Source organism: Pungitius pungitius, chromosome 18 (genome assembly GCF_949316345.1).
Source record: "Pungitius pungitius chromosome 18, fPunPun2.1, whole genome shotgun sequence".
NCBI classification, from domain to species: domain Eukaryota; kingdom Metazoa; phylum Chordata; class Actinopteri; order Perciformes; family Gasterosteidae; genus Pungitius; species Pungitius pungitius.
Window position 1 is genome coordinate 4,367,818 of NC_084917.1, and position 65,900 is coordinate 4,433,717.

General features: G+C 45.4%; 2 protein-coding genes across 7 annotated transcripts; one reads left to right on the forward strand and one right to left on the reverse strand.

Annotated features, from left to right (window-relative positions):
• Positions 1-3,454: 3,454 nt before the first annotated feature.
• esm1 (endothelial cell-specific molecule 1) lies at positions 3,455-5,183 on the reverse strand. The gene is made up of 3 exons (XM_037484943.2): positions 4,601-5,183; positions 4,084-4,227; positions 3,455-3,977 (listed from the first exon to the last, which is right to left on the reverse strand). Exons 1-3 carry the CDS (start codon positions 4,905-4,907, stop codon positions 3,883-3,885), a joined length of 546 nt encoding a protein of 181 aa, XP_037340840.2. The 5' UTR covers positions 4,908-5,183; the 3' UTR covers positions 3,455-3,882.
• Positions 5,184-6,055: 872 nt separating this feature from the next.
• LOC119226303 (probable E3 ubiquitin-protein ligase HERC1) lies at positions 6,056-41,689 on the forward strand. Of its 6 annotated transcripts, none has more exons than XM_037484113.2 (80): positions 6,056-6,202; positions 8,665-9,691; positions 10,302-10,397; positions 10,488-10,670; positions 10,749-10,961; positions 11,220-11,318; positions 11,418-11,514; positions 11,619-11,762; positions 11,998-12,125; positions 12,411-12,555; positions 12,638-12,809; positions 12,920-13,054; positions 13,232-13,397; positions 13,475-13,600; positions 13,913-14,137; positions 14,334-14,486; positions 14,593-14,725; positions 15,177-15,380; positions 15,529-15,750; positions 16,128-16,301; positions 16,535-16,652; positions 16,768-16,885; positions 17,128-17,335; positions 17,464-17,764; positions 17,887-17,935; positions 18,009-18,054; positions 18,540-18,793; positions 19,045-19,236; positions 19,418-19,538; positions 20,031-20,271; positions 20,387-20,553; positions 20,701-20,853; positions 20,958-21,055; positions 21,181-21,276; positions 21,797-21,964; positions 22,070-22,309; positions 22,407-22,490; positions 22,599-22,812; positions 23,154-23,442; positions 23,746-24,452; positions 25,001-25,214; positions 25,858-26,027; positions 26,531-26,614; positions 27,177-27,363; positions 27,483-27,610; positions 27,785-27,990; positions 28,115-28,374; positions 28,517-28,569; positions 28,662-28,859; positions 30,094-30,259; positions 30,353-30,602; positions 31,037-31,265; positions 31,350-31,627; positions 31,787-31,914; positions 32,102-32,229; positions 32,318-32,545; positions 32,781-32,908; positions 33,031-33,230; positions 33,425-33,539; positions 33,751-33,879; positions 34,028-34,126; positions 34,379-34,552; positions 34,651-34,935; positions 35,042-35,107; positions 35,241-35,366; positions 35,453-35,591; positions 35,764-35,945; positions 36,057-36,212; positions 36,310-36,432; positions 36,636-36,738; positions 37,167-37,336; positions 37,430-37,568; positions 37,659-37,828; positions 39,025-39,194; positions 39,364-39,529; positions 39,636-39,712; positions 39,839-40,091; positions 40,202-40,354; positions 40,719-41,024; positions 41,130-41,689. In XM_037484113.2, exons 2-80 carry the CDS (start codon positions 8,696-8,698, stop codon positions 41,313-41,315), a joined length of 14,397 nt encoding a protein of 4,798 aa, XP_037340010.2. In that variant the 5' UTR covers positions 6,056-6,202; positions 8,665-8,695; the 3' UTR covers positions 41,316-41,689. The 6 variants fall into 6 exon arrangements, with proteins under 6 accessions (XP_037340010.2, XP_037340009.2, XP_037340007.2 ...); XM_037484112.2 differs by having other exon boundaries at positions 17,128-17,320; positions 27,767-27,990; XM_037484110.2 differs by having other exon boundaries at positions 6,057-6,202; positions 27,767-27,990.
• The last annotated feature ends 24,211 nt before the right edge of the window (positions 41,690-65,900 follow it).

Sequence of the window (65,900 nt, forward strand, 5' to 3'; positions counted from 1 at the left end):
TTTGAAAAGGCAATGCAAAGCCACTGCCCTTCCTCCTGAAATATCCTGTTTACATTGAATTATGTAAACCGCAAACATCTGGTGAGTTTGTGGCTATAGTTTTACAGTCCTTGCTTACTTTAGTCATTTACTTCTGCAACAGTCGCATTTATTAGAAAAGTTTTTCTCCACACAAAAGGGAATCTCTCTTTCTCTAAACAATACTGCCCTCTAGCGGTGGGTCCTTAAACCTTTGGATTGCCGATTATTACTGTTAAGGTTAATCTTTAACTTTACACACACAATAATACTCTAAATATATTTAATAATCTGTCGTTTGTATTACTGTGTGGGGCATTATGGCAGGAGCCTACAGTGTGCATTGGGTCTATAAAATCCTTAGATCCTCAGAGTTGTTGTAAAGAGACATAAAACCAAATTAAGACAGTAAAAATAAAAAGTCGTACCGCAACATTTGTCAAGGCTACGTGACAAACTGATGGAAAGTAAATGCAAAATAACTGTATGATCCAATACCTTCAAAGAGCCACCAGAGGTCCATGTGTTACAGCAAAACAGGCCCACAACATGTCATTTAAAAAAAAACTGTTCTGGTCTAAAACACTGTCACTTCACAGCTTTTGGTAAAGAATTACATATTTTAATTGTTATAACAACCTTCTAAAAAACATCAGAAGTAGCCATATGCCTTGTGTGGACATGACCACATGGCATGATTGTACACTAGTATTTTGGAGTAAAAAAAATAGCAGGAAGTGGTTAGAAGAAAAGTATTTATGCTATTTATGGTACAGGAAGTAACCCAAAAATCGTAGAGAGGATTTTTTTAAAGCTCTCTAGACACTTTGACACATGTGACGGTTACGGACACATTTTCTGAAAGGCCACGCATGCTGATTGTAAAGCGTGATAATGAACATCCTCACTGACGAGAAACAAGACGAAGCCTCCGGGGGACAGAGGTCGGGTCGCCGAGGTCGAGGCCTCCGGGGCCCGTGTTGTCACTGAGAACCACTTAAGTGACGGAGAAAAGGAACCAACAGGTTCACCAACCGGACCGGCCTCGCGTTTCGAATCGTGACACGAACGCCTCAAAGTTCAAATGCTCCTCGTTGGCCTCCGGTTTTTTAGATGTTTTCGCCATGGATGCCATCCGCCTCGGCTCGAGGTGCCCGCGTCCCTCCGCTGAGCCGTGTCACTCCACGGCTACAATAAACAACCGGAACGTCTATTTGCAGTGAATCGGTGTTATTTACTACTCCGTTCACGCACCTTTGTTTCTGCGGAGGCGGCAGTGACGTGTTTCGGGGGAGTCAGATAAAGGGTATTTCTCACCAACGCTTTCCTGTTGTTTTCCAGTGGTCCTTTGTTTGGTTTTGCGAGGCCCCTGGCTGTCCGTTCTCAGGGGAACGAGAGGAACATTAGGAATACACACCGCTCCCATACCTGCCAGCATCACTGTGTGTGTGTGTGTGTGTGTGTGTGTGTGTGCGCGTCACCGTGTGCTTGGATTGAGGAGATATATGAATTCCAAAAAAAATCTACTTTATATTTTCATACAAAAATGATCAGGTTTGAATTCATAAATGTTCAAATGAAACTTTAAGTAAGAAGAAGGAAAGGGAACATTCACTTTATTGTGGAAGCTGCAACTTGGATTTTGTGTTTCATAAACACCAAAATCTTATTATTTTCATTATTTACTAAAGAGTGAAAAAAAAACATGTGGATAATAGTAGTGAAATAAATGTTACTCATACTCATGGAGCTTATGTTGAGCTTTCATTTGAACATAAGTTGAATAAAAAGGGCTGGAGGGATCCTTGTCTGTCTCTCGACAAGAGGACGGAACCTCTGTTGCTTTTCCAAGACCAAAAAAAACCCCTTGCTTTTAAATTCCTACCCTCGGCAGACACAACAACAACAGGAAGAAGGGACATTTTCACAGGTGTCAGGAAGCACAGGAAATAAACAAGCTGAATACTGGAACACATTTTTGTGAGAGTCAGAGGTGAGGCTAATAAGGGTATTTTTAGCTGGGACAGAATCCCGACAAAATGTTGAATGACGTGATCTGGATTTTACGCACTTTGATTCTGTGAGGTGATGGGTTAAAAAGAGCTATGGAGCTATTAAGTTGAAACATTTAGAAAAAGAAAATGACAAAGATGAATATTTAATCGAATCATTGCCATTCACTGGTTTATTTATCACAGAACAATTTATGTACATATTTCATTAGTTAAAGACCACGACACGACTTTGTTGAGTCGTGTCACATATTTCTAAAGATCGCATATTGAATTAATCTGTCATTGAATTAATCTGTGATCGGATGTCTCTGCAGAGGCTGAGAGACAATTCACAACTTTCGTGAATGTTTCCCTTTCGGGTCGGAAATGTAAAAATGTGCTTTTCTCCAGAAAGACCTTGAACAATGTCTCAAAATTTGAATATGTTTCATAGCTATTAGTTAAAACATTTCTTGCAGTAACTGCATTGGCTGTTAAACTCTCCCAAATTCCTTCTTGTCTGTGATCTTTCATAAAGCAAATAAACGCTATTTGCGGTGTATTTTTCAACGATTGACGAATGTTTTCTGCGTGGGACCAAAGAACATTTGTCTATTCGTGGAAATAAAGTAGGTCGTTCCAAGTCTTCAGAGTCCGGCCCGCGTAATACATTCTCTGCTCCTGTCTGGTAGCACTAGTGCCACTTCACATCATCATCATGGGAAACAAGAACTCCTTCCACTCAGAACAGACATTTTTCTACCCAGACGCTTCTGTTGAGGTTATTAACGTCTTCTCCTTTTCGCCCACAGAAATCCTCCTCAGGATTTAGTTTGCTTCAATTTCTGAGAAAAGTCATTTTTCCACGGTGCCATTTGTCTCTGCAACAAATTCATTTTTCTCACATCCTGCAGTATTTCTCCTTAAAGTCAGCAAAGATTTGATTTGATTTTGATTATTTGTTCATTAGAGCAGCGTAGATATTCAAGCGAGAACAATAATTCCAACGTGGTCCCAAGATGTTATGAAACGGACACAAAACATGCAGCTTAATACAACATGATCAAAAAGATGCTTCCTGTTTGGACTTAACAGCTTCCCCAACCTTCATTCTCTGGATTCACACACACAACACACACACACACACACACACACACACACACACACACACACACACACACACACACACACACACACACACACACACACACACACACACACACACACACACACACACACACACACACACACATTTCTTTCATGAATCAGACTCCGCGGCATTTATAATAGTATCTAGAAAAGCGTTTATAGCAAAGAATATGGAAACACATTTAAAATATGTGTCATCTCGGCTTCAATTGTAACCTTTTTTGTGATGAACTCTGAGCTGAACAAATAATGCAAAGGGTATGAAAGAACAAAGAGATCCTTGATTATTGGAGGGTGTGATAACTTTGGTTTAATTGGGCTTTCTTTACATTGGCTGGTGTCACATACATGATAATTCCAACATCCACTTTTCATAGATCCAGTACAAATATGACGTCAATATGGAAAACCTCAAATAAAACGCACATTATTAACTTTTCTTTTTCTCAACAATATGCACGCTAAACGACGTATACAACTGCAGCTCGTGGGAACAAAGGAAGAAAAGAGAAAAAGAGAATCGGAAGAGAATGACAACGTACAACCGTCTGGTGTATTTCATTAGAAAAAGATACTGGCTTCAAACGAGGACCAAACAAACAAAACCTCCAAATGCTATAAAAAAGTTTCTCATCGCTTAACATAATAAAATATATCTTTCAGTTCATTTATAAGTTAATGCTACATGTACACTGAATAGATTCAGCCCTGTCAGCACTTGTCAGCGAGGGTTGAGCCGCCTGGGAGCGGTGGGTCTGTCCGTGTGGGGATCCGTGTCCTGGGCAGCACTGACCTCTCCTGAGCCCACCTCTCCCCCTGAAAAGACCAGGAGGATCCATCACTCTTCCGATTCATGTCGAATTTCACAAATGACACAACGATCAATCTTCTTTCTTTCTTTTTTATATATATTTTTTGATACCTTCTTGCGGCTCAGTCTTGAGTTGGCCGGCGATTTTGGCGAAGAATTTGAGGTTGAGACAAGCTCCCGTCTCCCGGTCACATATGCCGCCCTTGCAGTTGCATGTCTTGCGGCACTCCATCCCGTAGGTTCCATACAGACAGTCTGCAAACACAAGAAAACATCACACAGTTAGTGTTGGATCTGATATGAGGGCCACATTCTATGCTGTTAAATAGACACAGTCACAATAATGGAAAAATGGGTAATCTGCAAGTGGACAAGCATGTTCAAATGTCAAGTTAAATGTCCAATTTTTTATTTCAAGCGAAGATTCACAAGTCTTCAAAACCATTTACTATGTGGCAAACTCTCAATGTGATAATGCAATGAACCTGAGCCCTATAGCGACTGGTACAACAAGCTGGGGTACTGCATTGGGTGCAGCAGGCATCGCGTAATCAAAACGCAGCACACAGGTACAGAAACATCACGCAGGGCGCGCGCGCGCACGTTGACCGCGAGTCAACGCACATACCTTTGCAAATCCCATATTCGTCCCCGTAGTCGTCCTCGTCCTTGTAGAACTCGCAGAACAGCCCCGGTCCGCACTTCACGCCGTGCATCCCGGACACCGTGCGGTAACAGTGCTCCCCTCGGCCGGCCGCGCAGACCTGGCAACAGCCGCAGTCGTCCAGCACCGTCCGCGCGCACCGCTGCGTCGCGCCGCACCGCTCCGCGCTGCATCGGTCGGGGCAGTTCACCGCGTACTTGACGTTGGCGCCCCAAGCCGCGGCATCGCGCAGCATGAGTGAGGACAGCAGTGTGATGAGGAGGAGAGACATAGCCCTTGGGTGCAGGAGAGAGGGGGCTGAGTTGGAGCGGGGGAGGGGGGGGGTGGTGGTGGTGGTGGGAGGACAGGCAGAGGGGCTGGTGCAGTGAGGCGAACGCCGTCTGTCTGGTTGGGACGCAAAGGACGGAGAAGCGGAACGCAGCTGGGAGAGTCGGGAGGAGTGACCCTCTGGTGCTGCGGGCCGCGTGGTTATCAACGATGAGCAACTTTGTTTTGCACATGGCTTTGCCCCTTCGTCAATTTCCTCATTCCGGTGTTGTCGTCGTTTTTTTTTTTTGCCAGTCAGTCCCCTTGTTTTGGAAATCCGGTTTGGAAGTGGGATTAACTCTGGACCGCCATCCAGGAATTGAAATGCGTGTGACCTGATGTCACGAATCATGTTTGGTTTGTTTTTCTTTTGGTGACTGAAGGACCCCCCGCCCTCCACAAACACACACACACACACACACACACACACACACACACACACACACACACACACACACACACGCACGCACACACACACACACACACACACACACACACACACACACACACACACACACACACACACACACACACACACACACACACACACACACAACCCCCACCACCGTGACTGGCTCAACTTGAATATCTTCTGAAGTTAGGTCACAACATCCTATTATTAGAAATAATATTGACAATATTATTTAACCATATCAATCATAATGTATAGGCTCTTATAAGAACTGATGCGAGGATTTTCTCGAGCTTGGTCTAAAGTTGTAACGTAAAAAATAAAATAAATTAAAAAGCTCTGTTTATTCAACATAACATCCAGGCTTATTTCTTTGAGAACTTTATTTTATTTTTAAATGTTGTAACTTTTAAAATGGCAAATCGTTCTGTCTGCAATGGATTGAATGAGAGGGTTCTGCAAGAACATATTGTGTTATCAGGGCATAGATAAATAGCCCAGAGGACTTCTTATGAGTCAACACACATAGCAAGATTACAAAAGTAAAAGTTCCCTCCAAAGCCACAGCTATATATATATATATATATATGGTGTTGTTTTATTTTTTCATAATTATTTTTTAACAGACATGGTCTGAAGGGAAAAAAAGAAGAAAGATATTCATAAAAACACGATGGTGATGGCGGTGATATTTGAGACGGTTGTTCCTCTCCGAGACACAAGGTGGCGTCATCCGACTGCGGCGCTGCCCTCAGCGATCGGACTTTAAGCAGACGAAGAAGAAGAAGAAAGAGGAGAAGGTTGACATGATATTCACGTCTGAGGGAGACCTCACCGGGACGGGACAGGTAACGCCAAACACATATCTGCGGAGTTATTATTATTTTATTTTACAGCCACGGTAGCTTACCTGTCCGTGGTGTCATTTGTTTATTTTACCAAACACGTTAATATCTTAATACGACGCTGTCGACCCGGGGGAGTGTGTTGTTTGTGGGAGCTGTCAGCCGACCAGCGGAGGGGCTTGGTCGGTTTTGACAGCCATGGACCAGACTAGCAACCGCACTGCAGCCTGCGGTTCGCTCAGCTGCTGGCGCCGCGGGTGCAGTGACATTGTTACCGGTGTTTTATGTCGGTGACACCGGGCCGACTGCGTTTTAAAAATTTCCGTATTTTTCGGGGGCGGTTTAGCTACGTTGGTGGAGCCAAACGTAACGTTACACGGAGCTAACGTCAACTGTGGCTGGAGAAGAAACACGCGTCGTTGGTCATTAGTTTGTAACGTCGCATTATTAAATTATCTCTTTTGGCATCCACCATTAGGATGAATGCCCTGATTCCGTGGCCGAACTTTTGCCGCATCGCGTTGTCTTTTCCCTTCAGCATCTTCAGATAACGAAGTTGCCGTCGGACATGTTATGTTAGCTGGCATTGTGGTGAATCCATCCAAAGCTAACGTTAGCAAGGGTTCGTTAAAGGTTTTTTCTTAACGTTGGCTAATTGCTAATTGTAGTCGCGGTTGTCGTGGCAACAGAGCACCCCTACCTACCGTTGGCTCAGCAACTTCCTCCAGCTTATTACTGGGTGACTTTCAAAGCCCTAGATCACCTCCAGCTGGTCCTGGTGGAGGTCTTACAGATAGCTGAGCTTCTCCCTCTCTCAGATTGAGGCCAACTATCCTGCAGAAGAAAAACGTAATGCTGGCCACATATATATATTATGTATATATTCTCATTAATAGTTTCCCTTGGTCTCATTGTATTTTAATTTGAAATTGTTTACTTTCAATAATTAAAATCAATATTCAAGCATTCGATTGAATTAATAGGAAAGATAAATCAACTAGGAAAACCTCCATTATAGTCAGTGTTCAAATTTCATGATGTTGGTTCAATAAAGTGCATCTTTTAAGGCAGTCTAAAAATAGTTGCCGTTGAGGAACATGTTGACATAGCTTTGTGTACTGTAAATTGTCACGCTTCTGTAGGGTTGGGCAACATGGAATAAATCTAAACACTGAAATATAATTCCTGGTATTGTTTTTTTTGGTGGTATTGTTGAACGCTCAAAATACTGCTCAATTTATATAGTAATACATGTTTTTGGTATGGTATTGTGTGTATTGTAAATGCTCCAGATGGAATGACAAAAATCTGAACCGAGCTAAGTGGGGTGGGGGTATAGTGAGAGGCAAACTCAAAAGTTGTCCTTAACGTCCACGTCCTAAGATTACAGATAGTTTGTTGTCCGGGATGTTTGCACTTTACATTGCTGCTGGTTGCCTGCTGCTGGTTGCGTGACCTGCAGAGTCCATTGCTATATGAATGCAGGCTGTTATTTTTGGCCAGAGTGGAAACCATATAGCCCCACAGGCCTCCGGCAAGGCTTGAGAGATGACTGTAGACTATAGTGGCATATTTAGCAGCAGCCAGCATTCTCTCGCTCATACCGGTTCATGCATTTGTTATTCCCTGCAGGAGTCTCAGAGTTAGTTTAGCCTCAACCTGTGTTTTGCTTCTAAGGAATGACATGCCATTATGTTGAGTCTATGATAGTAATTAGTTTGTAACGAATGGCACAGTGATTTAGTAAATTCCTAGTATTGGATATTCACATAATAGTTTGGGAAAATAATAAAAGAATAATCTGTATTTTTGTTCCTGAATGTGTACAATTTCTACTCATGAGCAACAGCAGACTTGCTCTTTTTTTACAAAGCAAGTGCAGGCAAACCGCCCGGGTCTTTTCTTTGCATGGGATTGTATTTCAGAGAAGCAGTTGATCATCTTGTAAGCAATTGCTATGACAACCACATTGAGAACATGAATGCATTTTGAAGGGGGAACGTTTCACCATCACTCATTGGCCTTACTGAATTCTTTGACTGTTTTTGTTACCGCATTGATACTTTTCAATGTCAACGCACAGTAAAGATCACTTTTGTATTGTGTAGCACGTCAGCTTGTGAGACAAACGTCTCCTCGTCAGCGTGGGTGTGTTGATTAGCTGTTATTAAAAGGGTTTAGCCGACCTATTTCAGTGATACCCACTGGGCCTATGCCACTGGCCTGGATGTACAGTATGCTGGAAAAGTCCCATGTCTAAGGAGAAACTTGACACCTTCACTCTGAATTTGGTTGGCAGGAAAACGCATGGGATCATCGGCTTTCAGCTGCGCAATGTAGCCTGTAAATTTATGACGAGGAATAAGAAAAAGCAACTTCATTATGTTAATCAGGTATGTGGGATGATATGTGTGAATTGCCCTCATTAACTCTTTCAAATAAATATCCCTCTGGGTTTTTTTCAGGTGCACATCAGAATATAGATAATGCCAAGACATGGTGCCTTGTCAGACCCACGTATTGCTGAAGTGGCAGGAGCACTACAATAGCTCCTGGGCAGCAGAAGACAGTGTACAGACAGCCAGGAGGCATGGAGCTGCTGTGCTCTACAGTAAGCTCCTTCTAAACAAGGAAGTGGTGACCCTGGCCCAACCTGTCCAAGAACTCGTCGGCCCACGCCTGCCAGACTTTGAGTGCGAGTCCAGTGCCTCGGCGGAGAAGGAAGAGTACCTTTCATCGCTGCTTCACAGCCAGCGATGGCTGGCCCACCGGATGCTGACGCAGACCTCTTACACCCTGGGCCTCCACCACAGGCTGGTAGTCCTCCAGAGGATCTACTACGCACTTCACAGGAAATACCATGACAAGTTCCGCGTGCAGCTGCCCTCCCAGTCCACGGACAGCGGCACCGAATGTGGGCAACTCGAGCTGGCCTCGGAGCCCTGCCGGCCAGGGGGAGCTTCTAAAGTCAAGTCCGGCACAGACGTTCTGATCGAGATGGGCGTGAGGACAGGTCTGAGCCTGCTCTTCTCGTTGCTGCAGCAGAACTGGCGGTACGCGGCTTCCGTGCACCCGGAGTCGGTGCTCTGCAACGACGTGCTCGCCACAGCGTCCTCTGTGCTGACGTCTCTGCCACCGCTCTCCCTGGCCAACGAGAACAAGATCCCGTCAGTCGGGCTAGACTGCCTGTCGCAGGTGTCCGACTTCCTGAAGAAGACTTCTGTGAGCAGTGGGACCGGTGGGGCGGACCCGACTGGCAGGAGGCTCGCGCTGGAGCTGCTGCTCGGCCTGGCCATGCAGAGAGGCTCTCTGAAGTTTCTGCTGGAGTGGGTGGAGGTGGCCTTGGCTGCTTCTATGTCCTCATCCTCCTCTCCTCTGTCTTCCTCCTCCTCCTCCTCCTCCTCCTCCTCCTCCTCACTGAGCTCCCAGGACTCAGCTGGTGTGGGCTTTGATGTCATCCATCAAACGCTCCTTCAAATGAAGCAATATTCGGTAGGCCCTCAAATTTTGCTCATTTCAATACGAATGGCTGTTCAGCTGTACTTTGGTATGTTACCTTATTATAAACAATAAGTCATTTGGCTTTGATGTGTTGAGGTTAGTACCCAAGTTATATGAATATACTTATACGCACATTTATGAACGTACTGTTTAATGAGGCCCATTGATAGAAAAGGGGGAAAATTGCCTTTCGATGACACATCCGTACCTGCAGTAAGCTGATTTTTTCACTGGAGCAGTGTCATTTGAATCTTGGAGACATGCATTAGTGTGCAGATATGGATTAAAATTGAGCCAGTCTTTATTGTCTGTCCGTATTGAGTCATCCCTTAGCAGGCTAATCAGCTTTGCAATATTTCTAGACAAATGACAAGCAGGCTCGGGCATGGCCAACATCCTCCTGATTGATTTAGCCCATTCTTCACTCAATTTAGAGTTCTGTAATAGCTTAAGAAAGAGAACACAACTCTAAACACACATGGGATCTGTCTTTCTTGACGTCACCGTCTGACTGATGGAGCAAGTTGTCACTATGTTTAGGATGGAGGATTGTCTCTGTTGTAAATTCTGGTTTAAATCCCCCCCTCCCCCTCCCCTCCAGGGTTTCCGAGGGGATTCTGTCAATACTCAGGTGCCGAAAAAGGATGCAGATGGACTTTGCCGACTCTCCCAGGCAGCGCTCTGCCTGTTTGAGGAGGTACACACTCTAAAATGTAGGCACCATTAAAAACTGATATATTTTCCAATTAAATTACTTAATGTACCTCTTCTTCCTTCCTTTTGACAGATTTGTAACCTAGCGTCCTACTGCCAGTGCTCCTGCGGCACTAATCCGGCTGCTCCTGGTTCAGAGAGTGACACGGTCGTGGTGTATGTGTGGGGTAGCAACAGCAGCCATCAGCTGGCAGAGGGGACTCTGGAGAAAATCCTGCTGCCAAAGCTGACTCAGGGCTTCAGTGATGCCCAAATGGTACAGCCACACACAGGAAAATAACGTAATGATGATAACCCGTAATACTACTTTTAACCTACCTTGTTTGTCGTTTAGATTGAGGCAGGCCAGTACTGTACATTTTCAGTATCGGCTGATGGTTCAGTGAAGGCATGTGGAAAAGGCAGCTACGGCCGCCTGGGCCTGGGGGACTCCAACAACCAGTCCATGCCCAAAAAACTTGTGCTTGAGCCACATAGGAACATGAAGAAAGTGTCCTCCTCCAAGGGCTCTGATGGTCACACTTTGGCCATCACTCTAGAGGGAGAGGTAACAAGTTAAAATAGCTACTATGTGTTCTGATACATATTTCTCAGATGTGCAGACTTGTACCCAGGTGTTTCATGTTTACATTAGTTCAAATTCTTGACAGTGACAAAGAAGTTTACAAGCAGTTGAATTTGCCGACACGTGAGGCATCATGATATGGACACTGCGTTTTCGCTCCACTTCCTTTGATGGTGTTAGTAGGGTTGTACATTAGAAATAGCATTATGAATTGTAGAATATTCCAAACATGTTTTCCAGGTGTTCAGCTGGGGTGATGGAGAATACGGGAAACTGGGCCATGGCAACAGTGCAACACAGAAATACCCCAAAATCATACAAGGCCCGCTGTTTGGCAAGGTAGGCATAAAAAAAAAACTTTTTATTCATGCATTCTGTCACATTAAAAGCCACTTGTGTTTTAATATAATTTCCCATACATTATGGGGTCTCTGCCAGGTTGTTGTTTGTGTGTCTGCTGGCTACAGACACAGCGCTGCTGTGACTAATGATGGAGAGCTCTATACCTGGGGAGAAGGCGACTTTGGCAGACTCGGTACACTCTCCATTTCTCAATTCTGTCGGGCACATTTGTCTCATCCGTTCCAGTGGAGCATTTCTGTGACAACCTCTGTTGTCACGGGTTTCTCCCCCGAGCAGGCCACAGTGACAGTCAGAGCCGGAACGTGCCCACGCTAGTGAAGGACATCAGCGGCGTAGGGCAGGTTGCCTGTGGCAGCTCCCACACGGTTGCTGTGGCGCAGGATGGACGCACTGTGTGGTCCTTTGGGGGAGGGGACAATGGTATGTTGACCTATGTGAACTGATGGAAATCATATTTTCAGTGTAAGAATAGAACTTCTGTAGTAATTTCTTAAGGACAGCAAACACTATTAACTTGCTACTTGTTAACCTGAAGGACAATACCGTAGTAGGATCGTTGTGGTCTATCTTAACCTAGATAGGTAGATAGATGGGGTCTAGATGGGTCTGCTTTAGGCAGAGTTAATTAATGCAGTTCTCATACTCACTTTTTCAGGTAAACTAGGTCACGGGGACACCAATCGTGTGTATCGCCCTAAGGTCATAGAGGCCCTGCATGGATTCATCATCAGAAAAGTGTGTGCTGGCAGCCAGTCATCTCTGGCCCTTACCTCTGCAGGACAGGTGAGTTGTGTTGTTAATGCATAAGTTTCAGGTTTTTGAAAAGTCTGTTTGTTTTGTATACAATCAAGGGAAATACCAACATATAATTTTTACCAAGCTACTAACACTCACATAAAAATATGTCAGTTTTGCAATGCTTTTTCAGTGGGCAATAGGCCCAATGCTTATTGATTTACCTCCTTCAGCGATTTCAGAGTGACTTAACACACATTTATTTGAATGAAAAGCTTTAGAGAGATCTAAAGAGATACAGAAAAGTGAAATGTTTATTCATTTCTCATTTAGGTGTTTGCGTGGGGCTGTGGCTCATGTTTAGGCTGTGGCTCCTCTGAGACAACCTCTCTGAGACCCAGGTTCATAGAAGACCTGAGTATCACCAAGATCATTGATATCTCATGTGGAGACAGCCACTGTCTGGCCCTGACGCACGGTAAGAGACCACCAGTGGTTAATCGCCTGTGTCTTGATCTCTATAGACATGTTATTGTCAAATTGTGAATGTGCTCTGACAGAGAATGAAGTGTATGCCTGGGGTAACAACACCATGGGCCAATGTGGGCAAGGCCACACCTCAACACCGATTACCAAACCCAAGAAAGTGCTCGGTCTAGAGGGGGTGTCGATCCAACAAATTACTGCCGGCACTTCTCACAGCCTGGCTTGGACCGCAGATCCAACTGACCGGTAATTGCTTTTTCATCATTGTTCTAAACAGCTGAGCTCCTGTTTTGTCATCCCCCTGTCTTATTAGTTCTGATGTTTGTGTATTTCTAAGTGACTTACTTCTTTTCCAGGCAACTGGTGGCGTGGCACAGGCCCTTTTGTGTCGACTTAGAAGAAAGTACATTTACCTATCTACGCAACTTCCTTGAGAGTTACTGTGACGGCATCGGGAATGACACGCCCCCTGCCCCATTCCTATCTAAACGGTATAAAAATCAATGAACACAATGTGATTATATATCCATGTGCAAAAATGTATTTATGGTCCGTTGGCCTCTGATCAGTTAAGTTTGTATTACATCCCCACACGGAATCCCTCCCTGTAATGTTCCCTCTTATCCACTTCACCAACATTCCTAATGCTCTCTGTGTACGTTTTTTAGGGACCATCATCAGTTTCTTTTGCTCTGCATGAAGCTGCTGTCCATCCACTTATCTCTGGCCCATGCTGGGGGCACTGGAGCCATGGTTTTGGGGGCTCAGGGCAGGCCCCTAAGAAACCTGCTCTTTCGGCTCATAGATACCAATATGCCAGACTCCATACAACAGGTAAACCAACTATATGTGCTATATTATATTTTTGCTTGCAGTAAAAGTGTTGTGTTGACATTCATGTCCATCCCCAGGCAGTTCTGAACACGCTGTCCATTGGTGCATCCCTGCTGCTGCCTCCCCTGAGGGAGAGAACAGAACTGCTCCTGTCACTCCTTCCTCAGGGCCCTCAGAGCTTAAATATCCCCTCCAAAGGACAGGTATGTAAAGCATTTGGGTGCCATTTATAACATAGACTGTTGTCTGTCTGTTGTTAAAGTAGTGCTGGTAACAATAACCAATCCAGATAGTTGGTTATGCAATGGATGGATGAAGCAAGCAGACAGTTTGTTTGTCCAAATCACACCACCAACTTAAGAGTGTTGCTAGGCAATGTGTTAAGGACGGCCTGAACGTGGTGAAAATGTGTTGCTGTAAAAAACAAAGATCGCTTCTTCTCCACAGAGATGTTTTTGGTAGCCTCACAATTAAATGTAAAAATCCCGAACCCTTTCCCCTGTATCTTTCAAAAGCGCCTGCAGTTAGACATGGTCCTCAGCAGCCTTCAGGACCAGAGCCACGTGTCTTCATTACTAGGTTACAGCCATTTTGGGGAGGGGACATCTCTAGGACCGCCTCTGACACCCGTTATGTCCGCCCGGCTTCCCTCCTCATCCAGCTCCGTGGAGTCCTATAACCCTCTGCACTTAGCAGAGGTGCTGCTCAGGACCCTGCTCCTCAGCATAGGCTTTTACACGGTATGTAAAGAGGACCCTGTGCCTTTATGTGCAACATTTATCTAATGTTGTTAAAGTGTATTGTTCTCAGTTAAATCTTGTTGCCATTTTCACAAACATTCTATATAACTTGGCTATTTTATCGCACACTGTTGCTGTCAAATTACTTTCTTGTACTATTCCTTAAAACAATTTCTGTCGTTGTTTGTCCATACAGGAGCGGGCATTTGGGGAATTGGAGAAAAACAGTGACAAGCAGCCATCAAGTGATAGCCAGGGACAGACTGATCCTCCCTGTCACTTCCACCAGCTGCTGTCTGGACTACACAAACACTTGCTCGCCCATTGCTACATCCATCCCAACCCTGAGGTGCTCTTATATTTACCTATATTCAAACCTCAAAGCTCTGCATTCATATAGTATTAGTATTATATATCATAGCATTTATGTTGACTATGATGCTGCTGTTCTGTAGGATGACAGCAGTGTAACGCTGCTTCGTGAGCATCTTTATCGGTTGCTTCCCTGTGCTGCTGAGACTCTCAGGAGATCTACCAAACTGCTGAAGGAGAGTTCTCTGGATAAACAAATAATCAAGAAGCTGCATGGTAAGAATTATGGCCGATAACAAGTGAGTGCCACTATAACCTACCATAACGTATCTGTACAAATATATTGTATTTAGTTGATTTATATACGCTAATTTACGCTAGTATGTGATGGACTTTTTTCACAGAAGAAGTAATACAAAAAGACTACCAAATTCTGTAGAGTTTTATTCTCTAACTTAATCTGCTTTCAATCTTTAAGAATTGTCATATACAAACCAAAATCCAAACTTTAGTGAAACATTTAGTATATTAGTATATATCTTCAAACGTAGGTCATAACAACAAGGCAATAAAACTGTATCTGTATGTGAACAGTCTATAAATGGGTTTTAAAATCAATGATTTAATCTCCCGCTGTTCTCACATAGCTGCTGTCCATCGGTATTTCACAATTATTTTCATAGTCTATCACTCTAATCCACTTCTCTCGTCTCAACCTCGGTTTCAGGGGTGCTGTACAACTCGGTGGCTGGCAACCTGTTGTGCCAAGTAATGTACTCCTTGCTGCTGCTGCCTCTGGGCACGGTTCAACCCCTCCTGAGCCACTTACTGGCCTTGCTGGAGCAACTCAATGATTTCAACAGGTTGCTACCGGAGACCGGCCTCCTGGAAGAACAAGAACTGACAATGGAGGCTCAGAAGACCTGTTCAGGTCAGTGGAGTTTAGACCAACGCTTGACCAAAAAGCTTTATTATTTTAGGATTTATTTCAGGAAAGGATGGCACATTTTAACATTTACAATACCCCTTAGCGGACAAAATATAACTTGTTTAATCATGACACGGTATCTTTCTTACAGATAAAAGTGAAGAAAACACATGCCTTGGAGAGCAGCAACCGGAGGAGGAGAGCAAGTGGGTCTGGCTGTTGGATCTGGAACGGTCCGTAGCGTTGGCAGTCGGCCGTTGCCTTGGTGGAATGCTTCAAGGCCCGCCGCCCTCACTTCAGGAGAAAACATCAGACTTCTGGCTATCAAATGTCCTTCTCAGGAACGGGCTTGAGATGGACTTTGAACAGCTGGGTAGGAAAACATGGTCCATGCTTTTATATGAGCCAATATTTTGGCAAGTGGATGTAAACGGTTCATCCGGAGTTTAATGTAGCACTAATGTGGCCACACTGGGATGACTAAGAATGAGTCAAGAGCAATGTTGGCAAATTTGTGGTTGTTTTGTTGACAGAAGAGGTAGACAACATATAGAGGAGGATTTAGATTTGGATGAAAAACCAGCAGCCACCTAGTTTACGTTCATGTCATATACCTTTTGGAAGATTAAAACACAGGGATAGCATGAGGGGCATCCTTTAGCTAATAGTATTGTAAACATGAACATAAATAAATGTTTGTTATTGTGTAGTTTTCACTTGTTTACTTGTCATCCTTCGCATGTCCTGTAGACTCTAACATGGCATGGCTGACGGAGGTGGTACTGCTGGGCAGTAGTGATGCCAGGCTGGCGGAGCTCAGTCTCAATGAGGAAACCAGGACTTTACTGGAGCTGGCGCTGGGATCCTCCAGAGGAACTGCAGGTGGCCTGTGGCGGAATATGGAGGAGTACGCTCACTGCAAAGGTGCTTTGACTTGAACTGTGTGAGCGCATGCCTGTGTTTGACAGTTGAGATTGTAAGTATCCGGTATCATAATTGACAAAATTCGATGCACCTGTATTAATATACTGTCTGTAATCGTTGCTGCACAATTCTATCTATATCTATATTATATTTATTAGTATAATCTTTATGTTGTGTGTTCTTCCATTTGTGTGACTTTGTTGTAAACGAGTGGTGTTGTTTTGCTGTGGCAGCAGAATGGGAGAGTGGAGGCTCTACGGGTGACTGTTTGCTGCAGACTGTCTGTCGCTGCAGTCTGGCTGCTCTTCTGAAACACACTGGACTGCAGAATCAGGCCTGTTGGCAGGACAGGTCAGTAAAACCAAAGATACTATAATATTTACTGAATTGCCTATTCCCAAGCATTTTATTCACTCATAGTTGTGTAAGATTCATACTGTAATGCTAACGGTTTCCTTTGGGACAGATATGAGCCTTGTGAGATGCTGCTGAACGTCTATGAAACGGTTGATAAAATCCGAAGCACTCTTTTGGCCCATAAAAACTCTCCAAGGATTACACAGGTGCAGACTGCTGTCAAACAGGTACAATAACTAAAATGTATGTTTTCAATACTTTATATTGTGACAATTCGAACCATTATAGAGCAAAACATCATGTAGTTTAATATTTGTTCTGTCAACTTGTGCTTTGTTTTATTAATATGTCAAATGATTGCATTGTTCTTTCTATTGAAGAGGTATTTCGACCCACTATTCCCACACATAGTCTTCATCTAAAAATGAGGGTGAACACTGGTTTATTCAAAACATTTCTTGTCTTGCAGACCACTCAAACTCCCCAAAGTCCCGATATAGACAGGCAAGAGCCAGGCACCTCCGTGGAGCAGGTGAGAAAGGATCAGCAGCAGCAGCAGCAGTCAGAAGGTAACTGCAGCTGGGAGGTGCAGCTACCTCCACCCCCGGCAGCAAACCACAACCAGGAAGAGGTTGCTGAGGAGGACACATTTGGCAACAGTCGTATGTACCTGTCAGGTTCGAAATGCAAATCTGTATTTCTTCCCTTCTTCCAGCAATAAGGTCAAATGATGTCATGCCTGATGGATTACACACACACGCAAATCCTTAGGATACATCTGATCCTCACATGTCTCTGCCTGCAGAAGTCCTTGAATCATTCATGGCCACCCGGGAGGCCATGCAAGTACAGCAGAACGTGACCGTGTACGAATCCTTTGGCACTTCCACCCTCCCCAGCAGCATGGAGAGCCCAGTTAGCCCAGAGAGGGAGTTGGATCCAAAGCAGCACAGGGAGAAGCAGAGGGAATCTGAGGAAAGCTTGGGTTTCCCTGCTGCATGCCATCTGGTGGTGTCCCGTTGCCTCTACCTCCTGCTGGGAATCAGGCCTGCTTGTGTGGAACCCAGCGTAAGGGAGAATAGTGAGGCTGTGAACATTGGAGCAAGGTTAGCATTACTAATAGGCAGCTATGTATTTTCGTGGTAAATTTGTTGTTGTTTTTGTAGTGCAGTTGTGTGTTTTTTTTTGGTTGGGCTGCACTGAACTGTTCTTATCGTCCCACTTTTAGGAAATCAACAACAGAATTACTAATGATGGCTGCTGATGGCCGGAAACAGGTGAGCATCGAAGACCAGAAGTTGGTCCCTCCCCCCTTTATCAGCGCTAATGTATTGTCTTTGTCTTACTTAGTCCGACCAATCCAAAAACTCATTGGGATCTTCCAAGAATAAAATGGGTAGGTGGAATATTTTTACTCCAGAAACTTTGTACCAACAATCTATACAAAAAAAACATCCTACAGTTGTGTATTAAAGGAATAGTTTTGAAAATTCAATGAAAATATCAACACTATTCTTATTAGCGGCTAATGGGTTGCTTAATAAAGCCTTATTATCCTTAATGATTAGCTAATTATTAGCCTTGTCTTAGCATAGGCACTGAAAACAGAGAGGAACAAGCAAAAAACATATAAACGTATTTCCTAAATGGTCCAACTATGACTTTTACTAATGTATCAATGTGATGTGTATACTTAACGTTTTGATGTCTTTTTATTGTGAAATTTCTACTCTGAGGACAACTTATATAAACATGAGTTTAAAGGATCTTTCTTTAGTATGTTTTCTTACATAAATCAACACAGGATTAATAACTGCGTAAGTTAGGATGTCAGAAAGGAGTATAGTGCAGGGCTTTATTCTTCTGGTCGGTGTGTTCCAGGTCTACCTCTCTGTTCTCTGGGCATCATGAAAGACGCTTGGGATCGCCTTCGGCAGTGTATCAGCCCGACCTCACCCATGTCCCACTGTGGCAGCAACACTTTGCCTATTCTTAACCAGGTGTTCCACTTTGTCTGTGGGAGCCTCATCCACGTGTCATCCTCCTCACCAACACCCCCGGGTGCACAGACATGCACTCAGGCAGATCCGAAGGCTATTTATTTTGCTATTCTGCAGCAGCAACAGAGAGCTGAGGTAATATGATTTTTCCCTTTTACAAAATACTTAATTATAACTGCTGTGGGTTTTAAATTGCATGAAAGTAAGGGTGGAAGTTATGTGGCTTATATATAGTCATTTCGCTTCAAGTGTAAGTGGACATTATTGAAAATGTGCAAAAACAAATGTAAAATGCATTGCTGGACAATATTTGGAGCTGATCTGGGAGTTCCCTGAATGCATTTAAAGGTCTTGACTAACTACAAACTTCCCCTTGTTGTGCACAGTTGCGTCTGGAGGCCTTTTGTCAGATGTCATCCTTCCTGTCTAGGATGGAGGAGAAGAGCAGTGGGTTCACAGTCTCCCCTCAGTTTCCTGCATTGTTGCAGTCCGTGCAGCTTCAATTCCTCTCTGGATGTTTTGCGCTGGGAACACAAATCATCGCCTCTGGAGCTAATTATGAGATGCAGCATTACATGGTACATTTAGTAATCTCACTATCACAATGTTTAGGACAATGTTTGTGAGAGCTGGAAAGAAAGAAAGAAGGAATGGGAATTTTGCCAGATTGATGGAGGAGAATCACAGAATTTTCTTTTTTCTTTTACAATAAGCTTTTGTTGTATAAATTACTCTCCAATCCCTCTTTTCTTAATCCAGTCTGGTACTCATTCGGCTTCTGTGGATACGCAAAGAGAGCTTCAGTCTGCAGCCCACACGTTCTACCAGCAGGTGGTGCGTGTCCTCAAACAGAGGCTCCTGTCGGAGAAAGAAAGTCCAGGTATTTCCATGAATTACTTGCAAGAATTTCATTACAACCGGGGCGAGTGCCGAGGGAATGCGTGATGGTCTGTCGTGGCTTAAAGTTACCAAAATAAATACTCACTGCGCTCACGCAGTGACTGACACTCTCATTCAACAACACAGGTAACACAAGGTGGTGTAGTAGACCCAGCACTTAAACTAGACCAGAGCGCCTTAAATTATATTCTTTAAGGATTGTTAAGAAAGCGATGTTAACTGTCGTCTTGTGCATGGTTTTAGGTCATTTGCTCTTGTAAGTTTTATCGGTATGATCCTTCCCAGGGGGATCCTTCCCTTTTTTTTTTTTTTTTTTTTAAGTTGTTCCACTGAGTGCTCTCCTTCTGGATGGAAATCGAGTTTTATTTTGTTCTACTTCGTTTAATTTAGTTTGCTCCATTTATTGAATTAAGATTGTTGTTGCACTGCATAACCTCGCTTATTAGAGTTAAGTTTTTGTCTCTATCACCAGGTTCTTACCAGCACCTTCTCCTGGCCACAATGTTTGCACTTAACTTCTCCTACAAACCAGTGGACCTGGTGCTGGTCATCAAATGTGGCATCCTGGAAATCCTCTCCATGCTGACCAACAACAGCTGTGCCATAATGAACCAGGGCTGGTTTGCAGCTTCTAAATCTGGACCCATTTTGCTAAGTGGGGCGGTTAGACTAGCTTGTGCCCGTCTGCTTCAGATATTGACTGTGGCTGCAAGGTGAGAATCAAAAGACCGAACACACATGCAACACAGTTGCCGTTATTTTTCATTCATTCAAAAGTGAAAGTACACCGAGGTGTTGCATGCATAACAAGTTGTCCTTTTTTCTCAGCTCCTGTGAGGATTTGCTGCCTATGGATGTCTCCCATGCCCTAATGGAAGTGCTGTGTGAGCAGCTTCAAAATATCCTGTATACTTTTCACCAGCAGCAGACAGCAGAGAGAGGAACTGCTGAGGGGGCAGATCTGGACTCCTGCAGCAAGAGCACAAAACCAATTGGTGCATTAAATTCAACTTTGAAATATGGAAATATATGTATATCGTGTTACAAATTGCACTAGATCATGAAGTCTGTTCTTTTTAACGACCAATAGTGCTTCTGTGAAGCCTCATTGTATAGTTTTCCTTCTATTTGTGTTGTTTTAGGAGCGGAAAGCAGCAAAGTGATTGAATCTCAGCTTGCAGATTTCTTGGTGTTTCTGAGGCGTGTTCTGTCACTACGAGTAATGAAAAGGCTTCCTACTTTTGTCCAATGGATCGATCCAATCATGGCCATTGTTTCACACAAGTGCTCTTCAGGTAAAACAATTCATAAGAATTATTTCAAAAATAATTTGTATTGTTTACAATGCAGAACAATTGACTTTGGTTTCTTGTCATTATCCATTCATTTTCCTCTTCAGGATCTTCATGCTTCCAGAACCTTCGCACTGAGCTCTTGGCGTTCCATGTTTTAGAAAAAGTGTTACCTGCTTGTTCTGAACCGGTTCAAATTCAACAGGTACGATGTAAAAAATGTAAATGCAAGATGCAAGAGAAGTAGCTAAACAAGACAATCAACGTTTTTGAGTTTAAAAACATGAATGCAATTTTGAAGTAGTTCGCCTTTTCTCCATTCTCTTGTAGATTGTTAAAGAACTCTTTCAGCTCTTGTCTGTTTATATGTGGAAGGAACCACTAGCTGAGAAGAGCCACGAAGAGACGGCTGAAAAAGAAAAGGGGGTAATACAGCTGTATTACAAAATAACACTGTGGTCAACTGACATTCTTACAATAATAATACAACCACCCATAAACATGCTGTATAAGCATTATAATTTCATAAGAGTTTACTCGCATTGTAGCCACTTGATCTGTCTAAAGTCTGCCATTAATATATCGTTAACCTGTTGTACGTGAAAAATAGGGCAGTTGTACTTACCACTGTAATGGTTTCATCGATTTAAACTGCTGCAATGCATTTCTTTAAAAAAATACTGTGTCCTTATTTAGTCATCCTCTTTTCTTGAAATGCAGAAATAATTGCAAAATCGATTTAAGTCTTAAGTAAAACCTAAACTTTGTGTGTTAAAACGCGACTGAAGTTGCTCAGAATTTGATGACAATATCTCCATCATAACCCATAACAATATCAGAATGTGTGTTTTGCCTTTTGACATGAATGAGGAAATGCAGTATTCAAAGACTGAAACTGAATAAAAATGAATTTCAAATTCTTTTTTTCCAACTCATGTCTTTGCAGAACCCTGGCAGCTACGATGAATGTATTCCCATTGGGGATTTTTCTTTTGACCCGCACAAGATAATCTGCTGTTCTTTGGAGAGCGGGAACATCCTCTCCCACGGCCCGGGAGGGAAAGGGTACGGCCTGGCAACCACTGCCATCACAGCTGGCTGTTTCATCTGGAAGGTGACTGATCGATTCATAAGGAAAAGAAAACACGGCTACAGTTAACCCGTCCAGATTGTACCACCGAAACGCAATTAACCAACAGATCAATGCCTCTCTCCTCAGTTCTGCATTACCAAAGAGAACCGAGGCAATGAGGCCACGTGTATTGGTGTGTCACGCTGGCCGGTCAGAGATCACAACCACCACACCACCACTGACATGTGGCTGTATCGGGCCTATAGTGGCAACCTGTACCATGGAGGGGAACTGGTCCGCACACTTCCCTCTTTCACTCAAGGTGACACAGTCACCTGCATCCTGGACATGGAGGCTCACACCATATCATTTGCCAAGAATGACAAGGTCCGACCAATTATTCAGTATTCCGGGCTTTTTGTCTTGGTTGACTGTTGAGGGTTGTTTTAAAAATAATCTCTGTGTTTTTGTGTTGTCCTGCTAGGAACCAAAGTTGGCATTTGAAGGTGTGGTTGCCTCTGAACTATATCCTTGTGTGTTGTTCTACAGCAGTAATCCTGGAGAGAAGGTACTTGCTATTTACTTTGCATGCTCAATACACGTCTTTTTTTAATGTTTTGCTTAGTTGGTTTTTATTTGCAGGACAGCAGAATTGTGCCTTTTGTATTTCTCACAGGTGGCGCTGCATGACCTTAAGATGCGAGGCATGCCCAGTAATCTTCTGCCCGGGGAGCCTCTCTGCAGCCCCCGGACCACAGTGCTGCTGGAGTCAACAGTGCAGCTCCTCCGTAGACTCCACCAGTGTGACCAGTGGGCCTCGCACATCAACCAGTACATCCACACCCAGCTGGAGCTCATTGGCCCCCTGCTCAAAGACGACTTCAATCTGGGTCAGACACAGCTTGGGCAGTGGCTCCTCATCGGGCCGTTTCCCCTGCCCCTAAATAGACCTCTCAAGTTTCCTTTTATAACACTTTGCTAGCACAGGAAACCTTTTATGTGTCTATTTTCAAACTGGGCAAAGGAAAAATGGATTTTTAGCAATGGAGAAAAATTCATAGTCACTCATTAGTTTCTGCTGTTCATTTCCCACAAAACAATCACAATCATCTGCACCCTTGTTGTGCAAACGCATTCGTCCCAGGATATCAAGAAGTTTGGAAACACTGATTTGCTACTTCTGTGGCTTCATGGTTGTTACTTATAACTCTCTGTTTTTCCACTCTTACAGGCGTCGGCCCCACACATTCTGAGACAGAACTGAGTGAAGAAGACTTTGCTGAAGACGACACAGTAGATTTTTTGGGACACCGCCGCTCCCTGTCGGAGGCCAAGCTGGCTGCCCTCTGCACTGAAGTGTGGCCGGTTCTGGCTCTGATCGGAGGAGTGGACAGTGGTCTCCGGGCCGGGGGTCTTTGCGTGCACAAGCCCAGTGGACGCAGGGCCCTTCTGCTGGGAGTCCTGAAAGAAGGAAGCTCTCTAGCCAAGCTTCAGTGGGAGGAGGCAGACCTCTCTGTCAGGTATTGCAAATCCTCATTTATGGCATTACACATTGTCGCATGTGTTTTTTAAAGGATGATTCTCATTGACTTCCATCAAACAATTCTTATATTTTTACTGTCTTTGTCCTCTCAGCATGTTTATTATACTCCGTATAATTATTTTCTTGTAGTTTTATTACTTTTTCATCATTAACCCCCCTGATCTTACTTTCTTTTTGCTTCTTCCTCTTCATTCTTAAATCCATTAACCCCTGTTGAATCCGCCCTGGTATCACCCCATTCTATATCTGTGGGTTCTTCCCGTCGTTCCCAATAACTAAGCTCCATGAATTCTTGGTCACCCAGCGACACGCCGATCGTCTCGTTGGAGCCCTGTGGCACATCCTGCTGCGATGTCGCCTCACTCGGAGGCCTCAAACCGACGGTGTTGTTAGACCTGATTTATTTGATGGGGCTACTGGAGGAGCAGGGATGGCAGGGGACCTATCCAGCCTCCAAAAGGAAACACGTGGAGGAGAACACAAGAGAAAGTGAGGTGGTCGAAACAGACTCCTCCGCATCATCGTCCTCAACCAAAGATGCTACAAAGATTGTTGACCACCAGGAGTTGACCTGTTTACCCCAACCTCCCCAAAACCCCCACACCTCCAAAGTGGATGCCTTTGCAAATGAGCTGAGAGCAGTCAGAGTCTCATACCTACTCATCGGAGCTTTGAAATCCCTCACCGTCATATTTAGTTGCGATAAGCTATCCAATTTGCTCCTAGTGCCTAAAAATGACCCTTCCAACTCTACAATGAGTCCCCTTTCCAGCCCAAACCCGGATCAGGCCAAGGCCAGCAGCAACCAGTGGGATGAGAGTGCTGAGCTGAGATCAGTGCTGCAGTACGTGGTGCAGAGCATGGTGAAGTGGGCAGTCAGGCCCTGTCCCATCAAACAGAGTGTGTCTCTCGTCGACCTGGAAAGGGCTCAGGTCATGATCTACAAAGGAGCCCTTAGCAGACTGCAGGAGGACAAAGAACACAAAGGTATCTACATTTATAGGTTTTATTCAAGACACGTGTTATTTTAGTTAGTTGTTCTTGGTTGGCTGTATAGAAATAGAACAATCAAGAAATTAACAAAATAATGAGAGACTGCAACTTTGTTGTTTTACAATTAAAACTTAATTAATTGTTTGGTGAAAAAAAACAAAGTCATCAAGGATGAAAAATGCCCATCACAATTTCCCAGCAATCTAAAGTGCCCACTTTAAGTGTCTTGTTCGGTCTTAATGACATTATAACCAAAACATGTATGTGCCACAATGTTAAGACAATCAAAATAAATCCAATTCTGACTTTGGGGAAGCTTAATTAATTTTCCCTTTCTGTCAATCAGCTAATTGTTTTAAACCCAGCCCACTATTAATAGCTATCAAATGTAATAGAAAATTATTTCGTAAATAATCAACTCTCTGACCCGCAAGCCTTTGATCTTGTCCACAGTGTTCAGGGTGCACATGTTAAAATGATAATATATCATCATTGTAAGTACTGAGTGTGATTTGACCTTCCTCTCCTCATTGTCCTTGCAGAATCTGGCCACCCCTTCTCCTCTCAGCCCATATCCAAGTCCTCCAGCTCGGTGTCCTTGTACAGCGCGGGTTCTGAAGGCACCGCCGTCTTTGGCCAATCAAACAGAGTCTCTGTCTCGTCCTCGAACAACGACTTGGCGTCCTCTCTGCCGGCAAACCTGCAGGCAGATGGCCTTGATAATTTCAATCCCTTCTTTCCCATCAGTCTCCTCCAGTGAGTATAGAATGGATCATTCAGGAATGATTTTCATTCGATTTAACTGTTGGTTGAGTGATACCAATCATGCCGAATGGACTCATACACAGCAACCAGTTATCCTCAATTCTTGTGTTGTTACTGGTTGCTACAGACCTGTATCTTTTGCCAGCAGGAGCTTTCCTGACCTCCGGGGAATGGGTGAGTCAGGGTGTTTATGAATAGAGAGAGTTAGGATTCTGCCTGCACTGTCTTCAACCTCAGTTGCAACTCTGCTTGTTCTTCTATCACCGCGGCCAGCTGACCACAGTGTCAGTGTTATCCCTGCATCCGAGGGGCAAAGATGCAATTAAATCAAAGCCGCTCAGTGGGGAGGGTTTTCACAAAAAATAGCCAGGAGCAAATGAAAAGTCTCTCATAATCGAATGAAATACTGTGCAACCTTATTTGAATGTGAGTTGACACCACAACAGCAAATGTAGGACTGGAGCATTTAAACATTTCACCTACACTCATGAATGCTTGGATAATTGTGATTGGTGGGCAGCTCCCCACATTCAACATAAAAAATTACATTTCAGTTGTAAGCACTGCATACTGGCAGTATGGCACAACGTGCACCGTGTTGTAACTATGCATACTGTATCTTGACTCCCTCCAGGCACATGGTCTTAACCCGGTTCCCCACGCTCACCGGCCTGGTCAGCGCTCCCCCCGTGCTGCACCCCTGCTTCAGCCTGGCCAGCTCGGCTTCTTGTAATGCCTTCACAGAGCAGCAGACTAGCTTCATGGAACCCGGTCCATGCAGCACACAGGCCAGAAGCAGCCTGGGTAAGAACAAGCGCAGAAAAAAAAAGCTGTCGCACAATAATACAAAATCAGCATTTAATTTACAATTAGTGACCGACCACACGCTGTGTTAAAGAGAATAGATCAGCTAGTCGTTGCAATACCACTTCATAAAATTTGTGGTATTATGATTACGTGGTGGGGTTTGTCTGTGTCTTGCATGGACTTGTATGCTCTGTGTGTCTCAAAGCAGCACGTGCTTTTAGCACCAATAGCACTTTGCTATTGGACAGATCATATTTATACTATCAAATGCATGCGTGACAGTTTATATGCACTGCTTGAATGTCTTCATATTCAGTTATGTTGGCTTAATTTCGGTGTGTGTTGTAGTGTGTAAAGCAGAACATATAGTGGGGGGGATACAATATAAACTGAAAATAGTTTTTTCATCCAGGCAGTCTATGAACGTTTCAAAATGTAGCTGTGGGCTTGTTTTTGGTTTGTTTTTTTGTGTACTTTTTACTTTTCTCCTCAATCACCAGAACGGACACAAATGTTTGTCACCAGTCGCTTGATAGAAATGGGATTCTCTATGAGACATATCTACTGGGCCATGGAAGCAGCAGGTACTGCTTTGTGGAGAGTGTGTCACTACATTTTTGTGCTTTGTGTGCTTTCTATTTTAAACATCTGTCCTTCCCCGTGTGCCGCAGCCTTTTTGTATGAGCAAAGATTAACATGATACTGTGACTCATGTGGGATATCAGTTTAGGCTTTCAGATCCTACACACTTTCCTGGGGATGAGGAATAATTCAAATCCAGTTTTCACTAAAACAGAATCAATTGGCTTCCAAGACTATGATTTAATGGTAAAGGTGAACATATTTTTAATTCCGGCAGCTGAAATCAATCGTAATACATTGTAATGTTTTCTGCACCACCTAATATAAACAAATACTCTATTAAAAAACTATTCAAAGTTTAGACCTTGCAAAAGGTTCGTGATTTCACACACCAACCCCTCGTCGCACACGTTATCATCGAAGCAGATGTGCCGTTCTGACATCAGGCCGCACACAGAAGCGTGATCATCTGGTGGTGATGTCCAACACAAATTCGAAAAGCAGCGTTCCATGATCCATCTTTGCATTTTGAACTCGGTTCACCTTCCCTGTGGTCCCTCCCAGATGTAGCAGGTGACTTGGATTCACAAACCATCGAGGTGTTGGCCAGCTGGATGCTAGAGCACCCCCTGACCGAGGAGCATCATGCAGCTGAGTCGGCGCGACAGGAAGTCGCCCCTGACACCCCGTCGCCAGATGGGCCGGAGACTGTGCAATGTCCCGAGCGCCCCGCCACTCAAATCAATGAAAGGTCAGTGATTCGAGGAGCAGAGCGACTTTTTTTTTTCATTTGATATCTGCGAATCTGGCATTATCACTATTACAACACAACTGGAAGAACAATGGGCAGTATGTCATTGTGTTGTGTAGTCTGTTGCCTGGACTCGACTGGATAGAGAGGGAGAATTTCTTGGATGTCCACCTCACGAGGAACCGGCCTCCTCCGGCACGGCGACGGCGCTCAGGCCCGAGTCACAGGATTTCTTTCCGAAGGGCAGGTCAGAATCACAGCTTCAACCCTTCAACCCTAATTTGTGCACACATGCTCCATAGCAGATATTGTAAAAACAAAAAGTGAACTCTTGTGATTAACCTGTGCTGTCGCTCTCATTAAAAACTTTACCAGACATTTAACTCTTTATTTTCATTTGAAGCAAACACCATCTTTTCAGACTTGCCGTCCCCCAACCCCCTCCCGGAGCTGTACCAACACCACACATCAGGCAGTGATTGGCCGGAGCAGGTGGCGTTTCATCCCTACGCTGCTGAGGAGTCAGAGTTGGGCTACATGGATGACCCATACCATGAAGAAACCTACGAGGATCTGCTCACCCCTTCATTCTTTAGCTTGGAGAGGGACACGCTGCAGATAGTGGAGGTGACACAAACACAGGCACAAACACACAAAATAGTTCTTTTTTTTTTGTATTATTATTCCATTTGAAATACTCAACATTGTTGCATGAGGGCCTCTTTGTTTCATGCTTTGTTTGCAACTCTAGGCTGGAGAAGAACACAGTCAGATGGTGAAGTGTGAGCTGTGCAGCACCTTAACGCTGCAATTCAACAATCACGTGAAGCGGCGTCACCCAGGTTGCGGTCAGAGCGCTGCACGTAAGGGTTACGACAGCACCGGGGCCTACGTGGATGTCTGGTTCAAAGGAGAGTGTGGCTCCAACTTCCCCTTCTACCTCCTCTGCAGCTCCTGCAGGGAAAAGTATCTGGCTGCCAACCAGAGCGGTCCCAGTTCTAAATATGAAAGGTACAGTGGCTAATTAAATGAAAACGAATGCATGCAACCAATAGTGATGCCTCTAGACTGGTTTCTGTTCTCATGCTTTTATAGACTCAGTTGGTGTAAGGAGATATTATAGAGCATGTTGTTTGTCTTCCTTTCACTTCAGGATTAAAGGCCTAACATCTGATTTGATTGGCCAATTGGACAGCACGTCTGACGGTAGGGAAGGTCACAAAATCAAAGTTTGTCAACAGAATAAAAATGATTTTGTAATAGAGTTTATTAAATACATTTTGCCTCTGTTGGCTCAGATGATTGGGAAATTAGCCACCGAGACGAGTGTGACCCAGACAAGCTGACAGGACTGGAGGACTTTGGGCTTTTGCTGAGACCACTGGGGCTGACTGAAAAGAAGCTGGTGCCAGACCCCATTGCCTTCACTGAGCCAGATCCCCTCGGAGCTCTGGTTTACAGCTCAGCTGACCCGACAAGAGCGGCGACTTCCAAAGGTATTACGTTTTGATACACAAAGATAAGCATCTCATCCTTTGGGTAAATGCTAGTTCTAGTTACTTTTAGTTCAAAGGTATCTCACAATAGTTAATTCAGAAAAATAGTTAAGATTATATGTCAGCTCATCATTTCTATCTATGGTGCGGTACTAAAAATGATAAAAGAAAAAAAACGTTCATTGCAAGCTTGCTCATTAGTGAACAGGCAGGTTTCAAGGACAAAAGAGTGGTGTAGCATCATCATGCACCAAGGCAATGCCCCCTTTTTAGGGGAAGGAGCGCATTGTCGCATAAAGAGGAAAACAGGAAAAAAGCTGTTATGTAGCCAGTTATAAAACACATATAAGGATGTTGTGAATCCCTAAATTATGCTGGTGACGGTTACGGCTGATGTATAGCGAGGTTGTTGTACTAAAGTCTTAACGTGTAGCAGCATCACACTGTCGTCTCAAACTTAATCTCAGTTTGTCTAGATTAAAGTGTTGGTTATTGACAACTTGGAAAGGGGCATGACAGCAGGCTGATAAACCTTCATTTATAAACATATGACGAAGACTCCAGTTCAGACAAGGTTGCAAAAGGATCGTTTTAGGTAAAATGAAGAAATAAATGCATCCAAATTTGCCAAAATTAAACTAATTGCAATGACAACTATGGGACAAATGTTTTTCTATCCCCAGAAAATCGGCGCGTCCTTTTACAAATGACCCTGTGTGACATTTTGCTTAGACAATTTGGTCTATACTACCCCCCCCCCCCCCCTCAAAACAAGATAGCAAGTTAAATGCACGTTTGTGGTAAAATGGTCGAATTGAGGGGGAAAAAGGATGAGTAATGTCAAACATGGTTTTCTTAAACCTGTGAACAAAATTCCCACCTGTGCATATATGTATGACCATGCAGCTAGATGTTTTCTTGTTAATCTTGCAGGTTTCTGTAACTGTACCTCTGCTAAAGGATTTAGCCCACTTATTATAACACACCCACATTCCCTCTGTTCTTGTTGGCAGCAGCCACCACAGTAAAACTCACTGCAGCATAGTGAGTCATCACTCATTCATTATATCCAGGCATCTGAAGCACTCATACTCCCAGTTGTCCCATTTGTTCCATTATTTGCCCACACTATATGGTGTTTAAAAAAATGTGAGTTTAGCAAGGTGTTTACGACATTTATTCATGGATTTTATAACAGTAGCATACCTTTTGATTTGTGTTTTTCCCTCACCAGGGAATGCTGTTGTTGAGCAGAAAACCTCTCTGAGCCTCGGACAGCAGGCAGTATCACTGAGGGACTCTCACGATAGACTAAAGGCATTAAGAAGAGTCACCTCCACAGCCCAGATCCTGCTTGCTTACAGCATGGTGATGAGAGCACTGTCTCAGACTGCTTTCAGGTACATATGACCAGTATATATATATCCTTTACAATCATCACCCCCTCCCCCGTCAATGTGGTTTCGGGACTCTTCTTTCTTCTTCCTCTCCAGTGCGTCAGCGTACAGCCACTCTTCCGGGCTGGAGTCCTTGGGTTTGGCTGATATCCGTATCCTGGTTCGTTTGATGACTCTAGCAGCAGGGGGCAGGGCTCACACCTGTGTGGACAGACAGCCGGGTGTAAAGGGGCTGGCGACAGAGCGCAACAACTCCACCTGCCTGAGCTTTTTAACTTCGGCCATCGGCAGCGTGGTGTCCCACAGCCCCACTGCTCACAGGCAGCTAGTGGAGATATGCACTCAGGTCGGTTTTCTTCAATGAATCCACTCACATAAACACAGTATTATGCTAATTACAAGGGAGATGTGAATTAAACTATACTGTACATTAAAATAACTAATGCATAATATCACTTACATTTGCCTTTAGTTGCTGTTAATACAGACTTACTTTCTGGCGCTGGGTTACTCTTTTTATAAATGTATTACTTTATAACAGTGTTCAGTTTGATTTGATGGACTGCTTGAGCAATTATTACCTGCTCAAGATATCAGAACATTTCTAATCATCAATGCGTTCACTGCTTATCCATACTAATTATAAATGATGAAATTAAGATATATATTTTTGAACAGGTAAGGTATACTAGTTTTAAAGAGTGATTGGATAGTGAAGAAATGCAACTGTTCGCAAATGAATGGAGATCCTCAGATATCTTTATCTATGATGTAATGTAGGAACTGTTGGCGGCAGCCACAGGGGTGAACATCGGGACCATCAGTGACCCAAAGCAGAGAAGTCGTCTCAACTCCAGTCAGACCTCTGCAGCCCAGGGCGCCCAGCAACAGAAGGACTACATCGAGCAGACGCCTCCCACATTCCTGGTCACACAAAACCTGGTGTCCCTGCTCACCGAAAAGGGTGTCAACTGCCACGGCCCAGATAAGGCCGAACACGAGGCCAATGGTGAGGAAGCAGTTGTGTTGTTATTCAACACAGTGTTGGAGAACTTTTTACCCATCGCAGCTCTCCTCTGCTTGTGTGACCTAGACACAGAAAACCAGGGGGGGTCTTCCTCGTCCTTGCTGTCCTCCCCTCTACCCCACCCGAGTGCCAGAGTGGGACCCCTGGAGCTGGCCAACGCATTGGCGGCATGTGTGCTGTCCGCCAGGCTGACCAGTACACACCGCCAGTGGGCAGCAAAGCAGCTGTTGCAGGCTTTGGCTGCCACAGGAAGGGACGGTCTTAATCGGCCCCAAACATACAGTGACCTGGCTGGCGACTTGCGCAAAAGCTCTCTCAAGAGGCTGGAAGGACATTACAACAAGGTGAGAGTCCCAATGTGATCTGCATCATAACTTCTTTCTTTTTAAATCAGGATCTGGATTCTTTTATCAGTAATAGTCTGAACAGGCCCGGTATTTCACAAGCTATTGTGAGAGGTGAAGCTAAAAGAGGCCTTCCTTTATTTTGCGGTTTAATTTCAGGTGACTAGCTGTTCCTGGAACAGTGACCAGAATTTGCTGGCTACGTGCTCTCAGGACAAGGTGGTGCAACTGTGGAGCATCAGCCAGAACAATGTGGAATTACACACCACCTTCTCCTGCATCACCAGGTTTCTCCTCTTTGTTTCAGTTTTGTCCAGTGAGGGTTTCACAGTGGCATGCTGTTTAATATTTATAATACTGAATTGAAGATCACTTCATATAAAATGGATGGACATTCATGTGTATTCTGAAGAGCGAAGGGGTTGTTATTTCTCGCAGTTGTAAACTTTTCCCTCCTCTGACTCTCTCTGACAGTAAGATGGACAGATCAAGCAGCGAGAGGGCCACTAGATGCCATCCCATGTCTCCCGTATACTGGAGTACAGGGGGAAACTTTTTGGCCGCCCCAGATAACAAACACATCACCATCATGAACATCAGGGGTAAGTCTGACTCTTCACTAGTGAGTTCTGAAATTCCCAATAATTAGCACAGTGCTTCCTACAATTTTTTGTTGTTGTCTTACTTCAGGATCCCACTGTCACGTGGAGGCTCAGGTGTCACGGGTCACGGCCCTCTGCTGGGCTCAAACCTTCAGCTTGTCGGTCCTGGACCAGGCAACGTCCTGCCAGAACAGACCCGCCGAGAGTCTGCTGGTGGCCCGGCTGGACGGCTCTCTCTGCTGGCTGCAGGTCACGATGCAACAGATAGACCTGCATGTGACCAGCACCGAACTCACCCGCTGCCACAGGAAAGAAGGTAAGAAGGCCGCTACTTTTTTAATTTTTTTGTTTTCAACAGCTTGCTGTTTCCCTCTACTTTCACTCTTTCACTTTTCCATATGCCAAGCGAACTGCCCGCTTGCTGTAGCTTAGTATTTCACAAGTGAGTGGTATCGATCTACGCCTCGGAGTCTCATCAAGAACAAGCTTGTTTCTTAAAACGTGGAACTGTTCATTAAAGAGATTGATCTTCTCTTTCCAATCTTTCGCAGCTCCCCAGTGTGTAGCCTGGCACAGCGAGGACAAGCCCTTTGCAGTAGGCTACCCCAATGGAATGATCCTTTTTGCCACAACTGAAACCTATGAGAATGAGCAGCCTGTAGTGCTGTCTGTCTTTCAGGTTTGTCTGCAAAAAATGCCCTCCACAGCACACAAACACCCCACAAATAATAGCATTTACTCCTCAGCCAAATCGGTCAACACGTGTGACATAAAATGTCATTTTACACTTTCACTCTGCAGGACAGTGTGGGCTCTCTGAAGTGGGACCCCACAGGACACTTGCTGCTCTGCTTGGGAAGGTCAGAGGTAACAAAGATCCTGGGACGCTCCGGGGGAAACTGGGTGACCCTCCACTCGCTCATTCACAGCAGCATCGTTAACATCGCCGAATGGTGCCCGCTCGCTGGCAGAGTGCCGGATCCCAGGCTCATGGTGGCTGCGTGAGTTTACATCACTCTCTTTCTCTTTGTTCCATGCTGTGCATGTTCCTCCATTACCCTGTTCTTAACAACACAACAATAGAAACAAAGAGATGGAAATCTAGTTTTGTAGAGCACTTGATCCTAATAACCTTGACAGGAATATTTGTATGTTTGTTGTAAGTTCTCGTTTAATTCTCTCCATGTTTTCACAGAGGTTGTCAGAACGGCTCTGTGCATGTCTGGACACTGCCACAGGGGGGTACTTTTGTATCTTTGCCCAACATATTGAACAGCTCCCAGCGCCAAGATAAAAGCACTGATGTCAAGGTCAGTTTGGATTATAGCTTAGAGCTCTGTTTTGCAGCCCTGTTTTGCAGCCCTGGTTCTGCAAAGATCCTCAAATTGTAGTCTGATACAAGCTTATCCGGATTATATGTGCCAGTCATTCATTTATTTAGATTTTTACTGAATGTTTTTGCAACGGTCCCCTCTGACCCAAGCTAATGTAACTCATCCAGTTCTGTTTTTTTTACTGCAGGAAAAGGCAAAGTGTGTGTTTGTGCTTCATGGCCACATCACAGCAGTGAAGTCGCTTTCCTTTTGCTCCAGTGGACTGGCTCTGGTCTCTGGAGGGATAGGGGGGCTCCTCAACATCTGGTCCTTACAGGTCAGAAAACTACACTCACTGTTTGCTTGATGTGAAGTCAGTGCAACGATTACTTTCTCAGTCAACATTCCCAGATAGCCAAACCATGGTTGTGTATTATTTAAACCCGTTGCGTTTCAATATTGGTGGATCTCTGTGCTTCTTGCAGGATGGATCGGTCTTGCAGACTGTCACAGGTTTGGGTTCGGTCGTCAGTACTACCTGGATTCCAAACTTGGGTGTAGCTGCCTGCTTTGGGAGGTCAAAGGTAAGTTTGCTTACTCATAATTTTCAAATCTTGTTTCCATTTTTTATTAAAAATTCAACCAAATGAACTTCATATCTATTATACCAACATTTAAAACAAATAATGAATCCTCTCAATCTTACTCAGTATTATATGCTAATGTTGGCTGCTAGATTCTTTATCAATTTATTGCTATAGGAGGACATTTTTGAAAATGCCTCTGGCCTTTTTCACTCTACAGCTCTCTTCTATTGTTGTTTGTTTTTTTTCCAGGATGTTTTGTTGATCTGCTGCACTCCAGACTGGATCAGTCAAAATCACGTGCTAGCTTCCTGTCGTACGGTCCTCAGAAGCCAGAACATCCTGGGTCTAAATCGAGCCCCTTGTTTGGCCGTCTTTCTGGAGAGGCTGCCCTTGTTGCTGCAGGAGCAGTACAGCTATGAGCGGGTCACTACTGCAACTACGCCTTCAAGATGTTTTGGTTTGTTTTTGTTTTGTGGACCCTCGGCTCAGACGGGATTTCTCTATTCCGTGTCCTAATGCAGACCCACGTGGCGGCCGGTGACCAGCTGGTGCACAGTGCCTTCCTGCAGAGCCTGGCCTCCCTGAGTGTTGGGTTGTCCCTAGAGAGACACCTGTGCCGTTACCCACGCCCTCCGCACCACACAAGCCCCGACGCCCACTCCTGCCCTCCAGAGTGGAGCTGGCTCGCCACTTACGCCACTACGGTCCGCAGCGCTGAGGCGATTGCCAGCGGTACTGCCTTCCCAGAATCCTTCAATCTCTCTGAGTTTCAGGAGGTGGATTTCGCCGAAATCAGCAAGGCACTAGTGAGTGTGTTTGTTCAGGAAATGGTTGCATGCGTTGCAGGAATCTTGACAGACTGCAATATACACAGTGCCATTATTATTATTAAGGGGCTTCTCTGTTTACTAGGACAATAGTAAGTGGAGCTTCAGAATGGATGAGCAGCTGATGTCATGGGCCACCACCAGACCAGAGGTAACAGTTTAGCCATCTTGAAACTCAACAATAAATGTCTTTTAATTACACTTGACTCGGTTTGTTTCATCTATCTGCAGAAAATGATTTTTTAATATATTTTAATGTCTATTTGACCTGCTGTGTTTTTCAGGACTGGCAACTTGGGGGGAAGAGTGAGGTCTACTTGTGGGGGAATGGACGTTACGGACAGTTGGCAGGAATGGGAACCAACCTCATGATGCCTACTCTTGCGCCCTCTCTGTTACAGACCCAACAGGTGGCGACTCTTTTATACAGAACAGAATTTGTCCTTAATTTCTACTATTTTCTAATTGGGCTCCCTCTGTGTGCGTTGTCATTCAGGTGGTGTGTGGACAGAACTGTTCCTTCCTGGTCCAGTCCAATGGGACCGTATTGGCTGTCGGGGAAGGACAGTACGGCCGACTCGGTCAGGGAAATTCCGATGATCTCTACGTCCCCACTATCATCTCCGCTTTTCAAGGTACAGAAATTCTTGATGGATTCAAATGTGTGCCTGCAACAGCATTTTTGTACAAAACTGAAAAGAAAAAGGAGCAGTATTGCAACATATTGTAGTATTTTAATCTAAAGTAGTAGCTTTGTTGTTTTAATTTGAGAAGTTTCGCCTCACCGTCTCTCTGCTCTGTGGGCAGGTTATGTGGTGACTCAGCTGGTGACGTCCTGCGGATCTGATGGACACTCGATGGCCCTGACTGAGACTGGGGAGGTGTTCAGTTGGGGGGATGGAGATTTTGGAAAACTGGGCCATGGCAACAGTGAAAGGCAGAGGAGACCTAAACAGATAGAGGCCTTACAAGGAGAAGAGGTCATTCAGGTAAAGATAAACCTGCTTTGAACTCCCATGGGATTGGAAAAATGTTTGAAGTGTTAAACATAGACGAACTCTGTCTTCTGAAATGTTCATGAGTTTTCATCCTCTTTGCAGCTTGCCTGTGGTTTCCGACACTCAGCCGTGGTAACAGCAGATGGAAAACTGTTCACCTTTGGCAGCGGTGAATCCGGTCGTCTGGGTCAAAGGTCAACATCCAACAAGCTTCTCCCTGAAAGGGTGGCTGCCCTCGAGGGATATCATGTGGGACAGGTGAGAAATGGACTGTGTTTGTTTTAACTCGGATGGTGATACGGTTTCCACAGGGAACCAGGAACATTTAACACCACGACTGAATTACCTCTCTCAGGTGTCATGTGGTCTCAACCACACACTGGTGCTCTCCCTCGACGGAATGGTTGTGTGGGCATTCGGAGACGGGGATTATGGCAAACTGGGAACTGGTTCCTCTACGGCAAAATACTACCCTCAGGTAAACCAGCGTTGACATGGCTCACATTCAGGAATCCTCAAATGCCAAAACACAGGGGTTTTACGTTATTATCTGGCTGTGGGGAAATAACAAGGTCATGCTTGTGATTGCCACTATTGTAGCCATTGCAGTATTTATTCACTTATTTCAATTCATTTTGTTTAGATGAAATAATATATTTTTTGGCTTTGTTGTAATTTCAGAAAGTGGAACAGCTTTGCAACAGGGGAATTAAGAAGGTCAGTTGCGGGACTCAGTTCTCCGTGGCGTTGGCCTGTTACGGACATGTTTACACATTTGGACAAGGTACGTCTTACTGGGGAAGTGTTGTTGTTCTGTGTCTCCATATAGCATATGAGATAACTACTGTGTGTCTTATGTCTCAACTATGATGCATTTTTTAAGTCAAATAATTAAATTGACCTTTACCGAAAAAAGAAAAACATGGAGATTTCATTTAAATTTGTTTTCACGTCTAAAATAGCTTGGCACTGATGGTATTGCTGCCTGCCACAGTGTATTTTATTTACGACTACAACTTAGTCACTGAAGCCTTAAGCTTTTAACACTGGCACATTGTGTATTTAAGCTATTAATTGTTCTGATTGGTAGAAGAGTGTAACGGGGAGAAAATCAATTCTCCAGCTTACTCGGCACAATACAATTTTCTTAGATGATTTCTTTTGCTCACTTGCAAAAGCCAATGTGTCACTTGGCTTCCTTTTGTCACTTAGAGCGTCTGATCGGTCTGCCGGACTCGATGATGAGGAATAAATCCCGCCCCCAGCTGGTGCCGTCCCTGGAGGGGTTGTTCATAGAAGACATCGCCGTGGGCTGTGAACATGTGCTCGCCCTTTCCTCCACTGGAGACGTCTATACCTGGGGCTGCAACAGTGAGGGGCAGGTAAACAGCGTCCTCTAGAATTCAATCGGAAATGGGCTTTTATTGCATAACAGAGGCACAATTGTTTACTTGTTTGTGGGGTTTTTTTCCCAGCTCGGCCTTGGACACTCAAACCCGGTGAAAGAGCCCACGCTCGTAACAACCCTCCAGGGGAAAAACATAAGACAGATATCCGCTGGCCGCTGCCACAGTTCAGCATGGACCACCCCCTCTACCTCAATAAAAAACTCAGGTACACACTCTCCACCAGCAAATACTCTTTGGAGCTACGATCCATGAAAAGCTATACACTGAGGGCTGCATTTGTCGCCTTCATCTCTAGGTGGCTCTGGAAGTTTCCAGCTCGGTCTTCCCCAGTTAGTTCCTCCCCAGTACAACACTCTGAAAGACTGCAGCCCTGATGTCCTCAGCATGCGCCTCAGGGTACTCTACCACTTTTCTGATCTCATGTACAAGTCCTGGAGGCTGCTCAACCTGGACGCCAACAATCCGGTAACCTTTGGTCTCATTCTCTTATTTGTGTTGCTCGCTCTCATTTTTAGGGTCCTCGCTACGACTAGTCGTAGAGGAAACTATTGTATTTCAAGGAATTATTGTTATTATTATTATTCTCACCAACCGCGGGCCTTTTTGGGGCCTTTATCATATTCAAAAAGTTGTTAAATCTGGCATAGATATCTGGACTGTTAAAAAATGTGATCATTTTTGGGTCTCACATTTGTGTATAAAGAGATATCTCTATAGCGCCCTCTCGAAATTTAAAAAAGACCACACTAGGCCAGTTTCCGCCCCCGATGTCCGATCAACTTTAAAGTTGGCACACAGGTCCTCTTCGACATGCTCTACAAAAAAGTCAATCATGGTATGCAAATGCGCAAAAACTAGATTTTCCGCCATTTTGAATTTCGTGAAAAACACATTTTTGGAAATTTCTCCTAAACGCTCTTTGATTGTCACGAAACGGAATGGTGCTGATAACTCATTGTTTTGATGAGATATGGGCTAATTAACCTTGCAAGGGGTATAGCTTAATCTGGCAGATTTTTAACTTCCAAATGACTTTGCTGCCCTCACCAAAATTATAGCACCTGTAAACATTGAAGCCCTGAACAAACCCTAATTTTTGAAGAATAGGGGGCGCTGTAATTAATGGTTGAAAATCTGCCTTTTTGCCCTATTTTTATGATTTCTTACAGTTGTAAAAGACCAAACTCCTCCCAGGGATTAAACTCGATTCTTTTCAAAATCACGCAGTGTGATCCTGAGACCTTAGGCTCTAAAAATTGCATTTTGCCAGAAGAATTTCCAAACTATGTGTGTAGGGAGCATTTTCAAAAAACCACCATTTGCCACGAACGTTGAAGTTGTTTTAACTCGACCATACTTTATCTAAACTGCTCCATATTTCTCATATAGCATGAACTTCTCACCCTTTAAACATCCATATGATCATTTCTAACCTGTCTTGTGGTTTTGAGAAGATATTACGGTTAATGAACTTTGCAAGGGGTGTGGCTTAATCTGGCAAGATTTCAAGATGTCCTCGGCCGCATGTTTAACCGTTCGGCCGGTGCCCCGACGTGCAAGGAGTAGCGAGGACCCGTCCAACGCTGCTCGCAGCTTTAATTTTTATTGTAATGCCTCATTCAATTCCTCCTCTTTCATTCCGTGTCCTGCACTGCATCCAGGTGTTCACATCACGCTATAGTTCAGGGACGACAGCCATCATTCGGGGGGATCTGAGAGGTCTTCTGTCACCCAAGGTCAACACTCTGCCTTTAGTGCGCTCCATCGGGAGGACGATGACCCAGGGCAAAACCTACGGGCCACAGATTACTGTGAAACGGATTTCCACAAGGTTAGAATGACCTGATATTCATTCTTCAATGCCCAAAATAACTTTCTGTGTTTCCAATGGGCCAACATGACGCACTTGCATTAATACATTTCTAATTCATTTCTATTTTTTTTAATATCTATTTGTTCATCGAAACCTTGATCAATGTCCCCTCCTCTACATTCCACAGAGGACGTTCGAGCAAACCCATATTTGTGCAAATCGCCAAGCAAGTGGTGAGCCTGAATCCTCTGGAGCTGCGGCTTCCGTCGCGGGCCTGGAAGGTCAAGCTCGTTGGAGAGGGAGCTGACGATGCCGGAGGGGTGTTCGATGACACCATAACTGAGATGTGCCAGGTAGCATTGAAACCACATTGAGAGGTGCTACACAGGTAGCTCAATATGAAGCCTGGAATAATCTCTGCTGCTCGTAAATTGACAAGATAGAATGTGTCTTGACCAGGAGCTGCAGTCTGGTGTCGTGGATCTTCTCATTCATTCTCCCAACAGCTTTGCAGATGTGGGCAGTAACACTGACAGGTGCACATTTCTTACTCCTCTATTGACAATCATTAATGGAATCAGTATCGCTTTAAAAGCATAACAAAACATCCAATCTTATAAAACATAATCTTTACCTGTGGCTTTGGCTGTGTACCCTGAAAGGTTCCTGTTTAACCCAGCGGCTCTCTTAGAGGATCATATGGTCCAGTTTCGCTTCCTGGGCATCCTCATGGCTGTGGCTATCCGCACCAAGAAACCTCTGGACTTACATCTGGCTCCCTGGGTGTGGAAACAGCTCTGCTCGATGCCACTGGGAGAGCCTGACCTGGAGGAGGTGGACCTGCTCACTTATCGCACCCTCCAAGGCATCCTTCACCTGGACAACAGCGGAATCACGGAGGATAATTTCCATGTGGTGCGATATTATGCACAGTGATGAGTTCCCCTACGATCTTTTCATTCTGTTTCCTAATCCCTCGCTTTTTAAATTATTTTTCTATACGGCTGCAATATCTCCCAATGCAGATGATCCCGCTGGACTCGTTCATGGCCCACAGTGCAAATGGAAGGCTGGTACCTGTAGTTCCTGGAGGTCAAAACATGTCCCTGACCTTCGGCAATCGGACTGAATATGTTGAGAGAGCTCTGGACTACCGGCTCCATGAAATGGATTCACAGGTTTGAAATGATAGACGTCGACTGGGGTGGATTCTGCAGATAGAAGCTGCTTAAAATGTAAAAAGTTTCATGTTATTTCTGATTGGCCTGTTTAAAAGAAGAAGAAAAAAAGGGTTATTATACAAATGACAGCTATCTAAACCCCCCAAACAGACCTGACCTGGGTAGACCTTTTTTGATTTTATAATCAAATGGAGTGTGTATTTCCCGTACTGTATCACACACTCATCCATTTCAAGCACCAGTCTTCCCACCAGTTTCCATTAGTGCTCGCTAGACAGACTGTTTGTTGTGCTGCAGTTGGTGTTCCCTTCATCTCGTCCTCAGAAGTATCAAAGCTGACCTGTTGTTCTGTTGTGTCCAGGTGGCAGCAGTCAGAGAGGGCATGTCCACCATCATCCCCGTCCCCCTCCTCTCTCTGCTGACGGCACAGCAGCTGGAGCAGCTGGTCTGTGGCCTGCCGGAGGTCTCCGTCGAGATGCTGAAGAAGCTGGTGCGTTACCGTGACATCGCCGAGAGCCACGAGCTCATCGGCTGGTTTTGGCAGAGCTTGGAGGAGTTCACCAACGAGGAGAGAGTGCTTTTCCTCCGTTTCGTCTCCGGCCGGTCCAGGTTGCCTTCAAACCCAGCTGACATCACACAGAAGTTCCAAATCATCAAGGTTGACCGGGTGAGGCCCTCGCTAACGAGAGATGGGTATAATCCCGTTCACGAGGGCAAACATATTAATGGTGCAAACCCTAACCCCCCCCCCCCCTTTTATCATCTCCTTCAGCCCATCAACGGCCTCCCTACGGCGCAGACCTGCTTCTTCCTGTTCCGCCTGCCCCCTTACACGAGCCAGGCCATCCTCGCTGAGCGTCTGCGTTACTCCATCCACAACTGCCCCTCCATCGACATGGACAACTACATGCTGACCCACAACACCGAGCCGGCAGACAGCTCCGACACCGAGGACTGAGGGGGGGGGTCAACCTGGTGATGAATGTATCTCCTCCCATGCCATGCACATTATGCACTGAACACAGATTTTTATTTGCCAAACCTGTAAGGTAGTGTACTGTACTGTTTATATGTGGATTGAATTTAAAGATAGGTGTAGTTTTGGTTTTTCCAAATGTGCAAGATGTTGTAATTAATGCAGTGCTTACTCTGAATCAGCAGTACAGGGATACGGAATACGATTTTTAAAATAGATAGGTGAATAAGCCTCAAAAAAGGAGTTAATGTGCCTGTTTGTTTGAAAATATGTAATAATTTAATGACCTGTCGCACACAGACAGTATTATTGTAAAATAAACGAGTGTTTAAATAAGTATTTTGGTATAGATCTCTTAATTTGTATTGCTGCATCCAATGAGAACACACAAGATGAATTTACATTCATATTATGAACTTAGTGGATATTCTATTAAGCGAGTGCAAAAGCATGCTGGTCTCAGTAGATTTCACATGCATGGCAACTGCAAATTGTGCATACAGAAGACAAACTGAAAATAAGACTGATAATATAAAACGGTCATTATAAAAAAAATTCAAAAGCTACACCTGCTGGCAGGAATAACTGTGGTTTTAGATTACTCTATTCAGATTACTCTATTCAGATTACTCTACGATTCTGCATAGTTACGTGCCGTAACATAGCTTTAGTGCAATATGTTTTAGGCAACAACCCAGGTTGAGCTAATACAAAAACACATTACTACTTTGCAATTATTTTGCAGCTACTTTATATTTAAAGTAAAACACTCTCATATATATATATATATATATAATATATATATCTCAAATTATAATCACTATGTATATTGTATATATGTCAGTCATCTCGTCTGCTCGAATGGCAATTTAATCCGTGCTCTTTACTTCCTCTAGAATGCCGTCTGCCTGTCAGTACCAGCCTTAACGAGATCGCGCATGCACGGGTAAAAATTGCTTGTCTATTGGCTAAATTGTATGTCATGCATTTTTTTATTTATTCAGAAATTGGCTAAAGGGCTTCTTAGAGCCGCCTTCTGTGGGCAGTCGTGAGAAGGCCCCCAGCTAAAACACGCATGAAGCCAGGACGTCCGTACGACAGGCAGGGACGTGCAGAAAAAGCACATTTTCTCAAGCATAAGTAACTTTGGCAGAATATAGTTTAATTTATGTAAGATACATGTATTTTTAAGTTGTTTTATACACTCACCGGCCACTTTATTAGGTACACCTGTCCAACTGCTCGTTAACACTTAATTTCTAAGCAGCCAATCACATGGCGGCAACTCAGTGCATTTAGGCATGTAGACATTGTCAAGACAATCTCCTGCAGTTCAAACCGAGCATCAGTATGGGGAAGAAAGGTGATTTGAGTGACTTTGAACGTGGCATGATTGTTGGTGCCAGAAGGGCTGGTCTGAGTATTTCAGAAACTGCTAATCTACTGGGATTTTCACGCACAACCATCTCTAGGGTTTACAGAGAATGGTCCGAAAAAGAAAAAACATCCAGTGAGCGGCAGTTCTGTGGGCGGAAATGCCTTGTTGATGCCAGAGGTCAGAGGAGAATGGCCAGACTGGTTCGAGCTGATAGAAGGGCAACAGTGACTCAAATAACCACCCGTTACAACCAAGGTGGGCATAAGAGCATCTCTGAACGCACAGTACGTCCAACTTTGAGGCAGATGGGCTACAGCAGCAGAAGACCACACCGGGTGCCACTCCTTTCAGCTAAGAACAGGAAACTGAGGCTACAATTTGCACAAGCTCATCGAAATTGGACAATAGAAGATTGGAAAAACGTTGCCTGGTCTGATGAGTCTCGATTTCTGCTGCGACATTCGGATGGTAGGGTCAGAATTTGGCGTCTACAACATGAAAGCATGGATCCATCCTGCCTTGTATCAACGGTTCAGGCTGGTGGTGGTGGTGTCATGGTGTGGGGAATATTTTCTTGGCACTCTTTGGGCCCCTTGGTACCAATTGAGCATCGTTGCAACGCCACAGCCTACCTGAGTATTGTTGCTGACCATGTCCATCCCTTTATGACCACAATGTACCCAACTTCTGATGGCTACTTTCAGCAGGATAATGCGCCATGTCATAAAGCTGGAATCATCTCAGACTGGTTTCTTGAACATGACAATGAGTTTGCTGTACTCAAATGGCCTCCACAATCACCAGATCTCAATCCAATAGAGCATCTTTGGGATGTGGTGGAACGGGAGATTCGCATCATGGATGTGCAGCCGACAAATCTGCGGCAACTGTGTGATGCCATCATGTCAATATGGACCAAACTTCCTGAGGAATGCTTCCAGCACCTTGTTGAATCTACGCCACGAAGAATTGAGGCAGTTCTGAAGGCAAAAGGGGGTCCAACCCGTTACTAGCATGGGGTACCTAATAAAGTGGCCGGTGAGTGTATATTGTTTGTAATGTAATATTTGTAGAGTCGAAGATGACCAGCAGGTGCTTTGCCCCACTCACCACTAGGGGGGTGTCTGTACATCGTACATGCGCGTCAGACAGGAGAATGTAACTTTTGTGCAGACGTCGTCATTAAACCCTTTATTCGAAGTGGATTTAAGGCGTGTGCTGACCTTATTTGGACACGCCACCGACAGGAGGGCAACATGTGTCTCAACGAATAAATGAATTAGAATAAAGAAGCCTGTTTCGAAAGAACATTATCAAGGCCTTTAAACTTCCTTTAAAAGGGAAATAATAAGCAAAGCAGCAAAAAATAAAATCTTTATTAGATTCTCCTTGATCCAATGTTGTCCTGAGTCAGCACAGTTGGTGCGTCTGCGATTTGCCTGTGCTATGAGAGATGTCTGCTGTGACCTTACTACCCATCTGTTTCCCTCTGAGCAGTGTGGCCAGTAAGGCAGAATTCAACCTGCAGTCAGCAGCCCTGCAGCTGAGAGGGGAGGGGGGGGGGGCTTATAGGAATATAACATCTAACATCTTAACAGGTACACATCCTATAGAAACACGCAAATGCAGGAAGAAATGATGTCAAGAATTTATTTATATTATAAATTTTGTACAACTGTAGGACGCTTAAAATGTCCTTGATAGGTGGCACGTACCAATGTACCGATATTGGAGCGGACTGAGTTAAAATGGATATCCAGTAACACACATACAACCTCAAACAAAAATCCTGGCCAGAATTATATGCTTGAAAAAAACTCTTTTCAAAAACGTGGTTTCACGGGACCCGAAAGTAATCTTTGGACTCTGCTTTCACGTTTTGTTCTGCAGCAGCAGGAGAGGACAAAGAGTGGTATGATTTGGATTGCGGAGGACAAACTGTAGCTCACTCCCAAAATGAATCCTCTGCTGACAAATTCTTTGCCAGTGGTATTCAACTTACAGGATTTTTTTTTTCTCATTTAAATTCACTTGACTATTCACCATGCATGAATAGGATAAACAACTGGCACCTCACCATATAAGCCGAGGCCTTACAATTCATATTTTTCATAAACATAGCTGCCTGTAGCTGCAGCCCTTTGCTGTATGAGACGATCAATACTGTTAATGTACTGTAGAACTGGCTTTAGCTTTGATTATCGGAGTGGGAACAGACCAGGTCATTAGGATGCAACATCTCCTGTTGCCACAGGGGGGCAGTCTGGTCGTTGCACTTGGACGCAAGTTCGAAAGACCATTGAGACCATTGAGAAATCCTATATTGCTGATGATGCACATCACTGTCAGCTCATCTCTGTCACCCTCCCAATCAGCTAATTCGATGTACCGGACGGCAAACGGCACGGTCCGTCCAGAGCTGACTCGTCATTTCACACCTCTTAAAACCTGAGTGCTTCTCAATGGGTTGAGATGTTCTAGTTACAAACAAACAGGGACAGCCGGCTTTAGTTTGCATCACGGAAAGGCAGAGGAAGCAAGGAGTGCTTGCGTGGCAAGCACTCTTAACTAGGCCACCTCGGTTTGCTTTAACCCAGGTGTAATTCACAAAATAAATGTGTTTGCGCAGCTTGAAAGAGGCACACGGGCCTCTCCTAATTCATCCAGCTTTTTTCATACGTTTAAAACCCGCGGAAATCCGGCTGGATCAAGCCAAGATCGCAGGATGATCCATGACCTGCGTCATAGGGAGCAATCCTTTAGGAGGCCATGTTTGTTAGAAAGTGGGCCGCATGAATTAAGGCGACCCTTAATATATCGACTCTACCCCAATGTAGACCGCTTGGCACAAAGCGCACCGTTATGGTGTCACTGTGTTAAAGGATTAGTTTGACATCGTAAAGAAATACATGAATGTTCTTTTTTGCCAGAACACATTTGATCAGAATATGTTTTGACGCGATATGTGGCGCTACGGCCAGAAGGCAACTAGCTTAGCTTGTAGCGTAAATCCTGGAAACAAGGGCAAAGGCTGGCTTTCTTTCCTGTTCGAAGCTCAAACCATCGCACAGAACAACGCGAGCTTTCAACCGGCGGCTGACTGCAGCTGACTGCAGCTCCATTCTCACATAGACGGATGTGAGAAAGGGTACTTTCCCAAAGTACGACGTGATCCTTCAAGGGCCTTTCAGCTCCACAGAGGTGCGTTGCACAGTACACGTCATCGATCCCTGACGTGTTTCAGGGCCCCCGACAAGCTGAATTATGTAGACTTCTCCAACACAGTTGTTGTTTGACACGTAACAACTATTTAGGATGTGCTCACTCTGTCAGTTACTGCCAATCTCGCAAAAATAAAATAGGTTTGCACAAGAAATCACACTAATTGAATAAAGCCTTTGCTCCATCGATTTAAATTGGACCTGACGGTATAAAACATTGACCTGTTTTATGGTCCTCTTGCATTGGGTTCTATTAATAGGTGTAATAATTCCAAATCAAATTTGAGATGTTGTTTGATTATTGTGTTTGAAGAACACATTCAAGCATTAACAATGGAGAATATCATAAGTTCCCAGTAAACATCTAAAAATGTTTGTCTGTTAGCTTTGAAAAAAGCCCCAGGCTTCAGAAACCGAATTGAGCTCGCTTCACTGAGCCTGCTATTATCTTTTAGATGTCCAGACAAAATGATGCTATCACCAAAGGAAATGCATCCCAATGATATATATATTTTTATCCCCCCCCCACCCCGACCTCTCTGCACGCTATTGTTCCTCAGCTCTCACGAGAGGATTATTATGGAATGCCGTGCAAGAAGACGGGGGATTTTCATCGCGTTGTTCTGCAGACTCCAGGGTCGACTTAACAGGGACGGAAATCAACAGTTGTGTGTGGTAGATTGCAGGGAGGGGGGTGAGGGGGGGTTTGGTGATGAAGGGGAGGTGTGTCTCCACCCCCCGATCCTTATAGGGACTTCCTGCCTAACCAGGAGAGGCTGGCAAGGGTTAGTGATTAGGAGAGAGAGCATAAGGAGGGAGGGGGCACAGACAAGAGGGCGAGACAGAGTTTGGAAAGTAGCGAGAAGACGAGTTAATATACTAGAGGAACTGAACTGACTGACTAACACCGTTGTCGTGGAAACCCACACACTCCTTTGAATGTAATAATGTGGAAACTAAGTAGAATATGACAGTGGTGCCACAATGGCTCGCGTCGGAGAACTTTAATCACTAACACTGATTTTGTAGTTTCTAGTTTGACAAATGCGGCCTCCCGTAGTGTTTCCTGTCATGCATGTGCACGGAACTCAACCAAAATGTTCAATATATTTGAATTTTGGAAGAAAACATCACTTTTTCTTTTTTTTTCTTTTTTATTTGCAGTGGGACATTTTCCCTGCCTTCATGGACAAAGAAGCAGGTTTCTCCATTGTGAATTTTTAATTAGTCAAAGAAGGTGTGACCTACATATAGTCTCACTGAGGCCATACAGGAATATCACCTGACCCCCCCCCACCCCCCCCCCCCCCCGACCCCTAACCCACCAAAAGAAAATGGAAAAAAGAAATATCAGAGCAGCTCGTTTCAATGAATGGAAGAGGGTTGCCTTACTGAAGACACGGGCCCTTGGGCGCGGGTCAGCGGCCCGCTGGGGCAACACGGTCATTTGATGTGGCGCTCGTTTGAGTGTCCGGGCGTCACCGGCGCGTCTCTCGTTGCAGGCGGCCTGTGACCCGCGTCCCTTCGTGGACACCCGAGACTCCGGTACGGTTTCATGCGGGGGGGGGTGGGGGGGTGGGGGGGGGGATGCGATACGGGTCAGGCTTTAAGTCTTGTGTGCAGGTTCGCTTCTTCTTCTTCTTCTTCTTCTTCTTCTTCTTCTTCTTCTTCTCATCTCTGCAGTGAAGCCCAGCTAGAAACTCAGCGTCTACATGGTTTTCATAATAAATCTGAATTTATCTACTTCGCTTTCTTAAATAGGGCTCATTCAAGAAAGCCATCTAATAAAGGCCCCGGGGGTCAGGCTTTGTAGGTTTAATGTGGCGCCAGAGACTCACGTGTGAGTCGGTCTTTCATTGATGTCCGCAACCATCGGGTTGCAATTACATTTACGCTCTCGTGAGATTTATCTTTCAGTGACTTGAATGATCATCTGACATTTCCGGTGCTGATATTTAACTTGTTCCCGTTAAATCTGCTTCATGCTTCGCCACACAATCCAGTGGATTTCCAGACAATGCCCCGCGATGACCCGTGGATAACATTTTCAACAACCTTCTGTGGAACTGAATACAGATGTTCATGCTCTTTGGAAGAATTAAAACAAACTTTGACTATTGTAGCGTTCCGTGCCAATAAGGAGCCAGGTTTATAATGAATTGGGTTTATTCTCTTCACACCAACCAAACACAGGTCTTCCAGCACACCCAACCCCCCAACATTCGCGCCCAAAACCCCCGGAAGGGGCGGCACCCCAACCCTGGTCCGCGCAACACTAACAGTAACAGAACCATATACATTTTGGAACTTCAGACACGCTACACTATTATGAATGGGCATCATCGGGTGCAAAAGTCCATACGTTGGATGACTAAAATTAAAAGTCAAATATGACAAAATGCGTGCGATGACCAAGACGCCGGAGTTGTTTGATAACCCCGGGGCTTACAAATGTCGCCGCAGCGGCGCGTCCTTCCCACCCTCCGGCTTACAGGCGGTTCCGTCATCAATGGCTGCCGCTTTACCTCCCGGGGGTGGGGGGGGGGGGGGCGCTGGCAGCGGGCAGCAGCTCAGCCGCATGCAGCCAAAGCCGCCTGTCTGCTCCCAGAGGTTTGGAAGCCGATGCCGAGACCACGTAGCTTTCATTTCGTCGATGAGCGTTTTACGCAACAGCATCTGGGCAAGGGGACCTTTTTTTTTTTTTTCGAGAGCAGCTCCGTCTAAAGCAGGGGTGATTACATCAATACCCCCCCCCCCCCCCCCCCCGACCCCTAACCCACCAAAAGAAAATGGAAAAAAGAAATATCAGAGCAGCTCGTTTCAATGAATGGAAGAGGGTTGCCTTACTGAAGACACGGGCCCTTGGGCGCGGGTCAGCGGCCCGCTGGGGCAACACGGTCATTTGATGTGGCGCTCGTTTGAGTGTCCGGGCGTCACCGGCGCGTCTCTCGTTGCAGGCGGCCTGTGACCCGCGTCCCTTCGTGGACACCCGAGACTCCGGTACGGTTTCATGCGGGGGGGGGGTGGGGGGGTGGGGGGGGGGATGCGATACGGGTCAGGCTTTAAGTCTTGTGTGCAGGTTCGCTTCTTCTTCTTCTTCTTCTTCTTCTTCTTCTTCTTCTTCTTCTCATCTCTGCAGTGAAGCCCAGCTAGAAACTCAGCGTCTACATGGTTTTCATAATAAATCTGAATTTATCTACTTCGCTTTCTTAAATAGGGCTCATTCAAGAAAGCCATCTAATAAAGGCCCCGGGGGTCAGGCTTTGTAGGTTTAATGTGGCGCCAGAGACTCACGTGTGAGTCGGTCTTTCATTGATGTCCGCAACCATCGGGTTGCAATTACATTTACGCTCTCGTGAGATTTATCTTTCAGTGACTTGAATGATCATCTGACATTTCCGGTGCTGATATTTAACTTGTTCCCGTTAAATCTGCTTCATGCTTCGCCACACAATCCAGTGGATTTCCAGACAATGCCCCGCGATGACCCGTGGATAACATTTTCAACAACCTTCTGTGGAACTGAATACAGATGTTCATGCTCTTTGGAAGAATTAAAACAAACTTTGACTATTGTAGCGTTCCGTGCCAATAAGGAGCCAGGTTTATAATGAATTGGGTTTATTCTCTTCACACCAACCAAACACAGGTCTTCCAGCACACCCAACCCCCCAACATTCGCGCCCAAAACCCCCGGAAGGGGCGGCACCCCAACCCTGGTCCGCGCAACACTAACAGTAACAGAACCATATACATTTTGGAACTTCAGACACGCTACACTATTATGAATGGGCATCATCGGGTGCAAAAGTCCATACGTTGGATGACTAAAATTAAAAGTCAAATATGACAAAATGCGTGCGATGACCAAGACGCCGGAGTTGTTTGATAACCCCGGGGCTTACAAATGTCGCCGCAGCGGCGCGTCCTTCCCACCCTCCGGCTTACAGGCGGTTCCGTCATCAATGGCTGCCGCTTTACCTCCCGGGGGTGGGGGGGGGGGGGGGCGCTGGCAGCGGGCAGCAGCTCAGCCGCATGCAGCCAAAGCCGCCTGTCTGCTCCCAGAGGTTTGGAAGCCGATGCCGAGACCACGTAGCTTTCATTTCGTCGATGAGCGTTTTACGCAACAGCATCTGGGCAAGGGGACCTTTTTTTTTTTTTTCGAGAGCAGCTCCGTCTAAAGCAGGGGTGATTACATCAATACCCCCCCCCCCCCCCCCCCCGACCCCTAACCCACCAAAAGAAAATGGAAAAAAGAAATATCAGAGCAGCTCGTTTCAATGAATGGAAGAGGGTTGCCTTACTGAAGACACGGGCCCTTGGGCGCGGGTCAGCGGCCCGCTGGGGCAACACGGTCATTTGATGTGGCGCTCGTTTGAGTGTCCGGGCGTCACCGGCGCGTCTCTCGTTGCAGGCGGCCTGTGACCCGCGTCCCTTCGTGGACACCCGAGACTCCGGTACGGTTTCATGCGGGGGGGGGTGGGGGGGTGGGGGGGGGGATGCGATACGGGTCAGGCTTTAAGTCTTGTGTGCAGGTTCGCTTCTTCTTCTTCTTCTTCTTCTTCTTCTTCTTCTTCTTCTTCTCATCTCTGCAGTGAAGCCCAGCTAGAAACTCAGCGTCTACATGGTTTTCATAATAAATCTGAATTTATCTACTTCGCTTTCTTAAATAGGGCTCATTCAAGAAAGCCATCTAATAAAGGCCCCGGGGGTCAGGCTTTGTAGGTTTAATGTGGCGCCAGAGACTCACGTGTGAGTCGGTCTTTCATTGATGTCCGCAACCATCGGGTTGCAATTACATTTACGCTCTCGTGAGATTTATCTTTCAGTGACTTGAATGATCATCTGACATTTCCGGTGCTGATATTTAACTTGTTCCCGTTAAATCTGCTTCATGCTTCGCCACACAATCCAGTGGATTTCCAGACAATGCCCCGCGATGACCCGTGGATAACATTTTCAACAACCTTCTGTGGAACTGAATACAGATGTTCATGCTCTTTGGAAGAATTAAAACAAACTTTGACTATTGTAGCGTTCCGTGCCAATAAGGAGCCAGGTTTATAATGAATTGGGTTTATTCTCTTCACACCAACCAAACACAGGTCTTCCAGCACACCCAACCCCCCAACATTCGCGCCCAAAACCCCCGGAAGGGGCGGCACCCCAACCCTGGTCCGCGCAACACTAACAGTAACAGAACCATATACATTTTGGAACTTCAGACACGCTACACTATTATGAATGGGCATCATCGGGTGCAAAAGTCCATACGTTGGATGACTAAAATTAAAAGTCAAATATGACAAAATGCGTGCGATGACCAAGACGCCGGAGTTGTTTGATAACCCCGGGGCTTACAAATGTCGCCGCAGCGGCGCGTCCTTCCCACCCTCCGGCTTACAGGCGGTTCCGTCATCAATGGCTGCCGCTTTACCTCCCGGGGGTGGGGGGGGGGGGGGCGCTGGCAGCGGGCAGCAGCTCAGCCGCATGCAGCCAAAGCCGCCTGTCTGCTCCCAGAGGTTTGGAAGCCGATGCCGAGACCACGTAGCTTTCATTTCGTCGATGAGCGTTTTACGCAACAGCATCTGGGCAAGGGGACCTTTTTTTTTTTTTTCGAGAGCAGCTCCGTCTAAAGCAGGGGTGATTACATCAATACCCCCCCCCCCCCCCCCCCGACCCCTAACCCACCAAAAGAAAATGGAAAAAAGAAATATCAGAGCAGCTCGTTTCAATGAATGGAAGAGGGTTGCCTTACTGAAGACACGGGCCCTTGGGCGCGGGTCAGCGGCCCGCTGGGGCAACACGGTCATTTGATGTGGCGCTCGTTTGAGTGTCCGGGCGTCACCGGCGCGTCTCTCGTTGCAGGCGGCCTGTGACCCGCGTCCCTTCGTGGACACCCGAGACTCCGGTACGGTTTCATGCGGGGGGGGGTGGGGGGGTGGGGGGGGGGGATGCGATACGGGTCAGGCTTTAAGTCTTGTGTGCAGGTTCGCTTCTTCTTCTTCTTCTTCTTCTTCTTCTTCTTCTTCTTCTTCTCATCTCTGCAGTGAAGCCCAGCTAGAAACTCAGCGTCTACATGGTTTTCATAATAAATCTGAATTTATCTACTTCGCTTTCTTAAATAGGGCTCATTCAAGAAAGCCATCTAATAAAGGCCCCGGGGGTCAGGCTTTGTAGGTTTAATGTGGCGCCAGAGACTCACGTGTGAGTCGGTCTTTCATTGATGTCCGCAACCATCGGGTTGCAATTACATTTACGCTCTCGTGAGATTTATCTTTCAGTGACTTGAATGATCATCTGACATTTCCGGTGCTGATATTTAACTTGTTCCCGTTAAATCTGCTTCATGCTTCGCCACACAATCCAGTGGATTTCCAGACAATGCCCCGCGATGACCCGTGGATAACATTTTCAACAACCTTCTGTGGAACTGAATACAGATGTTCATGCTCTTTGGAAGAATTAAAACAAACTTTGACTATTGTAGCGTTCCGTGCCAATAAGGAGCCAGGTTTATAATGAATTGGGTTTATTCTCTTCACACCAACCAAACACAGGTCTTCCAGCACACCCAACCCCCCAACATTCGCGCCCAAAACCCCCGGAAGGGGCGGCACCCCAACCCTGGTCCGCGCAACACTAACAGTAACAGAACCATATACATTTTGGAACTTCAGACACGCTACACTATTATGAATGGGCATCATCGGGTGCAAAAGTCCATACGTTGGATGACTAAAATTAAAAGTCAAATATGACAAAATGCGTGCGATGACCAAGACGCCGGAGTTGTTTGATAACCCCGGGGCTTACAAATGTCGCCGCAGCGGCGCGTCCTTCCCACCCTCCGGCTTACAGGCGGTTCCGTCATCAATGGCTGCCGCTTTACCTCCCGGGGGTGGGGGGGGGGGGGGCGCTGGCAGCGGGCAGCAGCTCAGCCGCATGCAGCCAAAGCCGCCTGTCTGCTCCCAGAGGTTTGGAAGCCGATGCCGAGACCACGTAGCTTTCATTTCGTCGATGAGCGTTTTACGCAACAGCATCTGGGCAAGGGGACCTTTTTTTTTTTTTTCGAGAGCAGCTCCGTCTAAAGCAGGGGTGATTACATCAATACCCCCCCCCCCCCCCCCCCGACCCCTAACCCACCAAAAGAAAATGGAAAAAAGAAATATCAGAGCAGCTCGTTTCAATGAATGGAAGAGGGTTGCCTTACTGAAGACACGGGCCCTTGGGCGCGGGTCAGCGGCCCGCTGGGGCAACACGGTCATTTGATGTGGCGCTCGTTTGAGTGTCCGGGCGTCACCGGCGCGTCTCTCGTTGCAGGCGGCCTGTGACCCGCGTCCCTTCGTGGACACCCGAGACTCCGGTACGGTTTCATGCGGGGGGGGGTGGGGGGGTGGGGGGGGGGATGCGATACGGGTCAGGCTTTAAGTCTTGTGTGCAGGTTCGCTTCTTCTTCTTCTTCTTCTTCTTCTTCTTCTTCTTCTTCTTCTCATCTCTGCAGTGAAGCCCAGCTAGAAACTCAGCGTCTACATGGTTTTCATAATAAATCTGAATTTATCTACTTCGCTTTCTTAAATAGGGCTCATTCAAGAAAGCCATCTAATAAAGGCCCCGGGGGTCAGGCTTTGTAGGTTTAATGTGGCGCCAGAGACTCACGTGTGAGTCGGTCTTTCATTGATGTCCGCAACCATCGGGTTGCAATTACATTTACGCTCTCGTGAGATTTATCTTTCAGTGACTTGAATGATCATCTGACATTTCCGGTGCTGATATTTAACTTGTTCCCGTTAAATCTGCTTCATGCTTCGCCACACAATCCAGTGGATTTCCAGACAATGCCCCGCGATGACCCGTGGATAACATTTTCAACAACCTTCTGTGGAACTGAATACAGATGTTCATGCTCTTTGGAAGAATTAAAACAAACTTTGACTATTGTAGCGTTCCGTGCCAATAAGGAGCCAGGTTTATAATGAATTGGGTTTATTCTCTTCACACCAACCAAACACAGGTCTTCCAGCACACCCAACCCCCCAACATTCGCGCCCAAAACCCCCGGAAGGGGCGGCACCCCAACCCTGGTCCGCGCAACACTAACAGTAACAGAACCATATACATTTTGGAACTTCAGACACGCTACACTATTATGAATGGGCATCATCGGGTGCAAAAGTCCATACGTTGGATGACTAAAATTAAAAGTCAAATATGACAAAATGCGTGCGATGACCAAGACGCCGGAGTTGTTTGATAACCCCGGGGCTTACAAATGTCGCCGCAGCGGCGCGTCCTTCCCACCCTCCGGCTTACAGGCGGTTCCGTCATCAATGGCTGCCGCTTTACCTCCCGGGGGTGGGGGGGGGGGGGGCGCTGGCAGCGGGCAGCAGCTCAGCCGCATGCAGCCAAAGCCGCCTGTCTGCTCCCAGAGGTTTGGAAGCCGATGCCGAGACCACGTAGCTTTCATTTCGTCGATGAGCGTTTTACGCAACAGCATCTGGGCAAGGGGACCTTTTTTTTTTTTTTCGAGAGCAGCTCCGTCTAAAGCAGGGGTGATTACATCAATACCCCCCCCCCCCCCCCCCCGACCCCTAACCCACCAAAAGAAAATGGAAAAAAGAAATATCAGAGCAGCTCGTTTCAATGAATGGAAGAGGGTTGCCTTACTGAAGACACGGGCCCTTGGGCGCGGGTCAGCGGCCCGCTGGGGCAACACGGTCATTTGATGTGGCGCTCGTTTGAGTGTCCGGGCGTCACCGGCGCGTCTCTCGTTGCAGGCGGCCTGTGACCCGCGTCCCTTCGTGGACACCCGAGACTCCGGTACGGTTTCATGCGGGGGGGGGTGGGGGGGTGGGGGGGGGGATGCGATACGGGTCAGGCTTTAAGTCTTGTGTGCAGGTTCGCTTCTTCTTCTTCTTCTTCTTCTTCTTCTTCTTCTTCTTCTTCTCATCTCTGCAGTGAAGCCCAGCTAGAAACTCAGCGTCTACATGGTTTTCATAATAAATCTGAATTTATCTACTTCGCTTTCTTAAATAGGGCTCATTCAAGAAAGCCATCTAATAAAGGCCCCGGGGGTCAGGCTTTGTAGGTTTAATGTGGCGCCAGAGACTCACGTGTGAGTCGGTCTTTCATTGATGTCCGCAACCATCGGGTTGCAATTACATTTACGCTCTCGTGAGATTTATCTTTCAGTGACTTGAATGATCATCTGACATTTCCGGTGCTGATATTTAACTTGTTCCCGTTAAATCTGCTTCATGCTTCGCCACACAATCCAGTGGATTTCCAGACAATGCCCCGCGATGACCCGTGGATAACATTTTCAACAACCTTCTGTGGAACTGAATACAGATGTTCATGCTCTTTGGAAGAATTAAAACAAACTTTGACTATTGTAGCGTTCCGTGCCAATAAGGAGCCAGGTTTATAATGAATTGGGTTTATTCTCTTCACACCAACCAAACACAGGTCTTCCAGCACACCCAACCCCCCAACATTCGCGCCCAAAACCCCCGGAAGGGGCGGCACCCCAACCCTGGTCCGCGCAACACTAACAGTAACAGAACCATATACATTTTGGAACTTCAGACACGCTACACTATTATGAATGGGCATCATCGGGTGCAAAAGTCCATACGTTGGATGACTAAAATTAAAAGTCAAATATGACAAAATGCGTGCGATGACCAAGACGCCGGAGTTGTTTGATAACCCCGGGGCTTACAAATGTCGCCGCAGCGGCGCGTCCTTCCCACCCTCCGGCTTACAGGCGGTTCCGTCATCAATGGCTGCCGCTTTACCTCCCGGGGGTGGGGGGGGGGGGCGCTGGCAGCGGGCAGCAGCTCAGCCGCATGCAGCCAAAGCCGCCTGTCTGCTCCCAGAGGTTTGGAAGCCGATGCCGAGACCACGTAGCTTTCATTTCGTCGATGAGCGTTTTACGCAACAGCATCTGGGCAAGGGGACCTTTTTTTTTTTTTTCGAGAGCAGCTCCGTCTAAAGCAGGGGTGATTACATCAATACCCCCCCCCCCCACTCCCCCTTTTCCCTCCTCCCGCTCTTTATGGGATCAAAACACGAAGGGTATTCCGGTTTGATTTGTTGATTCAGTAATAGGGATTCCCCCCCCCCCCCCCCCACCCTCTTCCAAACCCCTCCACTCAATTTCTCACTCTCATTTGTGTATATTTGCTAATGATGTTGAAATCAGGAATCATTTTGTATTCTTGGTAATGATGGACATCTGGTGGATGCCATCTGGCCATGTTGTTGTCTGATGAGCTTGACCATGATTATTAAAAAAAAAAAAAAAGAAAAGAAAAAACGGAAACATATAAATGTACACGCTGGTTTAGGCTTAGCTATTTTTCGCCAGATTAGTGATGTACTAATATTTCCGAGCACGGGAGTGGGAAGAATACATTTTGTACGACAGTTAAGTAGTTTGGACGTTCTAAATGAGTTTAGTTGGGCAGCAGAAATAAACACTACCTTGGCGTAAACATGCATTTTCCTTGGATGCATAAGTCGTGCAGCCCGGCGATCACACGTTGTGGGTGTGGGGGGGGGGGGGCGGGAGAGGCACATGTCGCAGGGTGAAAGGGCCGGATGCGGGTCAAGGGACCCGGTTGCACTCCGCGCTGCGAGCTTAAAATACCCCAAAGGTCAGGGCCGTGGCAGCGCTGGTGTGACACCTGCTCAAAAGGCACCAACAGCAACAAGAGCGGACGCGTAGGTTGGCAAACAACTGTCGAGCAGCCTTTCGCCTTCGCCGTCAAACTGTGTCTTGCGGGGCCAATCGGACGGACCCAAATAGCCGTGGCATTTCTCTCTCCTCATTTATATTCCTCTAACGATCCCCCACCGCTTCGCTTCCCTGTCAAACACACCTTTTTCGCAACCTGTCTCCTGTGGAGCACACTACTTGATGCCTGAATTTCACTTTCTTCGTGAAATAAATGAAGCAAATGGGGGGGGGGGGGGAAACTGACAATCAAAAGGGAGAAGGAACAGTCTAATCGCTAATGAAGGGCCGCCCTCCATGAAGTGAACATCAAAAGGCTCTGTCAGGGAGGAGACGGCACAGTGCTGCAATGCAGCCTACGCATGTGCACGCACGCTAGCACGTGCACGGCGCGCGTGGCTGACACACAGCGCGCCGCGTGGATGCCTCCGTCACTGCAGGCGAGGCACAGCCCGCTCTGTGCTGTGAAGACTCGTCAGAAACGAGGACCTGCGTTAAAAAAAAAACAACAACAAAAAACCTGTCAACTCAAATGCAATTGAATCTAACCTCAAAAGGGGATTTAAATGTAACCGTTTAACCTGGAGTTAGAAGCAGCGATGGTCTGCGTATTTGATGGTTGGGGAAGTACAGTTGGCCAATGGTTCCATGAAAAGGCTGAAAGGTCTCAGGCAGATCGGAACGTGCACCAACCAAATATTACCGACGTAGCCGCATGTTTCTGTGTGTGTGTGTGTGTGTGTGTGTGTGTGTGTGTGTGTGTGTGTGTGCATAGAGGACGAAGGAGAGGTACACGAGGCCGGAGAAAAAGTACCTCAGGTACAATGAATGGTGGGGGCAGCTCTGCATCAGCACCAACAAGGTCACAACCCACGGGTGGAGGAGAGACCTGGTGGAGGGGGGGGGGGGGGGGCCTTGCCAGAGGTCTACCCTTGGGTGCTGTGTGTCGTAAGCTAGACCAAAGTTGTTTTTGTTCACATTGTTTGTTGGATGAATATACATTTGACGACGGATCTACAAAGATCTAGCGGAAACTGATGATGACAACATCAACACTTAGAAACTTGCATGAACTTGGCTTTAAACCTTGCTACTTATGGATGCAATTGAATTATAGAACAGATATATGGCTTACCTGCTTATTTTGAGAGAATGTCCTGCCAAATAATTCTACTTTATGACTAAAGATTTGATCTTATACTTCACGTTAGATACCCACAAAAACACAATTTATTAACCTGACCTACATAGAAGTCCTTGTGTACCGTTGTGCTAACATCAAAGCCTCGATTTATATTTTCAGACGTGCCTGTGATTTATCCTCCGCTTCTTGGTAAATTGTAATATTAATCACACAGTGAACTGTTCCTTGCGTACAATCCAACACCCGCAAATGTAACCAACTCACCCCGTGCCGGTGATTTTTCTTTCTGATTATACGGAAATTGTTCGATGTACAGATTTGAAGCATTTTCGCCTCACTGGCACAAACAGAGACAACCATGTATCAGAAAATGTGAATTGTCTTTTCTTTGCACTGGTTTGCCTGTGATCAACCCGCAGTGCTGCTGTGCGTGTTGTGGGTGCTGTTCTAGTGTTACACACAACGCGTCAGGTTGCACTTGTAAACACACAATCCCCGTGACCGAAGAGAAGTGGCGTTGCCCCTGAAATCGGGGGGAGGGGGGGGGGGGGGGATACAGATGGTCCTCCTGCAGGCATACGTCTTGAGAAGGTGTGTCCAAACTTTTGACTGGTACTGTGAGTCCAGCGTGTCAGCGGAGACAGGAAATGCTAACTAGGAAAAAAAAGAGTGAATTCACCCTCACAACATATTCCCCCAACCACATTGATATTTAGATGACATTTGGTAAGTAGCTTACATTTGAAACCTGCATTGTGTATACACGGTGCCCTTAAGCTGAACTCTATACTATAAAGTGGTGACGTGTGAGCTTCCAAATGACAGGCGACACACCATGTGACCTTTCGTTATAGGCTTATGACGATGATCTACTTTATACGAGACATATCACATCTTTAAGGGGTCCCTGTAATACGTTGTTGCATCGTATTAAAGACTCACAGCAACTGAGTGACCCTGAGTGAGAATTATCTTTCATATCTCTACCCGTGAAGCATATTCATAACGAGAATTGCATAATGGGATGAAAGCAGGGGAATGGTACACAGCTGACCTCCAGCGGTACAGATGTTGGCAGAGGGAAGGGGGGGGGGGGGGGGGGGGGAGTGGCAGCGTTTGCACTGGTATCTGGAACAGCTGTCCACCACGTGTTACTCTGGCTTCATTATTAGCACGCCGGGGAGGTCAGACCATGTAGACCGACTTTTCGTAGCGTAAGCCGTTTCTGTCGGCTACAAAGGGGGAGGGGGGGGGGGGGGGGGGGATGGCAGAACGAGAAGACAAAGTAAGCAAAGGCGGACGTCGATGAATGCTTGTGAGAGAAGCGTGCGCCTTCGGACTGACCTTCTGCTGGGCTCCGCGCGTCCTGCACGGCGGGGGGGGGGGGGGCGGGATGGGACAAGGACGGGGGGAATAGGAAGGAACCCTCTGCCCCCCCCCGACGTCCCTGAAGGTGGAAAGTTGAGAGCAATCCATCAGTGCCTATGCTGTGAAATCTCATTTTCTTGAAAGCGTCCTTTGTGGTTATAACACCAGTAAACTGCGGCACGCTGCCAGCTTCCCACAACCGCCCCCCCCCTTTGATGCCCAGTGACAGTGCATCCACTCAGCTGGAGCCTTTCTGTGTTTCTCGGTGGATATTCTGTCAATGGGGTTACAGCTGCACAGCCAAAGGGTTGCTTCTGCTCTTCCATGTGATGCTGTGTGATGTTCTGGACTGACTGAGTCATCCTCAGTCTGTCTTTGCCAAAGCAGATTCATTGCAGGCTCCGGAGAGAAAGCAATGGTTAATGGAGAAGAGGAGCATCCACTGTCATTATTAAACTGATGTACTATTAATGAAACAGTGTTGCTGAAACGGAAAGCTCGCAGACTTTCCTAATGTGCTGTTTTATTACATCCAGGACTTCTAGGACGTTGACCAGAACTTATGTTTATTATATATGGAGCCAAGGCTTCTTCATACGTCGACACATTTAGATGGAAGAATATTTTGATTGTAGAGTATCCTCATCAACTGGATCAAAATGCCCGAACAGAGCAGCAGCAGATTATAGTTAATGATATGATGTGGTAGACAAGGTCTTAAATTATTGAAATAATGGAGCTCCAAGTGATTTAGCAGCACAAAATGAGCGTTGCATTGGAATCCTCTTCCTCGCTTGTCTGCTGAATGTTAACTAAAGAATTCCCCGACAATTTGGAGCTCTGGTTTCGTCTGGCTTGATGTTCGACTATCTTCACCAGCCACTTGTTTATTTTGGCCCTCTGCCATTCTGTGCTGGGCAGGTGGTGTATAACCAGCTTGTGTGAGCCTGAGAGTTACTGCCCACAGCTTTCTGAACATTGTTCTGGCTCAACACAAACTAATATTTAAACTGTGACCTCTCATAAAAGGGGGGTGGCAATAAAATGATCTTCACTGCGTGCTGCAGTGCTTCGAGTCCATCGCATTTTGTGCAGATGTGAATCTCGGTCACTAACACAGGAAGAGATATTGATGATACATGTCCAACTTTAGGCTGGAAGCGATGTAGCTCTTTTTAAAGTGGTAAGCCAGTATCTTCTCTCTAAATGAGTTTCTCCTTGCTTGGTGTCCCCGTGCTAATCTATAGGTTAAACTGACCCGGGACACCTCATCTCCTGCCGCCTGCCTCACCAGCTCCATCTCGCCGGCTCATTAATCTGCTTATAACCAGCTGGTGATATTAATAGCTCTCAGAGCGCAGGGATGTGACAAAGACAACGGCCTAAGGTGTTTTGCCTTTTTTCAGCCATGCACAAAATATCTCATGAAATATACATACTTTGGTTTGTTGCAAAAATAAACCTGCAGAGCTATTTTTTTTGGTGTTGACAGTCTATTGTTAGCACGCAAACAAGCTAAACTAAGTTGGTAATGTTGGACACGCTAGCATGGTCATTATGAGAATGTTACCATGCCGGAATGAGCGTTTGGCTGAAAGAACAAATCGGCTAAGTGTAAATCTAAAATGTCAGGCCCTAAATAACTTTTAATATTTGAATCTGAAGGAGATCACTCTTAGTTTTAAATTCATTTTTTTTCCTCTCTTAGTTACGTGGCTTTTTTCACTAGAGATAAGGGAGTCTAACAATAATAAAATCACAGATGTCAAACATCTAAAAACAGAACCAGCATTAGGCCGCAGCATAATGACACAAGTATGGGACAAAGCAAATCCACCCAGAGAGAACGGGGATTAAAAAGCACTTAAAACGAGATTAGGTCAGTCAATCTCACCTCCAGCCTGTTGAAGTTGGAGCTGTTCTTCCTCTGGGGAAATAAAGAGTTTCTGGAGATGAGAGCAACAAACAGCCCGGACACCTCCGGCTAACACTTGAAGCTAACAGAGTCTGAAGTGTTGCTGGTTTAATGTTGCCTCTGCGGATGTCGAGCCCGATGAGCTAAGTGAGTCATTAGTGATAGATTCATTAGCTTGAGATCGAACCCGGGCAGCTTGCCATTGGTTGCTTCTTAATTATTTAAAAGGCTGAGCTCAAAATACCTGAATTCAAAAGCTTTCTCTTGAGTTTTTTTTTTTCTTTTTCTAACAAAAGCTGAAAAGAAAGAGAAACAATATTGCTCGTGTAGCGGAGCAAAACCTAAGCCGTGTGGTCCCAATTTCACCTCTTTAACCTCCTCAGTTCAGGGTCATCTTCTTATCGTCCGTATCACGTTCTAAAAAAAAAAAAAGTCAGATAAATCCCTCATAAAGAAATAAAATGTTTCACCTAGAGGGGACTTGATTCCTAATGTCCCATCAAACATTAAGGGATCCGGGCGATGTGGGTGTGAGCAGCAGGTTCCTGTCGCACTCTGTCACCCTGGCAATCAGAGAACAAACTAAATACTGCATTGGTTCAGAGTGCTAATTAAGAATTGCTCCACGGCAACCCGAACCAGTCCAACGCGGCAGCAACAGACCTTGTATCTTGGAGAAAAAAAAGCAAAGCACGTTGTACTTCTGCTTGGGGGTGTTCTCTGGGCCGATGCTTTACAGCTAGCATGCAGCTCGAGGCTTTCAAAGACAGGCTTTCACATACAGGTCTGTCATGTATAAGGTCCAGGAAGAAGCCTTGTGTGAAGAACATTTGCCGCAATAAACACTGTGAAACTTTTAAATTGAACTTAGCTTAATGGCATCAGGGCCTGCATTTGTGAAAGTTAATCAAATATATTTATTTTTTCATTATTACATGGAGCCTGACTTGTACATGTATGAAATGTTGATCGACAGTGAGCTGTTTTATAATAATGTAATAATAGAGCGTGCCAATAACCCTGGTCTGATAAAACATTTAAAATGCTTCCATTGGTGCTGTTGTTGTTGTTGTTTTAAATCTGGATTCATGGCAGGAAATATCACATAATAAGAGACTGTGTCAGTGTGAAATGACCTTGGTTCCTCCTTGACCACCACTGAGCCGAACACCTCCGGCCTTATCGCACCCCGCTGATCCGCTGCAGTGCCTTTATCTGGTGACCGTGCACTCGCGGGACGTCTTCCGATTGCATTACAACAAGCGTTCATTTTATTTTGTGGACCTCTGACACATTTCTTTCAATGCCTCATCTCCATTGCCTCTTTTTGACTTTATAAAATGTACTGAAAACTGCGAATCTCCCACGGCGAGGACACACCGTATGTGAAGCAGAAATGTAGAGAGCAGAGTGAAGGGTCTGGATTCGGGAAGGTTAGATGACGACGTAAGAGGTAACGTTAGGATACACATACAAAAAAAGGGGCGTGAGGAGGTGTAGTCGCCAGGGAGGCTCGGACTGAGGGAGGGAGGAGGCGACGTCACCGGTTTACGCCTTTGCCCCTGTGGCGAACACCGTCACTTCACCCCTCACCCCTCACCCCCCCCCCCCCCCCCCACACCAGTCTTGAGCGGGAAACGCGACGTATCCTCTTGCCTTCTAAAACGTTCCGCGTTCATCCAAACTAAGGCAGACAAACAGACAGACATGGCGCCACACAGACGGACACACCGGCTGTGGTCTGGAAGCTGGAGGCTGGAGGACTTCAGATCACTGTGGATTACTGCAGGATTTTCCCAAACGGCCTCTGAAATCTCTGGCTTTCAAACGTTTAGGCGATTTAACTTTTCTGAGCCATAATTAACATTTAGATTCCTCTCGTAGTCGGCCAGGCGTGACGTGGCCATCGTTTTTCACTTGGGGGGGGGGGGGGGGTGTCACCTAGAGTCACACCAATTGGAATTAAGTTAACCAGTAATCATTGCTACAATACTACATACAAACAGAGATGATGAAACACATGAAAAGGAAGAAACCTTTGGTGAAATCACTGCATCAACAGCCACAATGACGCCGAAGACACGTTGAAAGTAATGATGCAAACTTTCTAGGAGTTTGGTTTGGTGATGTTTATGTTGTTTGAAGTTAAAACTAAGTTCTGTCTTAAAATAATGACAACAGAATAGATTCTTAATCTTTTTAATGTCCATTATAATTGGTCAATTGGTAAATATTACTTTCAGCGAGGCTCCATGACCGTTGTGAACGACGCCACCCGTCACGTCAGTAAAGCCATTACTAAAAACACTCGCCAGTCCTTTGGGATTACTACGCGTATAGTGGACCCAAATCTGGCATTAGGCAGTGAAAGGCTGTCAAGGGGGCCTGACCACCTGATCCACTATCTAGGCTTATGGGTCCTCAGGGCCAACGAGCCTGACTGGGTCACGACAAATGACCCGCAACATGTGTTTCTCTGAACTTTTAAAAAAATGTTTAAATTAATTTTATGTATAAAATAGGTCCTTAAAGGCTTCAAGTAGGAATATAAATATGAGTTGAGTAAAATTCATTATTTATGTTACTGGATACTTTAATTTGAAATGTATTTGATGTCAGTGGACATCAATGTATATTAATATGTTTCTGGAACAGTGTTTCTTACTCGGTCACATCTCCATACAGAGATTTCAGGTTATTGTCACTGAGCTCTAAGATGATTTACTTGAAATAACACTTATTAGTCCACTAAGGTTATAAGGATGAGGTGAAAAGCTGGGTTTCAGCCCACTATGGTATTAGGAACCAACTTCTATTGGGTCTCAACCCCAAACTACATGGTAATACTGTACAGTATTTTACACATTTTCTGTCAAGAAATCCATGTGGAAAAAAAAAGCAAGAGATTCTGAACAAGACACTCGGCAAAGAATATCAATTAACCTTTAGCACCAGAGAATGAAATTGCCTGAACAGAAACAAAATTAGACTATCAAATTAGTTCAATTTAATTCATCCAGTTTTTTTTCAAACATGTTTTCCCTTGAGCTGCTTCATCGTCATGAATAAATATTTATACTTTTTTTGCCTTTTGAGGAGTTCAGATATTCAGTTTTAGTCATTCTTCACTGTGGAATAATAGAGTCAACATTCATTCAGACTTTTTTTCAGTATAATTAAGTTGTTGTTTTTTAAACGCTACATAAGCCTGCTCAGAATTTCAATAAAGGGGGAATTAGGGGCACGTTGCATTTGGAGGATCTTTTACGGTCAATAATTCATCCATTTTTTTTAACTTCAATTTAACTGAAACTCTTGAAACAACTATATATATATATATATATATATATAAGGAACAGAAACTCATACAAGTGGTAATCAGCAGTAGTTTACCGTTAATTCACAACGTGAGCTTAAAGGTTAAGTGCAGCTGTTGCCTTTTGGCTACATAATCTGTAAAGGTTAACCAAGAAGTCAGCTGGCTGGATCTAATTGAGATATGGTAAGGCCAACCGTCACATTAGCCCCACTTTACTAAGTCTCTTCATCGCTGTCCTGTTTGCAAGGGATTGTTCTGCAACTACTGGGTTACAACTTTACACGGCTTTCGATGAAGTATCGCAAAGTGTGTTTGCATCGTAATAGCTGCACTAATTGACGTATTGGTCTCCAGCTGCAGTGGCTTTTTGTCTGTTAATGGGTACAATTGCTCTCTGAGGAAGAGCTTCCATGGGAATTAGGTTGCTTGTTTTGATGAGTTTTTTTATTTTTTTTATCATACATCTTGTCGACAAAGCCTGGTACTGGTCTCATTTTTTTTTTTTTGTATACCAGTCAGTTTTCTGATTACGTCGACCTTGTTCTCAGCTGGTCCCGATCCAATGCCTCAGCCTCATCCCCAGGGTCCATGATACCCTGATAGTCTCAGCTGGAGACGGACCAAAGCTTGCAATCCTATTACAACACTACCATCTTCCCAGCCCCAATCATGGTTTAATTAAAGCAGTCAGTCAAGGGATAAGAGTCCAAAGAGGACAAGTGAATTAGTAGTCACGTCTGGCCCAGGAGGCGGAAGGTTTTTACTTTGAATTTGTGTCAGTTATTGAGCTTGGTCTCTCAGATGTTTCAGTGACACCAAAGGTGATTTGCAACTTCTACCTCCGAGATGGAATGAGACTTCTTCGGAGCATTGGACACAACAGATGATGTATTCCAGTATACGTATTATGGTATAAAAAGGGGCCACGCAGGGCACTCAAACACAATAATGCCATTCTGGCTGAGGCTATTTGTGGCATGAGTATGTAATGTTTCATGTCCAGATGACGTATTGACTGTAAGCGGAAATGACTGGATGTGATCTTAAAGACACAATGCAATTTCAGCAGGGCCAATGAGACCATCACAAGGAATCAGGAACATATTTTATCATGCGGGAAGCAGAATATTAGGCTCTGCATTTTCTTGATATGCTGAACTATAAAATAAAAGCGATATTAAATTCCACTGGGATCCTCTTAACGTGAGAAAAATACAAAATGAATTCAACTGTGGATCGTAAAATTCCAAACAGAAGCCGGTCAGAATGTTACAGCTTAATTTATTTTATTTTATGCAATTTCCACTCTTTGAAACAGTGAATGCAAGATTGAAGTCCCTGTTCCTGACATGTTTTATTAAAAATAAAAAAAAACACACAGCTTTAGTAAAGAGATTCAACCAAGCTAAAATAAAGGTTTCCCTTGCATAAAGCTGTTGGATGCATGCTATTAGTATTACTATAAGCCATAAATTTGTGTA

Bases quoted from the DNA above. Each gene is read 5' to 3' on its own strand.
- LOC119226303 (XM_037484110.2), top strand. From the start codon at position 8,696: ATGGTGCCTTGTCAGACCCACGTATTGCTGAAGTGGCAGGAGCACTAC. The intron at 31,628-31,786 runs GTGAGAGTCCCA...GTTTAATTTCAG, and splicing joins TGGAAGGACATTACAACAAG to GTGACTAGCTGTTCCTGGAA. The intron at 35,367-35,452 runs GTGGCGACTCTT...GTTGTCATTCAG, and splicing joins CTCTGTTACAGACCCAACAG to GTGGTGTGTGGACAGAACTG.
- esm1 (XM_037484943.2), bottom strand. From the start codon at position 4,907: ATGTCTCTCCTCCTCATCACACTGCTGTCCTCACTCATGCTGCGCGAT. The intron at 4,228-4,600 runs GTATGTGCGTTG...TTGTGTTTGCAG, and splicing joins CGAATATGGGATTTGCAAAG to ACTGTCTGTATGGAACCTAC. The intron at 3,978-4,083 runs GTATCAAAAAAT...TGGTCTTTTCAG, and splicing joins CAAGACTGAGCCGCAAGAAG to GGGGAGAGGTGGGCTCAGGA.